The sequence below is a fragment of the Neovison vison genome, chromosome 2 (assembly GCF_020171115.1).
Source record: "Neovison vison isolate M4711 chromosome 2, ASM_NN_V1, whole genome shotgun sequence".
Taxonomy (NCBI): Eukaryota; Metazoa; Chordata; class Mammalia; order Carnivora; family Mustelidae; genus Neogale; species Neogale vison.
This window is the reverse complement of record NC_058092.1, coordinates 85,330,409-85,402,497: the sequence shown is the minus strand read 5'-3', so window position 1 is coordinate 85,402,497 and position 72,089 is coordinate 85,330,409. Positions and strand designations below refer to the sequence as shown.

Here is a 72,089-nt window from a genome sequence, read left to right as displayed (position 1 = left end):
TATAAAATTTTCCTAAATCAGGAGATTTAGTAAATAATTTGTTTAACTTAATCTTGTGATCTTCAAAAATCTTTCCAGTAACCTCCCTGATAGCATCTGCTTCCAGTATGGTTAATTACAAAACAATTAAGTTCTAATGAGGCTTTTGCTTCCTTAGCCTGTTTACCAGCACAGTTTCAACATCCTTCTATTGATGCGAAACGTGTGGAAACGTCATTTTTTTTTCCTTTTCTTTTAAATCTTGATTCTGGAAGCCCTGGTAGAATAGTTAAGGAGATTTCTTAACAGTGAATAGGGAAGTCTTTTTTTTTTTTTTTTCTTTTGGTTTTGATTGTACACAAATTAACTCGTTTCCTCTACTGAGCTGGGAATTCTGAAAAAGGAACCTGTTAGAAATATGGACATTTCTGTTCTTCCTGACTCTTAGTTTCATTAGAAAATGTTTACATTATGTAACTTTACTAAGAGGAGAATGGAGGCAGGATTTACCACACATTCTTGTTAATGAAGAACTGAAGAACAAAGTAAAATCACTAATCTTGTGCTGAAAAATGTCAACACCATTGCTTACAGAAGTGGCATCGGTCCAAGGAAGAGTTTAAAGTTTAATTCAGGTTGTCACAGAAAGGATATCAATAGTTGCCAAGTACTTACTATGTGTCAGACATGTCAGACATGATGTGAGACATTCCCCCCACCCCCCATATTTCATCTCATCTAATTCTTAGTGCAATCCTGTGACTGGGTAGTTTTCCGACACAGATTATTAGAGATAAGGAAGTTGAGATTCAGGGAAATTTTTTTTTTTAAGTTTTTTTAATTTATTTGACAGCGAGAGATCACAAGTAAGCAGAGAGGCAGGCAGAGAGAGAGGAGGAAGCAGGCTCCCTGCTGAGCAGAGATCCCGATGTGGGAATCGATCCCAAGACCCTGAGATCATGACCTGAGCTGAAGGCAGAGGTTTAATCCACTGAGCCACCCAGGTGCCCCCGAGATTCAGGGAATTTTAATAACATGTTCAAGATCACACAGACACTGAATTTCTGGGCTTAGATTTGAAACCACTTTTGTGCGGTGTAAAAGTGGGATACAAATTGTCTTTGTTTCGTGTTTTTACATACATCAGAGTCTGGTTTCCTGCCTTATGGGACTAGCCAAGTAATCTCAATTTGTTTTTCAAGAATGAATGGGCTAGAGGCACCTGGGTGGCTCAGTTGGTTAAGCATCTGACTTCAGCTCAGGTTAGGATCTCAGGGTCCTGACTGACTTCGGCTCAGGTCATGATCTTGGGGTCCTGGGATGAACCCCTTGGTGTCATCATGCTCCCTGCTCAGCGGGGAGTCTGCTTATCCCTCTGCCCTTCCCCCCAGCTGGTGCTCTTTCTCTCTCTCAAATAAATAAATAAATAAATAAATAAATAAAAATCTAAAAAAATAAAAAATGAATGAGCTAATGAATTACTAATCGTAAAGTATTGTGGTACTTGTAGAGAAAATGTAATTATTGAAAGAAAAATCATGACATTTTCTATTTACCTTCTCAGATTTTTTTGCTGTTCAGACAAACCCAGGATAATGTATGATGTGATCTGTACTTCCTCTTTAATGGTGAATCAATGGAAAGCAAATGGCCATTGCAAGCATTTCTGAATACAGTTAACTCATGCTTCCCTGCTGCTAACTTTTCATAAACTTTTAGATTCATGGGGACATAAAGGCCAAACTTCTGTCTTATTAAATTCTTCTTTTGATAAGAATATGTAGGATTCAGGGACGCCTGGGTGGCGCAGTTGGTTAAACGACTGCCTCCGGCTCAGGGCGTGATCCTGGAGTCCCGGGATCGAGTCCCACATCGGGCTCCCAGCTCCATGGGGAGTCTGCTTCTCCCTCTGACCTTCTCCTCGCTCATGCTCTCTCTCACTGTCTCTCTCTCTCAAATAAAAAAAAAAAAAAAAAAAATCTTAAAAAAAAAAAATTTATCAATAAAAAAAAAAAAAAAAAGAATATGTAGGATTCAAATGAAGAAAATGTTAAAGGTCTATAAGGACTGAGCTGGGTTTATAGCCCTGCTTTTGGATAGTGAATCTACAGGATATAAAGAAAAAAGAACTTGCACAACTGGATACATAACAGAGCTACAATTATGTATCATATCATATGAAAAAAAAATATATATATATATACACACACAGAGGAAAGACCTGAAATAAATATGCCAAAATGTGAATTACTGGTCATTTGTAGGTGAAGAGTTCATAGGGCAATTTCATTTCATTTAAAATATATTTTTGTGGGGGACCTGGGTGGCTCAGTGGGTTAAAGCCTCTGCCTTCAGCTCTGGTCATGATCCTGGGGTGCTGGGATTGAGCCCCACATCCGACTCTCTGCCCAGCAGGGAGCCTGCTTCCCTTCCTCTCTCTCTCTTTCTGCCTGCCTCTCTGTCTACTTGTGTTTTCTGTCAAATAAATAAAAAAAAATCTTAAAAAAAAAAGATATTTTGTGCACTCTCTAATTTTTAAAAGAAAAATGTGTTTTGTTTTCTGTCATCAGAAGGATGCAATGAATTTCATTTATATTTTAAAAAGACACGTTCTTTTGAAAGCAGTTCTGGTGGGCAGTGAGGGTGAGACTATCTCAAATGGAAACAATTTTATTTGTAAGAGAATTCAGCTTTAAAATGGAAGCAAGGCATTTGTCTCTCTGATGCCATGGCAACCAGAAGAAAACCACACAGCACAACAATGGCATAAAAATGTGCCTCCAGAGTGGGTAAGAAGGAGGCAACCTTGGACCTCTTTTTTTGTTTCCACTTCCCCCAGAACAGAAGGCTGCATTGTGTTTTTCTAGCTGACTCTATGGCTTCCCAGCTAGGCTGCTGTGATGGGAAAGAACAAACAATAATAAGAACCCTTTCCTTGTGAAGTTTGGGCCTCTCCAAAAAAACTGTGTGCTTTGTGCAGAAAAGTGTATTTTCTTTTGATTTAGTTTCTATGCCTCTCCTTCTCTTGATATCTTCAAATTCAGTCACTTTATTGATGAATATTGATGAAGTTTCTCAATCTGTTACACATTTCATCCTCAGATGTCCCCTGGTTTGCCCTCCTTTTTGAAGCTACAGGGTTGGGTTGATCTTTTCTTCGTGGTCTCTGTTTTCTTCATACCCAAGGGTTCCTTCTATGAATGTTCTCGTCTCAGACCTCAGTGTTTTGTTGGTCTCCAGTGACTTGGCTGTCTGATACTCTCTTTTCCTTTGGAAAAAAATTTTTAACCTAGTTTTATTCTTCAGATAGATCAAATTCCTCCAAGTCACTAAAGATTGCTAAGGGTTCTTATTTTAGGAGGACAAATTCAAATATTTTGATGCTAGAGGTTGCCAAGGGATTTCTTCCTCTTTAGACTTTCTTCTGTGTCCTACATCATATTACCCTACTACCATGAGAGCAGGGTCTAACTGGTCAGAACTGCTGACCTCTGTGTTGGATTTTATGCGTTAAAACTTCAGTTAACTCAGAAGCATCCAACAGCCTGAGCAAGTGGCCCTCTAGTTTTAACTCAAACTAATGCTCTTCAACTAATACAAAGAAAAGGAATTGGGGAGATACACTTCAGGGCAACCAGAAGAGTAATCTTAAAGAATAACTGGTCTTTGGGGTGCCTGGGTCACTCAGTCAGTTGGGCGTCTGCCTTCGGTTCAGGTCATGATCTCAGGGTTCTGGGATTGAGTCTCTGTGTCTGGCTCCCTGCTCCGTGGGGAGCCTGCTTCTCCCCCTCCTTCTCCCTCTCCTGCTCCGCTCGCTTATGTGCAATCTCTCACTCACTCTCTCTTTCTCTCAAATATATAAATAATGTCTTTTTTTTTTTTTTTTTAAATGCTGGTCTTCAGGGTGGGGGGTAGAGGTGCAGTATTGGGAGTGGAAGATCCTTGATGACAGAGCTGGGCCATGACCCAGTGTGACATGCCGGCATCAGAATCACAGGAGAGTTGCACTCTCTCCAGCAGGACCCCGGCCAGCTGGTCCTTCTAGGAAACTGGTAGTAATGGTGTCATTCCTAGGAGCACAATCCACCTAAGAATGAAGATTTTATGGCCATGAGGAAGCTCACTGTGGGGGATGCAGGGCTTAGGTTATTTATTTGCCTTTCTTCAGCACCCATCAGTAAATATTGCCTTAAATGAAATGGATTAATTCTAGCTACTGCTCTGGACTGATTGGTTGTGGGGTCTGTAGAAAATCTCTTCATTTCTTCAACAATTTTTTGCAGCCTTTGTAAGTTTCATTTGTATTGAGTTGGCCCCTGTGCAAAAAAGAAAAAAAAATTACTTCTTACAGTTATAGGCCACGATAATAAATTTTACCAGTCTCTTAACTTCCTGTTACTTGGAGTCTAGCTGGGGACCTTCACAGTCCTGAACCATGTGGAGCCTGGCTCAGGGTAGCTTGATGTGGAGACATAAAGCATTTATATGGTATTGTATGGCATTTTTAAAAAGCCTACTCACATAGACTATCTCATTTGAACTTTGCTGGGAGTAAAATGAGTAGCTAGACTGTTCTCAGTAATGAAGAGCCTCAAGTTGGTTCAGGAGTTCTACAACGTCCTTCTGGCAGCCTGGAGGGTGGATGGGCCTCCGTCTACACCATGTTCTACAGTCTATGTAAAATGTGCACACACGTAGGACTGAGAATGCTGGTGGGGGGAGTGTTGGGGTGGGGGCTTGGGAGGGACACACAATTCAGGTGTGCCTGAGCAAATAATGATCCAGATGGGGTCCAGTCGTTTCAGTCTGACGGCGATGCTAGTGGGCTTTCCCAGGTTAGGGGAATTTGAATTAATCCAAGGTGTTATCAGAAAGATACCAGGTTCTTTTTCTTGTTAAGAGAGAAACAACAGAATCTGAAACTATGTGAAGGACTGTAAGAGGTAAGAGGTCAGAGGCTGAAATAATTTCATTTGCTAAAATGATCTGGGGATGGGTGTGTCTTTAATGATGTTAGCCCATCAATTTAGCATTGAAATAACCAGTATGGCTTTTCTTTTTCTTCTCCTTTTTCTTTTATTTTCTTCTTCATAGCTTTTCTTGTACAGTTCCTAAAACATGGAACAATTCCACTTTTTAAGTTGGCATTTTTGAAAGCCATTTTATTTTATTTTATTTTTAAGATTTTATTTATTTATTTGACAGACAGAGGTCACAAGTAGGCAGAGAGGCAGGCAGAGAGAGGAGGAAGCAGGCTCTCCACTGAGCAGAGAGCCCAACGCAGGGCTCGATCCCAGGACTCTGGGATCATGACCTGGGCTGAAAGCAGAGGCTTAACCCACTGAACCACCCAGGTGCCCTGAAAGCCATTTTATTTTAATATTTAAGTATTTCCAAAGATAAACACAGCTGAATTCTAAAGTGGTAAAGACAGCTTTTGATCTGTAATATACTATTGCAATAGGGAAAAGAGTATAGCAAGAGCTGAACTCAACTTTGATTTGTAAAGTGGTGACCTGGCATTTAATAGGGAGAATGAGGGACCAGGGAGCAGAGGGAGAGGGATGCAAGAGAGCTGGAGATGTAGAAAATTACGAAAAGAGGGAAGGGAGGGTTGGCTCCTGTGAAGCCCATCTGGGTTTGCTAATTGGCATTTGCTCAGTTAAACCTCTGTGATGGCTAATTTTATGTTTCAGATCAACTGAATCATGGGATGCCCAGCGCTGATTAAATATTATTTCTGCAATTGTCTGTGAGGGTGTCTCTGGAAGAGAATAACATTCGAATTGGTGAACTGAGTAAAGCGGATGGCCATCCCCATTGTGGGTGGGATCATCCAAACCACCGAGGTCCAGAAATGAACAAAAAGGCAGAGGAAGGTTGCATTTGCTCTCTGCCTGATTGGTTGAGTTGGGACCTTGGTTTCTCCTGCCCTCATGCTCTTGGTTCTTAGGCCGTCAGTCTGGGGCTGGAATCTACACCATCATCTCTCTGGCTCTAAGGCTCTTCGGCTGAACTATCCCAGTGGATCTGCTGCCTCTCCAGTTTGGAGATGTCAAATTGCGAGGGGCAAGGAGGAGCTCTCAGCCTCCATAATCATGCAAGCCTATTCCTTATAAGTTATCATAATGATACATAGAAATATTAAGTATAGCATGTCCCACGTAATAAAGATTCAATAAATGTTGACTCAGCCTCCCTTCCAATCTCCTCCTAGTGTACCTCTCCACGAAGCTAAAAGATGGGCATTGCCCAAGACTTCCTTGCAACTAGGGTGCCATATATGACTTTGAGTCTTCCTATCAGATGAGCTGGCTTGAGGCAGGACTTGGGAAGTAAGGCGCAAGGCAACCATTTCATAGCAGTGGATTTATACTCTTAGTTTAGCTAAACTTGAACTACCTTTCTCAGAATTCCCTTCCCTGCATAGTTCTGGGTTAGCGTGGGCTACGTGATCTTGCCTGAGATCTGGAAGGTGGAAATGAAGGAGCAATCATCATCTTTTTACCCTCCGAAGGTCTGTGGAGGACACCTGGCCCTGTTGCAGCTGTATATATTGTCACTGTCTGTGGGTCACCTTTCTGGCATGTGGCAGGAGCCAAACCCACAGCTCTTCTAGCTCCCACTAAATCCTCCCTTTCAGATTTAATTCCTGGGCCAGGTTTGTGTGTGAAGGTTTCTCTTACAAGATACCCCATTATTCAAGTGGAAGGCTTAGAAGCAGTAAGAGGCCAATGTGGGATTCAATTTTTCTGGTGGGCCCCAGCTCGTGCTTACCGGTTCTAGGTTATCCTGGTTCTCTTGAACTTTACCTTCGTCTTTCCTTCCCAACCACTCGTCTTGCTGACCTAGAGCCGTCAGTCTCCATAATCATGCAAGCCTATTCCTTATAAGTTATAATAATGATACATAGAAATATTAAGTATAGCATGTCCCACATAATAAAGATTCAATAAATGTTGAATGCAGGAGCAGTGGTCATATGTAAACCACTGATCTACTCCCATAGTTGAGTAAGATCAAGTCCCTACAATAGAGCCCATATTCTATATTATTCCTAGCAGTTCTGTTTTTCTGGCTGAGACACAGGGGCCGTGTGGTCCTCTGGTCAGCAGCCCTCTGCAGAGGAAGAATGATTTTGAGGGTTCAGTGTTTCCTAAAAGCCTAGAATCTGCTGAATTCTGATAATTTCATAAGCTCCAGATACCTCCTGATAAATCCCTTTGTCCTTTTACTAGCCAGGGTGCTTTCTGTTGTCTGTTACAGAACTCTGCTGTGGAAGGTATTATTATTTCCACTTTAGCTGTGGATTCTGTCTTCATAGTGCTTATGGTTTAGCAAAAGAGATGGTATTACAAGGGTGATATGTTCCCTTTCCTTCCATTGAAACAACTTCCTTTCATTTTTGGTGACCCTTTTTTCACTTCCTAAGAGGGAAGTAGTCTTTTTCCTTTGTTACATCAAAAGAAAGCTGGGGCAGAGAGCATCTTGCTAAAACTCACACGTAAGTTTGATGTGAGAGCCAATGTCTCATTGCTTGCTAGCTCCAGGATTTGGGGGAGTGTTGAGTCCAAGTGGCAGCTGCTTACACACTGGGTTGGGAGAAAGAACTGGGAAATATTTTCTTGCTAAACATGAAGGCAGATATCTGGTTTAGAACCTGTCAAAAGATAAGAAAAAACAAACCAACAAAGAAGTAGAAAAAACTATTAGAAAGCCTGGAACGTCCTACAGCTCAATAGATGTAGCTTTCATATCATACAAAGTCAAAACCAAATTCTACCTTCTATTTGCGGTCAATTTTCACCTTTCCAAATGTAGATCGATGTTCTTATTCTAGGAATATTTTACTGAAGATTATAAATTGAAATAACTCAGACCAAATTATAAGCTACTATTTCGAATTTAAGACATTGTCATTTGAAAATTCTAAAAGCTGTAATATTTTACATTCTGTTTTTTTTTTTCATCTAGCAGGATTTTTAGGATTTTACCTCATTTTGTAAATAAAAGATGATGAGACCTCTCCTTAGATCTTTTGTCAGTCTTAAAGTGGTTTTTTTCTAGTGTATCCATCTCCTGGTAATATAAAATAAACGCTGAGGGGAATGGAACAAAAAGAAAACAAGCATCCTTCCTTCCAAAATCCCAGGGCTGTAGAGCTCTGATTTTAGACTCCATATCCTCCTAATGCACCCATGAAATTCTCTAAGTACCCTACCCTGATCGGCATTACTATCTAGTACAGACTCTTTATTCCTGAATTGAAGCTGCTAGTTTCCCAGCATGGAAACAGTGAAGCGATCATGAAGTTGACGTCACCCACTCAGGAAAGGGTGGGGCCAGCTCACAGCATCAGGCGGGGGACTTTAAGGAAAGGAGCAGCCTTTAGTTGGTTTGGGAGCTCTTGGCACACTCTTTCAGGATGGCAGATTCGGATATAACAAGCATTGGGTACTTATTACGCATTAGGCCTGTGCTACACATTTGAACATTATGTCATTTACTCATTACCACAATCTTGGAAGACTAGCTTTATGATGCATCTTTCTTTCACAAAGAAGGAAATGGATGCTCAGCGAGGCAAAGAACTTGCGAGAGGTTGTGCACTAACAAGCAGTGGAGTCAGATTCATGTCAAGTTGCTCCTTTACCCTGCTGCTGGGTCGAGAGACAACAAAAGCCTCTTATCTCCTTGCTCCCTATCCATCAGCCCCGTGGACATTTTTTGGAGCAGGCTCTTGGTTTTGTGGGTTTTCAGACAGGAAGAAGATTTAAAATCGTGTGTCTATCCCCAATCTCAGTTCTTGCAATCAAGCCAAATCTACAACCACTAATGGTGATTCGCTGATTAGGCTCCACAAACCAGTTAACCCTTTAATGAAATTCGTACCCCTTTGTCCCTTATGAGCTTTCTGTAGTTCAAAATAATAATACCCCACATAAAAGAATTGCATACCTGTTTATCAGGAGAGAATCCTTTAAAAGTGATCTCTGCTTTTTGTTCGGGGAAGGAACTTGAAAAGCATCTGGCAGAATGAGAGTGTGTGCGTGGCAGGGGGCTGGGGGCAAGCGCTTAGAAAGTTTTTCTTTTTTTAACCATTTTGGAGTAAGTAACATACTAGATGCTCAGTTATTTGTCTACTAAATAAACTAAAATATATTTCTTTCACCTCTGTCTTCCCCCAGCTACCTCTTCTCAAGAGCTCTTCTGTCTAGGTAATGACTAGCATATACAAATTTTAGCACATGTCTGTTTAGATTAATAAAATATTCAGTAAAATTTGTTCAGCAAATGTTCCACGTATGAATGAAAATTTTACCTATTTGTGAAGTGCAGGATTCTCTTTATGTCTCTTAGATTAAGCTTGTAAAATTATGTTGTTTGAATTTTCTAAATCTCAGTTTTTTTCCCTTCTTGATCTGTTTCTGATAAAGGTGTTTTAAAAATCTCTCACTGTCATTGCTTTGCCTACTTCTTTGTTATTCTGTTAGTTTTAGCTTATAAACTCGAGGCCAGATTATTAGATGCATATATATTTATTGCTGTAACAGTGGGATGTTCATTCTTACTATTTAGTGCCCAACTTTCTCATTATTTTTTCAAAACATTTACATTTACTCATTTGAGATATGAGTTTTCTTTTGATTAATAGCCTCATGACACATCTTTTCTAGCTCTTTATTTCCAAAATTTCTGCATAATTTCATTGTAACATGTTTCCCATTTAATCTATTTACATTTATTATGCTTATTGGTATATTTGGATTTGGACTTTTTGCTATTTCATATTTTTGGGTTATTAGGCTTCCCATTTGCGCTTTTCTTCGTTGTCTCTCTTCTTCTTTCTTTCGAAATGAAAGATTTAAAATTGATTTATTTTTAAAATTCCAGTATACTTAACATACAGTGTTATATTAGTTTCAGGTGTACAATATAGCAATTCAACAATTCTACATACTGCTCAGTGCTCATCATGATAACTGTACTCTTAATTCCCTTCACCTTTTCACCCTTCCCCCCAACCCACCTCCCTCTGGTAACCATCTGTTAGTTCTCTATAGTTAAGAGTCAGTTTTTTGGTTTGTCTCTCTTTTTCTTCATTTGTTTTAGTTCTTAAATTCCATATATGAGTGAAATCAAATGGTACTTGTCTTTCTCTGACTGACTTATTTCACTTAGCATTATGCCCTCTTGATCCATCCATGCTGTTGCAAATGGCAAGATTTCATTCTTTTTTATGGTTGAATTATATTTATGTGTTTATACACACACACACACACACACACACACACACACATTATCTTTATCCATTCTAAAATGATGGAGTCTTACATATTCTCCCTTTTTTGTTCCTACCCTTGTTTAGAAGCTAAAACTATATATGTATAGCTACACATCCATATATATGCATATATGATTATATACAATTTTACATGTAGGATATATACATACACCTTTGCTTCTCTATGTACATACAGAGATTCTTATCTACATTGAGTCTATAGGTATTCTTATTAGGTCTGAAAGTATTTTTATTTTTCTCATACTCTTAAAAGATAGCTTGGCTGAGTATAGAATTTAGGTTGAATGTTATTCTGCCTAAGGTTTTAGAAGCTATCATTCCACTATTTTCTGGTATCTATTGCTACCAATGCAAAATCTATTGACAATGAAAATACTTTAAAAAGTGTTGACAGTCAATACTTTTTAGGTAATCTCTCATTTTCTTTGGTAGTTCTTAAAAGTTTTCTCCTTGCATATTAATATTCTGATTTACTCTGATGTGTCATGATACAGATTTATCTTTGTTCATCTTCCCTGTACTCAGAGAGTTCTTTTAATAAGTGCTGATAGCCTTCTTCGTGTCTTAAACTATTTTATTCACTCTATCTTTGAATATTGCGTTGGCACAATTGCCTCTAACATCCTTCCTGGAACTACTGTTAGAAGTTGGAACCTCCTAATTTGTCCTCCAGGCCCTTATCCACTTCTGCATATTAAAAAAAGTTCTTTTCGTCATGCTATTTTGAATTTTGGTGAGTTTTCCAGTACTCTATACTAATTTAATTTTCTATGTTATGTAGACTTTTGAATTTTAAAATATTGGTATTTTTCATTTCTACGATTTTAATACATTTGTTTCATTTCTTTGATCTCATTTCATAACTTCCCTTTCTAAAAAATGGATGTTATTATCTCAATGACCTGGGGACTTTTACATTTTCATTCGTGTTTGTTTCTTCTAGAGCAGAGTTTCTATTGGCACTTTGAATTAGACCACTCTTTGTTCTGGCCTGTCCTGTGCATTGTAAGATATAGCCATACCCTGGCTTCTACATACAAGGCACCAGTAACACCCCCAACCTTACCTTTGAGACAGCTAAAAATGTCTCCAGCCATTGCCCAAAGTCCCCTGGTTGACAAAACCATCCCCAGTTGAGAATCACTAATTCAGAGTGAATTTATGCTCTGCTTTTTTTTTAAACTAATTTTCTCAGTGTTAATTTCTCCTTGTGTTTGGAATTAATGTACAGATTTACTGTCTCCCACTCCTCTGCTGTCTAGTGCTTTTGCAGTCACTGTCTTTGGTTCCTGAGCCCCAAACACAGAACCAGGTCTTAGGTTGATGGCTCAGGTTCCTGTCCCATGGTGATATTAAGGATTTCATAGATTCTTAAACATTGAGTGGCTAGGCTTGAGTCCTAGTTAAGAATATGCATATCAGGGCACGTTGGTGGCTCAGTGGGTTAAGCCTCTGCCTTCAGCTCAGGTATTGATCTTGGGGTCCTGGGATTGAGCCCTGCATTGGGCTCTCTGCTCAGCAGGGAGCCTGCTTCTCCCTTTCCCTCTCTGCCTGCCTCTCTGCCTATTTGTGATCTATCAAATAAATAAATAAAATCTTAAAAAAAAAAAAAGGTGACTTCATTAAAAAAAAAAAAAAGAGTCTGTATATGTTTCTTTTATCTCCTGGAAATCCAGCTTCCTACAGCCATAGCTTCACAGAGCTGTATGTAACAGCTTTCTTCAACTTATTTTTACAACCTGTCTTTCTGCAGTGAAACTTGCTGCAATCCACCTTCTTTATTGTGCACAGGGACCAAACTCCTGGCTGCTGCTGTCTGCACCTGTATCCAGAGTCTAGTAGACTCTCCATCTCATACTGCTATCTGCTTCTGCTGCACAAAGATGCTTATCTTATTTGTAAGCATGGTTTTGTGTGTGGATGTTCTCTTTCATATATTATCTGTCAATGCAATGGCTGGAACAAGGGCTTTGGGACAATAAGGAGAGGCTCAGAGTATGAACTGTTAAAATATATTTTAAAATTCATGGTTGCTGAAAATAATATGATTTTTGGTGGCTTTACTCCAGGATTTCTCCATCTCAGAACTCATGGCATTTTGGGCTAGATAATTATTTGTTAGGGGAAGGGGACTGTCTAGTGCATTATAGAAGGTCCAGAAGCATTCTGGGTCTCTATTCACTAAATGTCAATAGCAACCCCCTCCCACCCAGTCGTGATGAGCAAAAATGTGTTTAGATCTAGCCGAATATACATGAGGAGGGTGTGTGTGTGGCAAAGGTGCACCCAGTACAGAACTATAGCTCTTGTTTGTGAATATCTCTTTTTTTTCTGTCTAATTCCTGGTCATATGAAATCAGTATTTGATTCTTTACATATGTAAGGAAAATTTATTTATTTTTTTGTTTTTTAATTTTTTAAAAGACTTTATTTATTTATTTGATAGACAGAGATCACAAGTAGGCAGAGAGGCAGGCAGAGAGAGAGGGGGAAGCAGGCTCCCCACTAAGCAGAGAGCCCGATTCCGGACTCAGTTCCAGGACCCTGAGATCATGACCTGAGCCGAAGGCAGAGGCTTTAAACCACTGAGCCACCCAGGCACCCCGTAACGAAAATTTAAACTGATTTTTTCATTTAATTTATCTTTTTAGAGTATGTATTGCTACAGCATTGGATTTCTAAAGCATTCAATTGACAAGGGTATCAAGAGGATACCCTGGTTTGGATGTTAGTTGCTTCAGATGATATAATAACTTGGAAGAATGTTTTAGAGGGCATCAGAAGCACATAAATGGTAGTGAGCTTGAGCACTTGTGATGTGTCCTTGACCTTATTTTGTTCTAATTCCTTGGACAGCACTGCATCTAAGATACACCATTACTTTCACAAATAGTTTCACTTAATAAATGTCACCTGCACTCACCCCTCTGTTGACAGGACAATTCTGTCAAGTGATGGTTTTGGAGAGACGACCCGAGGCTGAGGTTGTTGTATGAAATGCTCTTCACTTCTGCCAGCTCTGGCAGCCCTAGGAAAATGACTTGATTGTCACTGATCTTACTCCTTTCTGAGTGCTCTACTCATTCTCTCAGGATATCTAAGACAGGCTACGGTTTGACATGTTGAGAGTTTCATTTTGCATGAAGAGGAACATTTCTACTTCTACAGAAGAGAGACTAACATGTGAGCCTGTCTGGTCCGGGATGAAGTCTGGGCAGGTGGTAGATACTTGCTACATTACTGTAAGGAGGGGCCATGATACAGTGTGCTCAGAGGGATGGCTGGAAAGGGCCAGGTCTTGCTGATGCTGCTGGCAGAGATCAAACAGGTTCAGCCTGAAGAAATGGAGCCAGATCAGAGAGACAGGAAAACAAAACAAAACAAAACATAAAAACCCCAACAAGCCCAAAGTGAGCATGTCCTCTCACGAAGGGACCCTGGCCTTGGAACAGAAAGTGCTCTGTTTCTGTTGTCTCAGTCTGACAGAGGAAGTTCTTTCTAACAGACACTCACTGTTGTCCTTGTTTTGTTAGGCAAGTTGTTTCCTTAAGGTCTGGAGTGTCTTGTTGTTCCACTTGGGTATTAGATGGCTGTGTGAACTAAGGTGTAGTTTTGTGACCTTCAAGACTCACTGGTGATGAGTGCAATGTTGTGGATTAGTCCGTTGCCAAGAAATACTTCCTCTCCTCATGAGTTTTTATTTTCCTAGCTTCATAGGGCCTTAAGTCCCAGAATGCAGTCCTTTAAAAAAGAGAGGGAGAGAGAGAGAACACTACCTCTCTCCACCTGTGACTGTCATAAAGCTTAGAGGTTATAACACTTCGATGGCCTTCTCCAAAGGATGGTTTACTAGGGTGAACTTCACCTTGCCTTTACTTAATTAGTTTTCTAACACCTCTTTCTTTAAATAAGGAGTCTGATTTCCAAGTCATAACTTCAAGTGTAACACTATGATGTATTTATGCATTTATATAAGGTATGATGATATGTTGGTGTAAAAGGACTATAAATAAAACATCTAAATTAATAAAGCATTTGTTGAGTGGATAACATATATTAGATTTCCATGGCTCTGTTCAAACATGAAAGTACCCCTCGATCCCAGAAATGTACCAGAGGCAATCTCTTTTGTTCTAAATTCCTATTTACATATATTTGTACTTTTCTTATAGCAATTTTTTAATCTTCTCTTTTTCATTAAATTAACATACATTTGAGACATTTATTTACTAGATTGTAAGTTCTTAGAGAGCAAGATTCGTATTTTGTTCATTTCCCTTGCTCAACTTTGATAAGGTATAGCCAGAGGTGGGCAAAAGAGGTTCTGAATAAATATTGGTTTTAATTCCATTTAAATATTAGAATTAATTTTTAAAAGGGAAAAAGAGGAATCATGCCCACAAGTCTCAATTTCTCCATTATTTCCCCATTTTGTGATGTTAATGTAAGTACTTAGCTTTGGGGGAGGGCAAGAATACACGAGAACTGTTCTAACACATCTTTATTTGCAGCATATGTTGAATACTTTCCTCCTATGGCTTATCCTCAAGGCTGGGATAGACAGCAGATCCTTCACTACTTGGCTTGGCCTTTTATATAATATAGACACACAAAATTGCTTGAAAAAGACTTTTCTGTGCCCCAGTTTTCACATTGTCTAAACAGGCAGGAACTGGATCTGCCAATAACATTGATCCAGACACTCCCATGCATTTTCCATATGGAACTCTATTAATTAGGGTTCAGCCAGAGAAAGAGAACCACCATGAATCTATCTTATCATTATGGGAATAAGATTTTTTAAAAATAGGAGGAGCTGAGGGAGTGAAATTTAAAAAGGCCAGTGGGACCCATTTTTGTTTTTTGTTTTTTTGTTTTCTAGGAAAACTAAGAAATAGCCCCATCATTGATAGATTACAACTACTGTAAACCAACAATCTTTTGTCAGTAATACTGAGTGCTTTTCACAACATAACTTTAATGTTATTAGGCTAAGCAACATATCCTGCTCCTCACTAGGAGTAAGTATGAGGAAGGACAAAGGGGAAAAAAGAAGAAAGAACCCTTTTTTGATACCACTTTGCAGAGCAAAGATTATCACATAGTAGGCACTCAATAAATAGTTGTGGAATAAATAAATAAATTGTTAAGACTTGGCCATTAAGAGAAAATTCACATTGATCCATGGTAGGCTTTGTTGAAGTCTATGTCAAAGATAGATTCAGTATTGGGTGATCCAGGAGCCCCTCTCCACAGTAGAATAGTTTGCGATGTCTAGATAGGGCCTAATCAAAAGTAGGTGTAAGGGCCTATTTATCCAGAGGGATTCCATCTTGGATTAAAGAGTCATTTTGTTGTTTATACAGTAAAATTTAAACTGTCCCTGCCCCTCTTCCCCCCGGGGACTTACTTAAAAACCAGTCCCAGGTAACAAAGCCCAAATACAAGGGTGTTCAGGCCAGGTGGAGGTATCCAATCAGTGGGGGCGCATACTGTCTCCCTAGCTACCAAGGAGTATGAGCCCTGCCTTTTGGGTGCCAATTCTGACTGACGTGATAGGCTAGTTCAAATGTCTACTATAGGGTAAATTGTAATTCAATTGGTCACATATGTGTGGCCTAGCATGACTGTGCAGCTTTCTCTGTGTTACAATCTCATTGGCCACCTGTGCGTGGCCAGGCCCAACCACATGGCCTTTGCCCTTAAAAGCTAGTCTGTGAAGCAGAGAGAGGTCGCCCTCTCTGTAAGAGGTGTAGTCCCAAATGTTCAGTTTGATTCTTGGTGCTTGGCGCGAAATAAAGCTTTGCTTGACCTTGGCTTTGTATCAGTCTCGCTCTTTTAATCATGGACCCATTATTGGGGGACCTTTTATAGGTGGGCCTGAAATATTTGCATCTGTTCTAAGGCAGACTAAGGAATTTGTAAGGTCTTAAGTAGGTGTTGTTCCTATCCAACTCATCGGATTTTCTTCATTGCCAATTACATAAAGCTAGGTTGTAAATTGTGGGACTGCTCTGGACTATAGTGAGAAGACTATAATCCTACAGGCCCCAGCATCCATGTTCTTCACCAGCAGGGCCCTATAGTCCATTTACTATGAAAATCACATGACCAAATGAGCTTGGTGTTCTCCTCAGGTTGATTCTGTTATCAAAACTAATATTCTCTAAACTACTATTATTTAGTTCTAATTAGTTCTAATATTATTTAGTTCTGTAATATTAGAGTTTGTCTAAACTTATATTATTTAAGGATGGAAGTTTTAGGAACCTTGAACAATATGGGCTCTGACTGGACTTTCATGACCAAAGTTCAAGCATTATCCTTTGTGGGTGATAATAATACAGCGTGAGGTCTGAGTGAAGCTGGTCAAGGTCTTCGTTCTGGAGTCAGACCTGTGTTCTTGGCACTAGTGCTTACTGTGATGTTGAACAAACTACTTAGCTACTTTAAACTTCAGTTCCCTTATCCTTCAAATGAGACTAATAATGGTATGAGGGTTATTGTGTAGATTGAACGCCCTTATATGTTATGTCATATACGACATGATACAATGTACCTGCCACGTAGTAAACGCTCATCAAATGGTAACTCTTAATTTTATTATTATAAATGTACTCTTTGGCAAAAGACACTTCCTATCCAATTGTCCTTTGAAAACATCAAAGCCTTTCATTATGATGCATTCAATTTTCCTACTTCCTGACTTTGTCTACAAACAAAGTATTACTGATTCATCTTTTGAGGTCAACCTCCTTCATGAAGCATGTCCCCAACCTTCCATCTCACTTCCATTTTCATCTCAACCATCTTGGCATTCCTATCATCCATATTACTAAGAAATATATCATGGTATTTAATTCATTACTACTTGTTTTTCTTTCATGGCTCTGGTTGTGGTCTTTTCTTCTCACTAGAATTTTTAAGTACCTTAAGAGCAAGGATCGTGCTATATACCACATTTGTGCCATCTCGAGTATTCTATGTGGTGCTAGCAAAGAGCCTATGCTCAGTAAACAACTGTTGATTTTACTTTTTATTTGGAGGGTGATTAAAATAATGTTCTTCTGCTCGAATGTATCAAAGGACAGCTCACGAGATGTCACTGATAGCTCTGGACTGGGTCTAGAGAGATGATCCCTGGGCTTAATGAGGACCAAAGGGATTCTGGCCACACATCACATGTGCACAGGATATGTAAGGGACCAGTGAACATTCCGTAAAAGAACCTGGTTTAAACAAACCAAATGATCACATACCCTCTGCTCGACCCTGGGTACTGCTGGTGTAAAGCCAGCGGTGTGTGGCTGGAGAGGTGGGGAAGACTCGGTTGTCTGACCATACGGTATGCACCATCAAAAGTGCTCTCTCTTTTCCAACAGCTCCCAGGCTTCTAGCAGGCCAAGAGCAGGGCCTGGTCTAGAATAGAAAGTTGACAGACAACAGAACACCGTGCCTAAGCAGGACTGAGAGAATGGAAAAACTGATCCACAGGAGGTCCACCCTGCCAATTCAGCGGCCGTTGGAGGAAATGCTTTCAAAATAGAATGCGTGGAGCCTGGCAGGCCAGCACAGGAAGACATGCCAAAGCTTGCAAGCTCCCTATCAGAGACAGGGTGGATCCCGCATGCTAAATCATAGCTTTTCGAAAGGTATGGTACCTCCTAACTATCTTCTGTATCACTGCCAATCTTTCAGTATGGTCTAGATTGAATACCAGGTAGTCAGAGACCAAGGAGAGTAAAACAATTCAGGTGCACAAGTTGTAATGGATGGCTTGCAGCTTTCCCTTCAAAAAATATATCATAGGTATCCTGCTTTATGCTAACTTTCCTATCCTCAGTGGACCCGAGTGCCAGTGGTGAACTCCAGGAATGAAATGGATTGTTGAAGTTAAGCACTTAAAGTTTCACAGTCCTTCTACTTGCTTCTGTCACTGAACAGGTGAGTGGATTGTGGCAACATTTCTAGTGGCTTCTGCTTCAGTTTCGTAGATGACGTGCTCAGTGGCAGATCTGTAAATGACCACAGTGGCTATCTTATGGAAAGAGCTGGCCTGTTTCTTCTTGATTGGGAAGAAAGAAACCCGTTTAACCAGATGACTTAATCCTTCTTCCTGGGAGAAAAATACAACAAAAGACTAACAAATGCAAGAATGATGCCAGTTTTCCCTGAAGGAATTTCTGCGGAAGAGATGGGGGATAGTGCTGTTGGAGGGATAGGTTATGACCTGCTTGGAAGACATAAAATAAAATTGTGACTAAAAACTCAGAGTCTAATTTTTTAACCTGAGGCCTAAAGTAGTTGGTTCAAAGGAAAACAAATTCAGGGATGCCAAACAGAGATTATTGGCTATCAGATGAGAGAGAAAAGGAGCCATTGTGATTTGAAAATAGCTAACACAGTAAGTTTCTTCTGTTTGATTCATGAAAGTCAATCTCTCATAGTACCTCACTGACCATTTGGGGGAGGGGGGAAGGACCTTCGCTTTTCTTCTGTAGAAACAGAAATGTGCCTTCTCTTACTTCAGTTCCGTCAAACATACAGAGAGACCCCAGACACAGAGCTTTCACTGAGTGATTAGGAAATCTTTATGGATAAACCTGAATGAGAAAAGGAGACGAATTTTTGATAATACAGTGGGACAGATTCCTTTTCTTCACCTTTGGCTTTAAGTATCCCTGCTTTCTAATGTCAGGTCTGTGATCAGAGGACACCTGAAAAGTCTTTGTAAGGAAAATGCTACACTCTGACTTGTCACATGTGTAGATCAAGGGAAGTGGCAGTGGCCTGGGAGAAAATTCAGTCCTTTTCTGTGAACAGGAGACTCTGTTCACACTCTGAGACGGTAAGAAGTGTTACCTTCTACTTAAGTCACTTCTTAAATGAGCTGAGACACTTAGACCATTTCCTGACAGTGGGGTGGCAGGAAAGCTGACACTTCAGGAAGACTTGGATGGTTTTGAAATGATTTTTCAGAACTTGAGAAATTTGTATGAATGTCCTGGAATATCATTGTGTGAATATTTGTGTCAGGAGTATTTCTGAATTCAAATGGCCATATTGGCAAGTAATTCAGGAGTAGAGAGTAAAGTCAGTGCAGGAGCAGAGAGCAGATAGGATTAGGACACAGAATTAATAAGCCTGAAGTATCGGTGAATGACATTTGGGTGAGACATGGAACCCTGAAGGAAAGAGACTTATTCTCCGCAGCTGGAGAAAACCAGAACAAAACAAAACAATCAGTTACTTATGTCAAATTAAATTTCAGAGCAATTACAATTTAAATGTAAGAAAAACCCTATAATGATAGTTGAAGTTTATGCAGGAGTTTCATAATCTAAGAATAGGGAAGGCTTTCTAAAAATGACATCTGGAGGAGCCTGGGTGGTTCAGTGGGTTAAAGCCTCTGTCTTTGCCTCAGGACATGATCCCATGTCAGGCTCTCTGCTCAGCAGGGAGCCAGCTTTGTCCTCTCTCTCTGCCTGCCTCTCTGCCTACTTGTGATCTCTGTCTATCAAATAAATAAATAAAATATTAAAAAAATTAAATAAAAATGACATCTGGAGCCAACATCTAAAGAAAAAATTTGCAGGTTGGTTGCATGAAAATATTTCTATGACAGCACTGTGAACAGGGGGCCTGGGTGGCATAGTTGGTTTCGCATCCGACTCTCAGTTTCAGCTCAGTCATGATCTCAGGGTCCTGAGATTGAGCCCTAGGTCAGGCTCTGTGCTAAGTATAGAGTCTGCGTGAGAAGCTCTGTCCTCCCCCATTTTCTCTCTCTCTCTCAAATAAACAAATGAATAAATCTTTAAAATAAGTACTATAAACAAATTTGAACAGCAGATAAAAAGTACTAAGCTTTCTTATATAAGAGCTATGACAAAAGAGGTATAAAATCAATAAGGAAGTAGTGGACACTTCTGGAGAAAAACAAGAAACAATATACAGGGCCATTAAACATATGAAATAAAGCTTAAACTAATCAATGTTGAAATAAATGTAAATTAAAAGAATGCTTACCATTTTATCATGGAAAATATTTAAGAATTGATAATAACCAAGGTTTAGTAAAACAGGCTAGGGGCCATCTCAATACACTGTGGGAGAGAATTAAACAATGGTACAAATTATATGAAGAACAATCTTGCAACCATTGTTTCAAAATGTAAAATACGTGTACTTTGTGGCCCTCTTTCTAATTTTAAAAATTATTTAAGGATGGAATCACAAAGAAGCAAAAGTATGTATATAAGATGCTCATTGCTATTTTATTTAACATGACAACAAATGGAAACTACCTAATATTTCACAGACTAATGGTGAGTTTAAAAAAGCTAAGGCAAAACAATGAACAACTTTAAACTATAATGTAAACATAAATTTACTCATATTAAGACATATCTATGATGTATTTGGTGAAAAAAGGACTCAAAGAAACACTTATAATAATACTCAAGTTATGCACACAAATTTAAATATGATTTTTCCCAGCATTTTATTAAGAAAATTTCAAAGATACAGAGACGTGAAAGAGCAAGAAGCACATGTATAGTTTCCACCTAGATTCAATAATGGCTAACATTTTGCTGTACTTATTTCTCTCTTTCTCTGAACACACACACACACACACACACACACACACACAACCTTGATCCATGAATGTTCTCTAATCATTTATTAGGACCCAGATCCTGCCTGATCTGATTAGAGGGACTTCCATCCCTTTCCATCCCTCTAAAGGCAGCCCATTCTATTTTTGATAGTGTTCTCTAAGAAAGTTTCTCCCTCATTTGCATTAAAACCTGTATTTAGGAGGGGAATTTTTTAAAAAGATTTTATTTATTTATTTGACAGACAGAGATCACAAGTAGGCAGAGAGGCAGGCAGAGAGGGAGAGAGGAGGAAGCAAGCTCACCGCTGAGCAGAGAGCCCAATGTGGGGCTTGATCCCACGACCCTGAGATCATGACCTGAGCTGAAGGCAGAGGCTTTAAACCACTGAGCCACCCAAGCACCCCTCGGAGGGGGATATTATCACTATAGTTCAGCTATGACTTTTTCTCAGGTAGGAGGGTGCTGAAATACAAAAATTTAATCACTTAAATTAAATTGGGAATATCTCAATTCTAGCTTTTATGTTTTGAAAAGTAGCAATAATAATGTCTTTGGCAGATTTGTCTTAAAAAAAAAAGTCTGAGTCAGATTTTAGAAAGAGAAATCCTTATTAATCTGTCTTTCCTGTTCTGAGGCAGGGAGGGAAACAGAACCCCCTCAAACAGATTTCTTCACCTGTGGAACAGCTTTCCCTCATACGGTCATGGCCAACAACCACTAAGCAAAAACACTGTGCTCTGGGACTGTTCCAGTCTGTCAGAGAGGCAGATGCTAGATAAGAAGATGCTGACAGGCCTTCTGGTGTCCTTCCAAGCTCCACTTCAGAGTTCAACTCCTTTGTCTTGATCTCATCTCTGCTAACCGTCCCCTCCCAAGTGGGCAGGGCAGGGATTGTTCTTTTACGTCTCTCTCTTGCTTGGTAAATCACCTCAGTGTGGATTAATACAACCAATGTTCTTTTCTCTTCATAGAGTGTGTATGTGTGTGAGAGAGTTGAGGAGGAGGGTGCTTTCAGAAATTGGGAGGCTGGATGACTTGTCTTCTACAAACTCCCCAGGTTTGGTCTTGGTCTCCTCCCTTCTCTTGTTCCACTTTCTTTCTGTTTCTGTGTCCGTGCTATGCTCCTCTTCTCACAGGGACTTTCTCTTGAGATTTCTCCTCTGTCGAAGATGTCACTTGTTTCAGTTCCTCTGGGGACTGATAATTCAATTGTGAAGTGAGAGTTCCTTCTTCAGAGTTGTCTGCTAGGTTCTCTGACAAACAATAATGTTCTCTTTAGGTCTGGTTTACTTCCAATGGGGCAGAAGCTTCATAAATCTCTCTCAGCGATGGTATTTGGACTCATGGTTAATGAATACTAAAGTTTTAACAGAGGTTCAGGTACCAGGTGAATGGCAGATTTCCTGCTCATTGTTATGAGTCTTCCATGTTAGTTTCAGGATTGGCTTCCAGAGATTAGGTTTTAAGTTAACATAAGGGTCAAGTCCCACAGACTGGATATAAGTTTAAAATGGACACAGAGTAGGGGAAGACATTCAGCTTTTATTCAAAGCTCATTATAATCTTAGGTTGTTAAGGGCTGATAAAGGTAAGAAACTGGAAAATTGTCATTTCAATCTTTATCAGATCATTTGTCATGATTCTCTCATACTGTTACGATATATATATACTCTCTCCTGTCTTCCAAAGAATGTCAGAATTTGTGGAAGGTCCAGAGATTCTTGTCAGTATCATCATGTATTTACTTCATGGGTTATTTGAGGTTAGAATTAAGTACATGATGAATTTCAGTTCAATTTCTCTACCAAAATATCAAAATGAAAAGATATAAAAGGTATTGGATCACTGAAAAGGAAATGAAATAATAAAATTATTGAATGTTTGTTACATCTGCCAAAGTAGCAAATGAATCAATTCCTGGAAGATTCAAAACTTTACAAAGATATACACTGCAATGTTATCCGGCAGCTAAAGAGTAAATATGTATCAAAACAATTCAATTGAAGCAATATACTAGAGTTACATGAATTACATATAAAATACATCAATGCTATGATAAAAGTCATTTTAGATATAGCATTTATACTATGTTTTTAATGGTTAAAAGATTATTTAATGCTGAGACAGAATGATCATTTGACAACTTCTCAAGTCCTAGTCTGGTATTTTATTTCTAGAACTCTTCCATATTATATTTATATTTTTGGTAAATTTTATTAGTGATTGTTTCAGCACCAGACATTATATCCACATCAGTTGCAATGAAGATATCTATATGTGAATTAAAAAAATAATCTGTTCTGATTAGCAGAATATTTTGGCAAAAATATTTCATATTTATTAAAGAAGATAGCCCTGGTAATTATTAAAAAAAATCAGTGCTAGGTAAATCAGCTTTGTGTTGAGCACCCAGTACATATACAACAGCACAGTACACATTGGGGAGACTATAAAGTTGCATAACAGTTCCTTTTTCTAGGACCACACAGTCTATGATTGGTGTACAAATTGCATACGTGTAAGATACAAATAATCAGTTGTGAAAGATAAATAATAATACAAGATAATATATAATGAGTGGTAAGTGGAAGATGCTGCTAACAAGCATTGTACTAGGAGCAGCAGATGGTTTATTGTGTTGTGAAGATGATAGAACATTTTCTAGAGGAAGGAAATTTTGTGGAAAAATTGGGGAGTGTTTTTTTTTTTAAGGATTTTATTTATTTATTTGACACAGAGAGAGAGAGAGAGAGATCACAAGTAGGCAGAGAGGCAGGAAGAAAGAGAAAGAGAGAGGAGGAAGCAGGCTCCCCACTGAGCAGAGAGCCCGATGTGGGGCTTGATCCCAGGACCCTGAGACCATGACCTGAGCTGAAGACAGAGGCCTAACCCACTGAGTCACCCACGTGCCCAAGTGGGGAGTGTTTTTACTGAGAATGGGTATGCTGATGTACCACAGATCTGCCAACTTAAGGAAAAGAGAGAAGACATTCTAAATATTAAGTAAAAATTTTATTTGCCTACAGAACTTAAATTGTTTAAATGAGGATCCCCCCAAGGCAGGTGACATGAATTTTGTCCCAATCAAGACCTTGACCACTTAGCCCTTTGTAATACAAGATGCTGTTTTAGGCTACTGTAACTAGATAATATGCTGTAAATTACTCTGGGATTTTGAAATTGTCTGGTTGCATTTCTACAGAGCCGCTGTGTTTTCCCTAGGTTGTGTTGACTCAATAATTTATATTCTTATATATACACTTTTTTTTTCCAGATACTTAACTAAGGCTGACATCACTGGTTGAGTATTTCTTTGTAGAATTCTTGAATAGCGCTACCCACACAAATCAAAATTCAGAAGAGTTTACAGAGGAAAGTTAAGTACCCAGAATTTTAGGCATGTTCTATACAAATAATTGACTCTATGTAATATTCACCTAATACGTCTGATTGGTATTTAAAAATTATATTAAAATTTATTTTCTATTTCATTGCAGTTTATCAAACTGTTATAGACTTTAAGGTTTACTGTTTACCCAGTCAGTTTTGCCCAAACCATCTTATTATCAGAACCTTTTCCAGGTAACAACTAACCCTACCATCCAGAAGAAAGGTCTTTTCAGATTGCAAGTTTAAATCTTTCAGTTTTATTTCATACTTCAATAATAGCTGTAAGTTAGCTAAATAGCCCTTGGTAATTTCATCCAAATGAGTAGTCTCCAGGAGAGAGAAAGTATATTTAGCGTCTAGGACTTTGTAAGAAACTATAGAATAATTCTTAAACTGCCCTTCCGAGATACAAAAAATACACAAATGAGACAAAATAATAGAGAGATCTACTTGGAGACAAATACAAGGTGGAAATACTCTTGTAACATGGTGACTATAGGAACATCCATTAAAATGTAGATTGGGAAGTGAACTGCTAGACTTAAATTCAAGGCCTGCTAGTGTGGAGAGAATTATTTACGGAATTTGCTTTCTGACTGATGGAAGGCTTTGTGCACATGGAAAAGAATGGGATCTGGATTCTGACAGACCAGGGCTCAAACCTGATCTCCGTGCTTTAGGAGCTGTATGCCCTGAGCATCTTACTTTGTCTCTCGGAGCCTCTGTGTTTCCGTCTGTAAAATGAAGGTATCACAACTCATCCTCGAAGGAAGTTGTGGGGCTTCCACATCTGTGTAAAGAGAGCAGAGAAATGCTCTATAAATGTCAATGCTCTATTTTCCCTTCCCCACATGGGCAAATGCTCCATCTAACTACTGCATGGTCAATGGTCTACACACTTTGAAAATCCCTAGATAGATTTAAAAATAAAAGAAAGCCAGAGGAAAGATTTTCACAAATCTGTACAGAGAGAAAGCAAAAGAAGTCAGGTGGGGAATGACTTTTATTTCAAAAAGAGCTTGGATGGAAATGAAGGAAACTCAAGGAGGTACCGAAAGAACAGTGGGCTGATTGTTAGAGTAATTAGTGGCAAAACTTCAATGTCAGGTTGTTTTTGGATCCCCACGTTACCACAATAAACCTGTGTGAAGTTTCTCCCTGTGGGTGGCAGCTGGCCAGCTCCGCGTGAAGATATTTATGTGTCCTAGAGACAGGATGTGACACCATCTGGGTTACTTAGGACACAGGGCTTGAGGTGGGCTGATGGACCCTTAATGCCCAGCAAGAGTGATCCTGCCTGTGAGTTAAGAAAGCCCTGGATGTTTTGAGAAGACTGCCAATATAATCCTGGTTAGAGTGTGATTTGAAAAAAAAATCTCTAAAAATACTTCCTCATCTGCTGTCCTGTTCTTGCAAGTTTTGCTGTCAGGAATTTGTTTCTTCCAGTGAAGGTATTATCATTTTCAGATGTTCTCTTTTGAAATGGAAGAATCTGCAAGAGGTTTTAAGGCAACGAATTTTTGTCCTATTCCTTTACTTAGTCCTAGTAGGTGAATCAACTTGAACCCGAGCTTTACTCCTTCCAGGACTGAGGGATGCTGGATATGTCTGGTGAGATGCCCAGGCAGTTCACAGGACTGTTTATACAAGCTGAGCATGTCTGGGTGGAAACTTTATCCTAAAAGCAAAAAGAGCCAGACCCCATGCTTGGCTGAGTCATAAAGTCTTAGACATTGAAGAGGAAAAATGACTTTGAACACGAAATTGTAGAGTTGGTCTTTTGACAGGGAAAGAGAGTAAGTAAAATTAGAAAAATTCCTTTCACCAAGAATATAACTGGTTAAGCTTGAGAAACACCTTGTGAGGATCCCCATCTTTAGAGATTAACCCAAGTAGGAGAGAGGCATTACCCTCTTCGCTCCATAGATCACCTTGAAAGCCCTGGTTGTCTGTGGATCAGTGGCCTTGGCTGGGTGAGACATTCATGGACTTTGTCTGGGGGCTGGAAGTTCTATGTTAAGAGGTGGGAGAACCTTGTGAGATCTGCTCAGGTTGCAGATGGAAAATGTATGTATATGAACAGAGTTTATATCATATGTATAAGAAAAGATAAAACAAAGGCTTAGATTTTTAAATTCAATTGTATTTCTATTCCCTGAGTGGCAGGGAAAGAAAGACTCGGTGAGACCATGATTAAGAATTAAAACAGCGAGCACCTGGGTGGCTCAGTGGGTCAAGCCTCTGCCTTTGGCTCAGGTCATGATCTCAGGGTCCTGGGATCGAGTTCTGCATTGGACTCTCTGCTCAGCAGGGAGCCTGCTTCCCCCTCTCTCTCTGCCTGCCTCTCTGCCTACTTGTGATCTCTGTGTGTCAAAAAAATAAATAAAATCTTTAAAAAAAGGAATTAAAACAGCTGGGGAAAGAGCACCCTCCTTCTCTGTGGATCAGTTTTGGTCAGGGATTGATTTATGAATGGAAAAAAAAACTAGCTCATTAAAGATATAGAAAAAATTCTGAAAGAAAAATCTATTTAGAAACATTTGTTGAAATCTTGTCAGAAAATTTTACCAAAAAGAAAATTTAATAAATGAAAGCTTTTAGTAGTTTCATGTACCTTGAGAGTGACACCTTTGCTCTAAGAATTATTTGACTAATTATATAATGAATGTAAATTTATGCCTTTTTAATTAGACATTTTTAATTTTTGAAAATGAAGTCAGGTTTATACAAAATTGGGCTCAATGTTCTGTAAAGCTTATATTCTCATCATTGGCACTGTCTGTACAGTGGCAGTAATTTGAAGGATGAGGTAAAATTCCTGGCTGGGATTTATGAAGTCAAAACAGGAATTACTTCAAAACGCTCAAGTGCTCAAATGATCTGACAGGGGTAGAAGAAATATTGTAAGTTGTGTTAGTCATTAAGTTATCAGTGTTATTTTAAATAGTTGTGAATAGGACCCTAGGAGATGGATTTGATGGGAAAGAGAAAGAAGGCTGCTAGAAGAAGTAGAAAGGACATGGTGGGAATGTGGACTAGATATGTATGTTTGGGAACTTTGGGCAGCAGGAGATGAGGTGGCTGTGAGGAGTGCCCTGGCGGTGGGGAGCCAGGGAGAGGCGGGTGACAGTGATGGCGCCTTCTTTAATACCCAACTTGGACACACACCTTAGAGACACACTCAGGGTTTCCTAGGAGATTCATGAGGCAACCTTTAAAATAACATCTTGACAGTTAGTGTCCTACTTCTTAGAAACTCAAGCACTTTACCAAACACTGCACATAGCACTCAATTATAATGATGACATTTCCAAGAAACCAATGTAGGTTTCAAGAGTTTAGAAAATTGGTGACTTTAGAGATTCTCTCTCTCTTCCTCAATTCAATGCAACAAACGTTAGTGAGTATTATTATGTGCCAGGCACTGTGCTGACCCCTGGGCATAAGAAGATAAATAATAAATGAACACTTGAAGAATGATTCAGATGGGTAGGCGTGTGGGTAGGGCTTGGGTAGAGACAGTTGTTGGCATGGGGCTTTGTTGAAGAGAAAATATATGACAGATAAGGAAGAGGGGAAGAATATTTCAGATAGGGTCATTGTTTCTTCAGGAAATAGTGGGTAATATGGTAGGACTTAAATACAGGACTTGGAAAGGAATCTAGTGGAAAAGTAAATATAATTTTGGTTTTTATTTACTGAACACTTTCTTGTAAAACTGGGTTAATGTCAGATTGCCATGCCTTCAGTGTTATGCTAAGAGACTTACACTTTTTGATTGGAGGAAGAGAAGAGTGATTCCCTGTGATAGAACTGTGAAGGAGTTTACAAGGCTATAGCCATGTAATCATGTCTATAATCATTGAATACTTGGGGTCAGGCATTGGGCTGACTATGTTAAACATTATCTCATTTATTAGGTCAGAATTTATTATACTCGTATGATGAGATGTGATAAGGGACCTGATTAGATTTTTAGTGATAGGGATAGAAAGGGGCAACAATTTATATAGTGTGAAGAAAGTATTTTGGAACCTTAATAGTTCATGCATTCATTCACTCACTTTTTCATTCAACAAACATTTATTAAAGTACTCTTTGCCAGGCTCTGGGCTACGTGCCAGAAGCCAGCTGTATGTGGTATGAACTTACTATGTGCCAGGAGCTATTCCAAGTGCTGTGTCTTATTATTATCACTACTACAGATGAGAAAATAAAAACATGGAGAAATCAAAAACTTATCCAAGGCCAGAGAGCTACCACTCAGGGCTTGATCCACATTGTCTGGCCCTGGAGTTTCATCCCTTAATCCTCCACACGATGTCCCACAGGTAAATAAGACTTCTGACCTAAAACATGTTATTTTTTAGTTGGGTAGAAGGACATGGAAACAAATAACTAAAATGCTCCAAGAGTATAATTCTAGTACATAAAGTGCCATGTGTTATTTCCAGTTTTGGGCTATTTTGAATAAAACTGCTATAAACATTCATGTTCAGGGTTCTAAGTGCACAAAAGTCTGCTTTTCTGGGTTAAATGCCTGAGTGCAACTCTTCTCAGATGGCATGGTAGCTGTGTTTAGTTTTTGAAGAAACTGGTAAAGTGTTTTCTAGGGCAGTTGTATCATTATACATTCCTAGAGGCAAAGTGTGAATGATCCAGCTTCTCTGCATCGTTGCTGCCTTTGGGGATTGTCACATTTTTTGTTTTAGTCATTGTGATTGGTGTGCGGTGATACATCCTTGCAGGTTTCATTTGCATTTCTCCAATGGTGAATGGTGTTCATTGTCTTTGGATGTGCTTATTTGTCATCTGTAGATCCTCTTTGTTGACATGTCTCTTCATCTTTTGCTTACTTACCAACCAGATTTTTTTCCTGTTGGGTTTTGAGAATTCTTTATATATTCTAATTACTAGATACCAGTCCTTTGTTGGATATGTGGCTTGCAAATATTTTCTTCTGGTCCATAGCTTGAAGTAACAAGATCTTTCATACAGCAAAAGGTTTAATTTTGATAAAGTCTAAACTATCAATTTTTTGTTTGGTACCAAGTCTAAGAACTGTGTCTAGTCCTTGGTTGTGAGGGTTTTCTCATACATGCTCATCTAAAAGTTTTATAGTTTTATGTTTCTTATTTAAGTCCATGACATATTTTGTGTTAATTTTCATATAAGGTAAAGGTTAGGTCAAGTTTCTTTTTTTGTTGTTCTTTTTTCCCCTTTATTTTTATTTTCTTTCACCTATGGATGCCCAATTGCTTCAGTAATTGGTTCTCTATTATGTTTCATTGATCTGTGTGCCTATCCCTCCAACATTACCACACAGTCTTGATTACTTCAGTTATAGTATAAGTCTTGAATGCCGATAGACTGATTGCTCCCACTTTATTATTAATTTATTTATTTAAATATTTATTTATTTATTTGATAGGGAAAGAGAGAGAGAGCACATCTGAGTGGGGGGGAGGGCAAGGGAGGGAAAGAGAAGCAGACTCCCCCCTGAGTGTGGAGCCAGATGGACTTGGGACTCCATCTCCTGACGCAAAGATCATGCCTGAGCTGAAACAAAGAGTCAGATGCTCAACTGACTGAGCCAACCAGCCACCCCTCTACTTCTTTCTTTATTTATCTTTTTAAGGTTTTTATTTTTATTATTTATTTATTTATTTTAAAATTAACATATAATGTATTATTTGTTTCAGGCGTCTAGGTCTGTGATTCACCAGTCTTAAAGAATTCAAAGCACTCACTATAGCACATACTCTTACCAATGTTCATCATTCAGCCACCCCATCCCTCCTACCCACCCTCAGTTTGTTTCCTGAGATTAAGAGTCTCTTATGGTTAGTCTCCCTCTCTGGTGTCATCTTCTTTCATTTTTCCCTCCCTTCCCCTATGACCCTCTGTTATGTTTACAAATTCGTCATACCAGTGAGATCATATGATAATTGTCATTCTCTGATTGACTTTTTCGCTAGCATAATACTCTCTAGTTTCATCCATGTCGTTGCAAATGGCAAAATTTCATTATTTTTTTGATGGCTTCATAGTATTCCATTGTGTGTGTGTGTGTGTATCACATCTTCTTTATCCATTCATCTATTGATGGGCATCTAGGTTCTTTCCATAGTTTGGCTATTGTGGACATTGCTGCTATAAATATTTGGAAGCATGTGACCCTTCAGATCACTACATTTGCATCTTTGGGGTAATTACCCAGTAGTGCAATTGCTGGGTCATAGGAAAGCTCTATTTTCAACTTTTTTGAGGAACCTCCATACTGTTTTCCAGAGTGGCAGCCCCAGCTGCATTCCCACCAACAGTGTAGTTTCTCTGCATCCTCTCCAACATCTGTCCTTTTTTTTTTAATTTTTAATTTTTAATTTTTTTATAAACATATAATATATTTTTATCCCCAGGGGTACTGGTCTGTGAATTGCCAGGTTTAACACACTTCACAGCACTCACCAAAGCACATACCCTCCCCAATGTGCATAACCCCACCCCCCTTCTCCCAACCCCCAACCCCCCAGCAACCCTCAGTTTGTTTTATGAGATTAAGAGTCACTTATGGTTTGTCTCCCTCCCAATCCCATCTTGTTTCATTTATTCTTCTCCTACTCCCTTAAGCCCCCATGTTGCATCACCACTTCCTCATATCAGGGAGATCATATGATAGTTGTCTTTCTCCCCTTGACTTATTTCACTAAGCATGATACGCTCTAGTTCCCTCCACGTTGTTGCAAATGGCAAGATTTCGTTTCTTTTGATGGCTGCATAATATTCCATTGTGTATATATACCACATCTTCTTGATCCATTCATCTGTTGATGGACATCTAGGTTCTTTCCATAGTTTGGCTATTGTGGACATTGCTGCTATAAACATTCGGGTGCCCGTGCCCCTTCGGATCACTACATTTGTATCTTTAGGGTAAATACCCAGTAGTGCAATTGCTGGGTCATAGGGCAGTTCTATTTTCAACACTTTGAGGAACCTCCATGCTGTTTTCCAGAGTGGTTGCACCAGCTTGCATTCCCACCAACAGTGTAGGAGGGTTCCCCTTTCTCCGCATCCTCACCAGCATCTGTCATTTCCTGACTTGTTGATTTTAGCCATTCTGACTGGTGTGAGGTGATATCTCACTGTGGTTTTGATTTGTATTTCCCTGATGCTGAGTGATATGGAGCACATTTTCCTGTGTCTGTTGGCCAACTGGATGGCTTCTTTGCAGAAATGTCTGTTCATGTCCTCTGCCCATTTCTTGATTGGATTATTTGTTCTTTGGGTGTTGAGTTTGCTAAGTTCTTTATAGATTTTGGACACTAGTCCTTTATCTGATATGTCGTTTGCAAATATCTTCTCCCATTCTGTCAATTGTCTTTTGGTTTTCTTCATCTGTCCTTTCTTGACTGGTTTATTTGAGCCATTCGGACTGGTGTGAGGTGGTATCTCACTGTGGTTTTGATTTGTATTTCCCTGATGCTGAGTGATTTTTCATGTGGCTGTTGGCCATCTAGATGGCTTCTTTGCAGAAATGTCTGTTCATGTCTTCTGCCCATTTTTTGATTGGATTGTTTGTTCTTTGGATGTTGAGTTTGATAAGCTCTTTATAGATTTTGGATACTAGCCCCTTATCTGATATGTCATTTGCAAATATTTTCTCCCATTCTGTCAGTTGTCTTTTGGTTTTGTTGACTGTTTCCTTTGCTATGCAAAAGCTTTTGATCTTGATGAAGTCCCAATAGTTCATTTTTTAAAAAAATTATTTATTTATTTATTTGACAGACAGAGTTCACAAGCAGGCAGAGAGGCAGGCAGAGAGAGAGAGAGGAAGGGAAGCAGGCTCCCCGCTGAGCAGAGAGCCCGATGTAGGGCTTGATCCCAGGACCCTGGGATCACAACCCGAGCTGAAGGCAGAGGCCTCAACCCACTGAGCCACCTAGGCACCCCCCAATAGTTCATTTTTGCCTTGCTTCCCTTACCTTTGGCAATACACACACACACACACACACAAATAAGGGTAAACATGATGAAGGGATGGAATATGAGTGTAAAGATGAAAATTAAAAAGATTTTTAAAAAGAATTGATAAGAAGTTGGTGGAAAAAAGTGAAAAAAAAAAAAGGAGGAAATGTGATCAGGCTGGAGCCTAAAACAAAGCCATATGCTAGATTGAGGATATATTTCGGTCTGTTAGAAGAAACTGTATCCCAAAATTTTAAAGAAATAAAAACTTGTATGAATACAAAAAAATTAGGTAAAATACAATGAAGGAATAGCATATGACTATAAAAATGAGAATTAAAAAAGATTTTCAAAAATTCATAAGATAAAGTAGTTATAATAGGTTAAAATGGGAAAGAGGACAAATTAAAAAAGTAGAAAAAGAAAATTAAAAATAATTTAACTTTGAAAGACTAAAGAATCATGGGGAAAAACCCATGAATCCTATGTGCTGTAGTCCCCTAGCATTGCTATTTTGCAGTTCTCTTTGATCAGTAAACTTGGTCTTGGCTGGATGTTTTTCCTGATCTTCTGGGGAAGGGGCGTTTTGCAGTGATTCTCAAGTGTCTTTGCCTGAGGTGGAATTGCACCACCCTTGTCAGGGGCCAGGCTGAGTAATCTGCTCAGTTTTGCTCGTTCCCTGAGTGCTTTCCATAGAGCTTTGAAGGGCAGGAATGAAAATGGTGGCCTCTTAGTCTCTGGCCCAGAGGAGCTGAGAACTTGGGACCTCACTCCTCAGTGCACCGTCAGAGAAAAGCAGCCAATCCCTCCTGTCTCCCTGGTCTCCAGTTGCACTCCCATCACACCCAGCCTGTGACTGAGCATTTCTATCTCTGGCGCACAGTCTGTTTGGAGTCTCTAAACCCAGCAGATTTCTGTTGCACACTCCCGCGCCACTCTTCCTGGTGGAGGAAGGAGAGAGTCTCCCTAGATCTGCCACTTGTGGGGTCCCTGCTTAATGAGAAGTGGCTTGGATCATGGTTTATGGCAGCCCTGAGGTGAGAGGCCACTCCTCAGCTCCATCTCTGTAGCCGGCTTCCCCGCTCTGATACTTGGGAGCTCTGCCATACTCAGGCACCCCCAGTCTTTCTGTGACCCGAAGGGTTCTGAGGGCACACTGACCCAGTGAGGGCTGAATCCCTCGCTTAGCCACTGGAGTGATGTCCCTCCATGGACTAGACTTCTAAAAGTTCCAATTTTGTGCTCCACTGCTCTCTCACTTGGTGGTAAGTGGCTGACGGAGGCTCCCTCCCCTTGCAGTCTATCTTTCCAAATATCAGCTTGGAGTCACTTCTCCACATGTCCTACCTTCCAGAAAGTGGTAGCTTTTCTGTTCATAGAATTGTTGCTATTCTTTTCGATTTCTTGTTGAGTTTGTAGGTGTTCAGAATGGTTTGATAACTATCTAGTTGAATTCCTGGGACTGGGTTAAATTTAGGTTTCCTACTCCTCTGCCATCTTTCTCCACCCACCTCCTCCGTATTTATTTTTTATAAGTTGTTTTAACTATTCCAGTTCCTTTGTCTTTCCATATAAATTTTAGAACAGTCTTGTCTATATCTATAAGACATCTTACTGAATTTTGATGAGAATTGTATTAAATCTTGTATATAGATTTGGGGAGAAGTAACAGCATTTTGTGCCTACTGTTTCAATCTGTGAATATGTTACATCTCTTAATTTGGTAGATCTTCTTTGATCTATTTCATAAGTGTTTTTTACTTCTCAACATATAAGTCCTGTCCTTGTTTTGGTAGATTTACACCTGGTATTTTTTTTTTTTTTTTTGAGCAATTGTAAATGGTATTGCATTTTCAATTTCAGCATTTATTTGTTCATTGAGAATATATAGAAATATAATTGATTTTTGTATGTTAATGTCCTGTGCCCTTGCTGAATTCATTTATTAGGTTGGGAAGTACTATAGGTTCTTTTGTAGATTCCTTAGGACTTTCTACATAAACAATCATGTCATCTGAAAATAGAATCTGATTCATTTTTTCCTCTCCAATCTCTTTGCCTTTCCCCTCCCTTTCTTTCCTTATCCTTATTTACTAGCTAGAACTTCGAGAACGATAGTGGAGAGAGGGGGTATCACTGCCTTATTTCTGGTCTGGGTGGTGGGGATAGATGTGTGTACAGTCAGTCTTTTGTCATTATCTGTAGTTTTTGGTAAATTTTAATAATCAAACTGAGGGAGTTCCACTCCATGTCTAGTTTTCTGAGAGTTTTTAAAAACTATGAATGAATAAAGATTATTTTCTAATGCTTTTTCTACACCAATTGATATAACAAAATGTTTTCTCTTCTTTAGCCTGTTAACATGATGGGTTATATTGATTGATTTTTAAATATCAAACCAGCCAGAATAAACCTCACTTTGTCATAGTGTATAATTCCTTTTGTATTTTATTGAATTCTATTGGGTAATATTTTATTATGGATTTGTGTATCTATGCTCAAGAAGAATGTTGATGTGTAGTTTTCATTTTTCTAATTTCTTTGTCAGATAATATTAACTTTACCAAAGTGCTAGCTTTCCCCTATTCTGTTATTTGGGAGACATTGTGCAGAATTTGTATTTGTTTTTTAAAGTTTGGTAGAATTCTCCAATGAAATCACCTCTATTTCAAGATTTCTTATTTGGTAGGTTTTAATTGGTGAATTCAATTTCCTTAGTTAGAGGTATATTCAAATTGTCTATTTCATATTAGTTTAATTGTGGTAGCTTGAGAAATTGGCTCATTTCTCCTACTTTGTCAAACTTATGTATGTAGGATTATTCAGTTTCCCCCATTTTCCTTTTGGTGTCTGCAGGGTCTGTAGTAAGATCCTCCATATCATTACTGGTATTGGTAATTCATATCTTTTCTCTGTACTTTATCAGTGAGACTTGCTAGCAGCTTGTCAATTTTATTGATCTTTGGAAAAACAGCTCTTTACTTCATTGATTTTGTTCCCTCTGTTTTCCTGTTTTTAAGTTCAATGATTTCTGCTCTTTATTTTTTCTTTCCTTTTGCTTACTTTGAGTTCAGTTTGCTCTTCTGTTCTTCTTTTTCTAGATTCTTGAAATGGGAGATTAGATTATTGATGTGAAACTTCTTATTTTCTAACATATGCCTTTCATACTATAAAGGTCCCACTCAGCCCTCTTTTAGCTACAACCCACAAATTTTGATATGTTTCTTTTCTCATTTAGTTCAGTGAAATTTTCTTTTAGTTGAAGATTTCCTCTTTCATCTATGTATTATTGTGTTGTTTAGTTTCCAATTTTGTATATTTTCCTGTTATGTTTCTCTTATAGATTTCTAATTTGATGTGGTTGGAATATGTACTCTGGATAACTTCAATTTTTAAAAATTTGTTGAGATTTTTTTTTTGATGTTTCTTTTTTTTTTCCAATTTATTTATTTTCAGAAAAACAGTATTCATTATTTTTTCACCACACCCAGTGCTCCATGCAAGCTGTGCCCTCTATAATACCCACCACCTGGTATCCCAACCTCCCACCCACCCCTGCCACTTCAAACCCCTCAGATTGTTTTTCAGAGTCCATAGTCTCTCATGGTTCATCTCCCCTTCCAATTTACCCAAAAGCACATACCCTCCCCAATGTCCATAACCCTACCCCCCTTCTCCCAACCCCCCTCCCCCCAGCAACCCACAGTTTGTTTCGTGAGATTAAGAGTCACTTATGGTTTGTCTCCCTCCCTATCCCATCTTGTTTCATTTATTCTTCTCCTACCCACTTAAGTTTGATGTTTCTCATACCAACACTCATAATGTTGTGTTCCTTGTACCCACCAACCGCAAAAAAAACCAAACAATTTCCAGCTTTCTAGACATCAACTGGGTATCTTATAATTTAACTTAGTTCTGCCACTAACTAGTCATAGGCTTAAGGACTCAGTTCCATAAGACTGTCCTTGCTTCAGACACTAGTTGCAAGTAATGGGTCTCCAAGGTTTCGTTCAACCTGGCTACAAAGTTGAGGTTTGCCACAAACCTCCCTCAAATTTGATAATTTGCTGAAACAGCATGAAAACTCAGGAAAACATTTACTTATGCTTATTAGTTTATTATATGCAAATCAATAGCCAGATGAAGAGGCATAAACAGCAATGTCCAGAAGGATCCTGAGCAGAGACTATTCTGTCTCCAGGAAGTTGAGGTGTACCAGCTTTTTGGCATATAGATGTTTTCAGCAACCTAGAAACTTCCTGTATCCTGCATTTAGGAATTTTTGTGGAAACTACATCATGTAGGCATGATTAAGTACTAACTCAGTCTCTAGACCTTCGTCCCTCTCTAAAGAATGTGGGTGGGGCTGAAAGTTTCAAATTCTTTTTTTCTCCTAAAGGATGTATTATTATTATTATTATTATTTGAGAGACAGAGGGAGGGAGAGAGCGAGTGAGCATGCGAGTGAATGGGGGGAGGGACAGAGGGAAAAGGAGATAGACAGAATCTCAGGAAGGCTCCTCACTGAGTGAAGAGCTTGATGCAGGGCCCAATGTGGGCTCATCCCACAACCCCAAAATTATGACCTGAGCAGAAATCAAGATTTGGCTGCTCAAATGACTGAACCACCCAGGGGCCCCAGAAATTTCCAAGCTCCTAATCATGGCTTGGTCTTCTGATTATCAGCTCCCATCCTAAAACTATCCAGGAGCCCATTAAGAGTTGACTCATTTGAACAATAGAAATGAAGGGGAAATCAAGACATTCTCAGATAAAGGAAAACTGAGAGAATTATTTGTCATTAATAGACTTACTCTAAAAAAATGCATCTCCTTTTTTTTTTTTTTAATCACCCAGGAAATTCCAAAAGATTTAGGAGCTCTGTGTCAGGAACTGAAGTAAAAACTGAAGTATTAGGAAAAAATGATGCTCCTAACATCCATATCTCTTAGGAAATTACAAGGTTTTTAGGAGCTCTGTGACAGGAACAAGGGGCAGAGACTAAATATGTATTTCCTGTAATATCACACTTGCTTATATGGTGTTATCTGAAGTTGATATGCTGATAATGAAGGTTATAGATATGAGGTAAGGAGGGAAAAAGAAAATGACGATAGTTTGGGTTAAGCACCATAGAATACATTAAAAAGGGAAAAATAAAAGAAAGCTGGGTACCCGCTTATGGTTCCAAATCAATTTTTGGTTACAAAAATCTGTAGAGTTTATCCGATTGTGCTCCCTCACACTCACCCCACCCCACCCACAATTTCTTACCTTCAGAGAGGCAAGGACAAAATCCAGATTCACATAGCTCATGAATGGTGAAAGTTTACTCAAACTTAGATCTGTCTCCAAAGTTTATTCTAAAGCCTATATAGGTTAAGGAACTGAGAGTTTGGTATTAATTACATGGCTCCCTTAGAGGTGAACATGGCAGAATTTAAGAATAAGGGGCACCTGCGTGGCTCAGTGGGTTAAAGCCTCTGCCTTCAGCTAAGGTCATGATCCCAGGGTCCTGGGATCCAGCCCCACATCGGGCTCTCTGCTCAGTGGTGAGCCTGCTTCCTCCTCTTACTCTGCCTGCCTCTCTGCCTACTTGTGATCTCTCTCTGTAAATAAATAAAGAAAATCTTTAAAAAAAAAAGAAGAAAAAAACGATGTTGGTATAGATGTGAGCTTTAGGGAAGATGGAGAAGAAGAAAAAAAGTCAGAGGATATTTTTGCTAATCTGTATTGCCATTTGCTGTTTTTTCTGTGCCAAGGGTTTATTTTCTTTATAAAGAAAAGAATACCTACATTATTTTTTGTTAGGATTTTTTTAAGGATAATGCAGGAAAAAACTGTAAAGCATTTAAGGTAGTGTACAAATACTCTTATATGTTCAAATTTAATACTACTTAATATCCTGAACATAATTGCTATAAGTTTTCTGTTCAAAGAAAGGAAGTCAAATTAGAAACATAGCAAATGAGTATTTTCTAATAATTTGAACTCCTTAAAGTGGAACTGGAAAAAAATACTCACATTCACTTTTGTATGCATTAAACCCCTGGAAGAATAAACAGGACATTTTATAATATTGGTTCTTCGTTGCAGGGTGGGGTACAGTGGGGCTGCTGGTCTAGCTTAGCTTTGTTGTTGAACTGGGCAGATGGGTTGGAGGGAGACTTTTGCTTGTACTATTTTATAGTTTAAAAAATCTGATCCCTGTGAATATATTGATTATCTAATTTTATAAAAGAACAAAAAAGGTAGAATTGGCAATCTTAAGAATTTACCTATACCTTTTTACAGGAGTGTTTGGGTTGAGGGTGCCTGCCCATTAAGGGAAGTTGTAGAGAGCTATTCCTTCCATGAGTGAGAAGCAGAATTTGATGGCCTCTATTGTTCTTGTGGTGTGATTCCTGAAATATGAGTGGATTCTCTATTCTCCCAGGCTTTATACATGAAATATACACTAAGCACATGCTATAGGGAGTTTGTTTATGTAGTGAAATCCAACAAATACTGCTTCTAATTGCATGCTTTGTCTACTTTTTATGTTGTCTAGATCACCTTTGTCAACGAAGAGGGCTTTGCATTAAAGGAGAGATTCTGCTACACCTAAAATCACAGAACTAACATTGAAAACATTGTCCTGTCAATACCTAAGTGCCCATGTAGTCCCTTGATTGATGGGAGCAGAATGACCTATTGACCCACATTGGCATTATCCAAGGGTCAACATTATCAGTCAGTTCTCCTTTTATAAAGGAGACAGGGTGCCCAATATCCTTATTTATGTGTAGAAAGAATCTGCACTGGGCTCCTTATCTTTCTTAGTTTGACTTTTGTTCTGACTTGTGAACCCTGTTTTGGATTCTAGTGTTGTTGACCTCTCATCTGCTGGCCCTGGCATGAACTATGCTCTGTGGCTAGGTTTAAATATTTGCTTTGTCTCTGTTTAGAATTATATTTTCTTTCCTCTTCAATCTCTGATGGGCCTTGAAAATTTTTTTTCAACTTTCCAAAGAGAACCCTTTTTGAAATCACTGTTATCATGGAGTTGCCTCTATAATTATTTTGGCATTAAATTTCATTCTCTGTACAACAATAGAATTACCACATGATGTAAAGGGGCCCCTTGTTATTGTCATCTGGTCAACCCAGTATTGTTGTGGAATTTTGTGACCTTTTACAATGTGTCATAATTGTAACGAAATTTTATTTGTGTGTTATTTTATTGAGCACAGTTCATCAAGGTTGATAAAATAAAGTACAAATATGCAGAAGCACTGTGGATTTCCTTTCCTCAAATCAATTTTCCTTTCTCTCAGTTAAGTCTGGAAAATGAATATTACTAATACGAAACTGTAAAAAATTTACATATTGACGTCATCTGACTAGTGAGTGGGTAGTAAAAGACTCACCTTTTAGAAGCAAATGGATCCTTTCAGGTAACTTCAGCACCAAACAGTATGTCAGAGATGTTCCCTCTTACGTGAGTTAGGCAATTTATGATCAGATTTCCCTCAACTTCAAAAGTTGCAAGTACTGCTAGATAACTGTCCGATCAAGCTCATTTCATGCAATATTGAATAGAATCCAAATTAGCCTTCAGTCAGTTGGCTTCCACAGGAGACACCTTTCTATAATGACTCAGAATTGAGAAATTTTTATCAGCCACTCTAAAGAGAGGAATGTTGTGAAATAGGAACACATTTTAATATTAAGAGTCTGCTTTTACAACTACAGATTTCCCCAGGGACAGCCTTTTTATTCCCAATTGATTACTTGGTGCTACATCACTAGGCAAAAATTCCCCAGAGTTCAGTGACCTCTTGGTCACATTTAGTTTGATAAGAATATTTAACTGAGGAGTGTACCAAATATTTGTCATGCCTTGTTCCTTAAAACTTAGGTTATATTTGAAAGTTTACCTAAAATAATTGTAAGATACTTTTTGCTTTGGATTTTTGTAGGCTCGTAAGCATCAGATTTATAAGCACTAAAACAGAAAAATATATAAAAAATAAATACATTAAAACATTTTTATCACTAAAAAGGTAAGACATTAATATAATTGTCATATACCTCAATACCTATTTATTTCAGTTAAAATAAGTAAGGAGAATAACTTTCACAGTTGACTTCTGATTTTAGAGAAACAATAGGCTAGTCATAAAAATTTTAGGCCTTGACTGACAATTCTACCATTTTATTTTAGCATTCACTGTTGCAAAAAGTACTGCTGAAACTACCTGATTTTAACTGTTTTGAAAGGCACTTTCTCAGAAATACTTTCTGCCCCATTAGCTCTCTGTTCTTTTGGGATTTCAGTTAAAAGTAGTTAAGACTTTCTCACTATAATATCTCCTATATTACTTACCATCTTTTCTGTATTTTCTTTACTTTTATCTCTCCATGCTTCATTTTGATGATTTTATTCATATTTTGCTTTTAGTTCACTATTTCTGTCCTCAGCTGTGCATAATTTAATTTTAGAGTCATCCATTGAGTTTCTAATATCAGTTGTATTCTTCATGTCCAGAATTTCCATTTGATTTTATTTTATAGTCTATATTTTTGTCAAAATTCTTCATATTTTTTGTCTTTTTTGACATATTAATAAAGGCTTAAAGTCCGTGTATCAATTTTCATCATCTGAATTTCCCAAATCTGTTTTCTCTTATTTCTTTTGGTTTTTAATTACATTGTCTTGTTACTTTTGATGTGCTGAACAATGTATTATGAAAACTATAAAATTAGGGCGCCTGGGTGTCTCAGTGGGTTAAGCCGCTGCCTTCGGCTCGGGCCATGATCTCAGGGTCCTGGGATCGAGTCCCGCATGGGGCTCTCTGCTCAGCGGGGAGCCTGCTTCCTCTTCTCTCTCTCTGCCTGCCTCTCTGCCTACTTGTGATCTCTCTCTATCAAATAAATAAATAAAATCTTTAAAAAAAAAAAAGAAAACTATAAAATTAATTTGAAGCATATGAGAGTGCTATCCCTGGCCTTACTAACTGTATTTTTTTTCTTGTCAAGAGTGTAGAAGCATTAGCCATCCCAGAACAACTCATTCTAATTATAGAAATTAATATGATATGAAGTTGTGTTTTAGTCCCTGCAAAGGTTGAACTATTTCTGGTTTATCCTTCTTCCTAGACTCAACCCTTTGGGATTATAACCCAAAGTATAGAGTGTTTCACCAGAGAAAGTTTGTTCCCCTATCATATAAAGTTTTCAGAATGTCAGTTCAGCATCTCAGTGTCTTTCCTAAAAGAAGCAGAAGTCTTCAGAAAAAGTGGCCTTGAATGCAGGGGTTTCTTCTCTGGGTTCCTTTCTCTTCCATGATCAGTTTGTATTTATAGACAATGTTGATGAACTAAAAATCAAATTGTATCTTCTTAAGCCTTAGTCATATTATTCCGTATCCCCCCTCCTCAAGAAACTTATGATGAAACCTTAAAAATCCATTTTGGGTCTGTGTCATTCTTTGACCACATAATTACCTTGCCTCAGCAGATGTACAGGAATCTATACATGGACCCTTTCTTGATTTTATTGACATTTATCAGAATAAATACTTGAAGGAAGTTTCTGCCAAGGGATAGGAATATTTTAAAAAATTTGTGAGAGAAGAAAGTTTGGTTTTATTGATTCTTATTTATTCAGTCTACATAATTGGTGGCATTAATAATTTGATTGTCAATTTGTCTTGTTTTGGATAAACTAACGTAGGTCACAGAAGTGGACATATTGGGTAAACTTTTGACTTTTTGACATGAAGAAAAAATAACAAAGTGCTAAAAAGAGGCTAGATAGAGATTCGTAGACTCTGGATTCAAGACCTTGCTTGGTTACTCATTATTTATGTGGCCTTGGGAAAATCACTTACTCTCTTCAGTTTTCTCATTTATAAAATATAAAGAATAAACTTGAGTCAAAATATTTCCTAACAGTATAATCCTTTTTTTCCCAAGGGAAAAATATTTACATAGAAATTCAAAATTAGAAAAACAAACAAACCCAAAAAACCACAGCTAAATTGGATGCGACATTGTGTTTAGTGTGTGTGTGTGTGTGTGTGTGTGTGTTCTGGGTTACAGCAGGTGCAGATTTGCCCTGCCTTTGCCTTTGGGGTGGTTCCAGGATTCTGTGTAGTAGATAGTCAGGATGTCTCTTCTAGGTCTTCAGAACACAAGTCTAAGAGTGATGTTACATTCATTGCAGGACATTGGTGAGAACAGAGATTGAAGGTTATTTGAAGGTCAGAGCATTCCTTGAAAGGAAATATTTCCAAGTGATTTCTGCTGATGCTCTTTTCATGAACCTGTTACTATTTCTGGCAACAACTCAGCAATGAGGTTGGAAGTGGCTGCCATAGAACTTGAAAAGAGAGAAGAGATTCACACTGAGGATCAATAGGAAGGGGATAAGGATTCAGTGAAGGATATTTTCCAAGATGACTTTTCCAGAGAGTAATTTAAAGTGTTTTCCTTTCTTTTAATTCAGGACCAATATTCCTAAAGACATGAGGCTGGTGATGTATTTCTAGAAGAAGCATCGTAAGCAAGTCATTGTTTTTGCCTGCTTGACCTTGACCATCCTGATGCCAGCAATTACCCTGTTTACTGCTATCTAAAAAGAAAAATGCTGCGTGGAAGGTCTTGTCTACTGTTATTTGAACATTTGGAGAAGTCATGGAAGAAAAATAAAAGTTGATTAATGTGATCAGTAGAGAGCAAATGGAGAGAGCTTCAATAGCAAATTTTTTTCTTAACATACAGGTAGTTTTGACCTAAGTCTGTTTGTTAGGCTATGTTGAATTAGTGGGTGGGCAAACAACAACAAAAGATGGTAAGTACTGTGGTTGCAACTAAAGAGGATGGTACCAAGCCTGCTGGTGGTGACAGATTTCTTTGACCTGGGTAGATTTCAGAAGATTGAAATACAGGATGACTGGTTTCTCTCAAGCAAGCTTTTTCTAGACTATCTGAAATAGATTGATTGAGTGTTGCTGAATGTTTAATAATCTCAGTGATCTAGAAACGGAAAAAAAACTTATAAATTTTTGACATCTAAATACTGGGTCAGAACTAGATAGACGTGGAAAAAAGGGTATAGCTTGTTGTATACTCTCCTCTTTTGTCTTATGTTAAGGAAATAAACTATATGTTTGAAGTGGGTCCAGCTATGGTCTGTAAACATACACAAAATTTTATAGCTTTTCAGCAGGTTAAGAGGGATTTCTTTAATACATCTATCCATCTATCTATCTATCCATCTATCTAATCACCTACCTATTTCCCCACAAGTCTATCAGAACTGGAAACTGGAAGAATGTGTAGTTTTTCTTTATAACTTTCTTGAACAGGTGATGCTAATACTGCAAAGTATCTCCTTCCTAGCAGACTATGACCTCATTGTGACCTGGCACTCAATTTATTGAAACACCTTGATCATTATTTTTAAAGCCTTTTAGGGAAAGAAAAGTGAAGATATAAAACTGGTTTTGTCTTTGTTTTTGCCTTTAAAAAAAAAAAAGATTTATTTGTATTCAGGGAAGGGGAAAAGGGAGAGGGAGAGAGAATCTCAGACAGACTCCCTACTGAGCATGGAGCCAGACGCAGGGCTCAGTGTCATGATCCCAAGATCATGACCTGAGCTGAAAGTAAGAGTCAGGTGTTTAACTGACTGAGCCACCCACGTGCCCCTGTTTTTGTTTTTTGTAAGGAGGATAACTTTCTCTTTTGGTAACCTAATAGGGAATTTAACTTCCGCGTATATTCCAAGCTTAATTCTTTCTTTCTGCAATAGAACTCACCTACAGTGTCCCTGTGGTTGGGATTTTAAACCTGCTATCATGAGCATAGCAATTTATCTCCGTGGCTGGATGGGGCTTAGGAAAAGAGGCACATAGAGGGGATTTGACAAATTTAAAATTGGCTTTTAGTTTGTATGTTGAAAGAATTCTAAGAGCAAGAAATTATGCCTTGAAAAGAGTTAGGAAATAACTGTTCAAAGCTTTTTACCAGTATATTTTTCACAACTATCTGTAATTTTGAAAGATGACTACAGTCGAGTGGCCTTTTTGTAGACTGGAGAATTGAAATAGTCCAGCCCCTTTGTTTAATAGATCACCAAGCTCATTAGTATGTTGAGGAATGACAAAATTATCCCATGCCCAAAAGTAATTAGGGACTGAAGTGATTTTTGTAGTGAAGCCCAAATTAAAATTTAGCTATAATTTTCATGAAATTCATTGGTTAATGTAGTATTGTCCCTTTCATTGCTGAAGCCAGTAAGCTGTAAGAATATGATAATGCAATATTGGGAAGGAATTCTGATTCTATTCACTTCTTTTTTGGCTGCCCAATGATTCTGTAAGAGAAGATAATATAAGTGGATACCTCATTTTATGCAATTAGAAAAATACTTGATAATATACTTCAAAAATATTAAATACATTTTAAATGCACTTTGGAAAATATTTATGTATAAGACTCTGTTAATCTTTTGTAAATTAAATATTTCAGACTCATGTTTACTATATTTGTAAGTTTAAGTCTTTTCTATTTCTTAAACTTAAATTTGGACATATCTGCCTCTTGAAGTGAGGGTAGATGGGAAGGAAATATTAGGTAAAAGAAAGATAAGAAGATGGCTAAAGGGGGAAGAAAGTAAAACTCTATCTGGAGGCAGAATTCTTCATTGTAGATGTTTGGGGAAAAGGAAAAGCAGAACTCACAATGCAGCTGATGAAGGTGAGCAATCTTTAAGGGATGGCATAGAAAGAGAGCAAACAACACCCTTAAGACAAAACATTTTCTGTTGTGTACTAGGGAGAGTGAGATTACTGTGTCTCTCTGGTGAGTCAGGTTTATCAGTGACTATCCTTGTAGGTGTAAGCAAAACAAGCCCACTTGTAATACACAATTAACATCTCCCTTCTACTGCCACAACCAGTCATGAATGATGGCAATTTTGAGTAACATTGTTTATCTTGAAAGAGCTCACAACACTTCATAGACACTTTCTCTCTTTCTTTAGATCTCTCATGCTTCCAGACAAGCCCACACTCCATCTCCACCTCCTCAGCTCACAAGGAAGTTGTTGACTGACAGACTCAGTGTATGAAGCTGCCCAGCCCTGCCAAATGCTGGATTTGGAGCTAGCAGGAGGTACTTTTGGGTGTTCTGTTGGGATCTCCCTAATCATTTTTTCATAGCTTCTCTGAATTTGCTCTTGCCATCTGCCCAGGTCTATGGTAAAATGCACACTTGGAAAGGTTGCAGTCAACTCTACTTTTAAGATCAGCGAGCATGTGATATGCTTCCCCATCCTCATTTGCCCCCTTCCTGCTCTCATTGCCTCCCTGGAAGGCGGTGAGAATGTCTACTTCACTGGAAGAAATCTTAAAGCCCAGAGAGTATTTGCTGCATCTTCTGATCATTCAATAACTGTCAAAGAAGAACTGGAGTTTCCTCTGTCCTCCTCACAACTCCTAAATGTGGAATCACTTCTCCTTATCGATGATCAACTTTCAGTAAAGAGCAGATACTATTTTTTTGAAGAGGCTAAGAAAGCATGAAATACTGACATGAACAAAGTTCCAAAGACTAATTAGTTGAGTTATAACCCAGCCCTTGCTGGCTGATTGGCTTTGTCCTATAGTTGCCTAATGAATAAAGTAAGACGATGAAGTCTAGCTTGTGGGGGAAGGGAGAGCATTGCAAGAATGATGAATAGTGGAAGTGTTCTGTAGGCCACAGAGATTCACAAAATTGTTATGGTTACTTGGATTTTTTATTTTAAGGATGCATGCTTTCATAAAAATCCAGAAAATTTAGCAATTTCTGGTAAAATTAGATGGCGGGAAAGTTGAGCACTTTATACCATTTGTCTTTGGAGCAGGCAAAGGCAGAAGGAAAATGGAAAAAAATTCTGATTCACCCTACTATGTCTTTTAGGTGATTGCAGGGGGCACCATCAAAAGTTTACTTATAGAAAAATGCTAGTTTATTAGCAGCTTCTGTTTCTCTTGCTGCACCTTATTCTTGCATGGATCTGAGGAAGTTAAGAGCAGTGATAACATTAAAGGTCAGATGAATTATTACTATAGTGTTCAGGCCAAATTTCTGATAGAGTTTTCCAAAAATGTATAAAGAATCATTCTTAAGAGCCTGTCTCAATGAATTGTTCTTTATTTGCCATGCAGAACTTTGTAAATATTTAACTTCCTTCAGAGGTTGGAATGTACAAATATGATTTATTATTTCTAATGATTGGAAAGAGGCTTGGTATCTGCAAACAAAAGGTATGAGTTGAAAGAGAATGCATAATACAATGCATTTCTTTATTAGTGCAGAACACTTCTTTATAAGCTGGCAGAACAGCGTCTGAAAAGAAAGAGTGAGTGATTCTCAAGACGATTTGTCCCTTAGTAAGCTCAAGAGGTGGTGTTTAAAGTAGAAATAACTTTTCTTCATTGAGTGCTTATTATGTGCGAGGCTCTATTTGTAGTAACTGCTTTATGTGCATGTTCGGCCGTCTGCCACAGAACACAGACTAACAGAGGATGCAAACTGGATTGTGTTGGAAATGTCACTTACCTATCTTGGTATGTTATAATGTCAATTATTTCTCATTATTTTAATGATAATTCCAAAGATCCTTGAAAAAGAAAAAGAGAGAGATGGACACACAGATAAGAGAGAGAAGGATTAGAGGGGGCAGACACCGAGAGACAAGAAGAAGGAGGAGGTGGAGTGGGAGAAAGAGAGAGAAGATGGAGGAGATTGAGACAGATTAGTTGTGAGATTCAGGACTTTGTGGGGAAACATGACTCATGACACATAACAAAAACACAACTTCATTATTCTCTCCCTCAGGTTTATTTCAGACATTCAGTGAGCATAATTATCTCTTGCTGGTGAATCAGAACTTGGGTAGGTTCCATTAACTTTTCTGCTCTTATTAACATATCCTACCAACTCTTAAGAAACAAACCAAGTCTCAGTAAATAAATCAGAGTTGCCAAGTCTAAGATGTTAATACACAATGAGCTTGATTCAATATCAGATGTTTTCCCCTTTTCCAACTCAGGCTTTCTTCTAGTTGACAGACATGATGGAAGAAACATTGTTGGCTTCTCTCTTCCTATGCTTTGTGCTTTCCTCCTCTTTAACACTTTTCTCATTCCAGTTTTTGAGCTTGTTCTTGACCAGGTGGAAGGGGACAGAAAAGATCATAAACTGGCTCTTCTGGGCTGAGTACTTTTCAAATGTGATTCTCTCTCTGCTGGGCATTTTTGTGGGTTCCTCTGAGCTTCTCATTCATGGAGACCTCTCACATTTAGATTTGTTGACCCTCTCAGAGCTATCTCTACAATGCATATTCACTTCGACTCCCTTCAAGTGTCTTCTAGCTTCTTGTTCCTGGAATTTCTTTTCTTGTCCAGGTGTCCCTATCTTGCTGGGCCCACTCTGATGCTATGGTAGCTCTGTCTACCAAGGGACTTGACTCTTATCCACCAGAAACATTCATACATCCCTTATCCCACAAAAGTTTGAGAGAATAGATCCATGTCAGCAGGACCACCCTGCCACAGGTCATTCTGTCTGAGGACTGAGTCAAGTTTCAGTCTTCTGTGCCCATCAATTGCGAGAGAAAATCTAGTTGTGAAGAAGGTGCCACGGGAAGTCCATTTACTCTGCTGGAGAGACATGAGGTAGATACTTCTCCAACCTGAATAGGTGGGAGAAAGCTCAAAGCATAACTTTCTCTGAAGAAGTCTCCTTCCAAATATTTTCCCACTTTCATTCTCTCTCTCCCTTTATCCTTTTTATATTTTCAAGGTGAGTGAGGTGGATCTATAACTTGGGAAACTACTGTAACTTCTTGATGGGGAGAAACTCTGCATATGGTGAGCTGTCTCACCCTGTTTGGCATCTGATAGAGATCATACTGATGGCTCAGTAGAAATCAAGTCAGGAGTAGTCCTCCTCTAACTATGTTAGTAATGACCTGCTTTGCAGTTCAAATAAGCGTGACAAGGAAATAATCAAATTAAGTAATTCTAATGGTTTTATTAATTATTATCTCAGAGCCTAATATGATTCTAGATACAAAAAAGTACCTAGCAAATGTTTGTTTGCAGAAGACAAGAAGAGGAAAGGCAGACAAGTCACCTATTATAATCTGATAAATGTACACATATGCCAATGCCCTGCTTTTCCCCCTTTAGCTTCTGCCAGCTTTGCCCTTGATTTTGCTCTTAGTCCCAATGGTCATGTTTACTCTGCTTGTAATTGCTGTCTTTCCTTTGACTAACTGAAGCTCTGAATTTGGTCATCTATCTCTGCAAGTTCACATTTGCTATAAAACCGGTTTTGGGGTAAGTTTTCACTACTTTGATGATGAATCTTGACTTATTTTTTAAAAATATATTTTTTAAAGATTTTATTTATTTATTTGACAGACAGAGATCACAAGTAGGCAGAGAGGCAGGCAGAGAGGAGGACGCATGCTCCCCACTGAGCAGAGAGCTCGAAGCGGGGCTCTATCCAAGGACCCCGAGATCATGACCTGAGCCGAAGGCAGAGGCTTCAACCCACTGAGCCACCCAGGCACCCCTAAAAATATTTTTATGTATTTATTTGACAGAGAGGTAGAGAGGGAACACAAGTAGGCAGAGTGGCAGGCAGAGGGGGAGGGAGAAGCAGGCTCCCCTCTGAGCAGGGAACCTGATGTGGGGCTCTATCCCAGGACTCTGGGATCATGACCTGAGCCTTAGGCAGATGCTTACCTGACTGAGCCACCCAAGTGTCCCTACCTATTTTATTTTTTATTAACTTACCAATTATTGAGAATCTACTATAAGTCAGGCATTAAGTAGGCACTGAGAATACAAAACTTAAAAAGATATAGTCTTCATATATTAACACAATAACTGATGTACATACAGTCACTAAGTGCTTTAGGGGAATTATGTCATTTAATACTTATAATAACCATGAGCTAGATGTTGTTATTCTCATTTCCATTTTACAGATGACAAAACAAAACACAAGAAGGCTAAATAAATTGCTCAGGCTCCCCTAAGAGTAGGATGGATCTGGAAGTCTCATTTTTTTTTTTTTTTTTCCAAGCAGGCTCCTAAACCCAGCATACAGCCCACTATGGGGCTTGAACTCATGACTCTAAGATCAAGACCTGAGCTATGACCAAGGGTCAGACACTTAACCACCTGAGCCATCCAAAAATGTGGTAGTCTCATTTTTAACCAATATGGTATGCAACTTCCTTCATCTACTTGGTTCTGCCTGATGTATTGAATGACTTCTGTCTGCTTCTGCAGTTGAGTTAGTGCGTTAGTACTGTGGTTGGAGTTGGGGCTGGTGATGGTAATGAAGCTTCTTTTTTTTTTTTTGTTTTTAAGATTTTGTTTATTTATTTATTTGACGGACAGAGATCACAAGTAGGCAGAGAGGCAGGCATAGAGAGAGGAGGAAGCAGGCTCCCTGCCGAGCAGAGAGCCCGATGTGGGGCTTGATCCCAGGACTCTGGGATCATGACCTGAGCCGAAGGCAGAGGCTTTAACCCACTGAGCCGCCCAGGCACCCTGGTAATGAAGCTTCTAATGAAAATTATAGAGGCGCAATATTGTGTGGGATAAAGAACATTGGTTAAAGTCATGGCTTCAATATTTAACTGTGTGTGCTCTTTCATATTATAAGAAAAGTATAAGCCTTAATTTTCTAACCTGTAAAATAAGGATAATAATGATACCCACTAAGGATTGTCGGGAAGGTGAAATAGAATTTAACAAAATATGTGACACTCAGGAAGCATTCAATAATTTATAGCTATTATTTTTTTGAACTAAATATATTTTAAGATATAATACATTGAAAATATTCAAGTTTGAGCTTCCTTCTGGAAAGACCAAAGTTTTGCTCTTTGTAGGACAGTTGAAATGAGAAACTTTTGTTATTTCTATTTTAGAGAAGAAGAAAATGATGTGAAAAAACTGCCAGAAACCTGATAAGACTGTCTAAGACTTTGGTCTTTAGAAACAAGATTTCTTGCCTCTCTGTTCATTCTCTGTTTGTGGTGTCCATAGCTCAATGAAAAACAAGATTTCAACCTTTTGCTTCTTCTCCCAGAAATGTTTTTTACCTTGAATTCCATACCACTAGAAGACCTGTGTAATTCATGTATTTTCTACCTAGTCTGTGATTTTAAAATGGTAAGACTGCTGCATAGTGAGGCCCCTCCCATGTTGGGAACTACAGGCACATTGGTGAAGGGTAATGGCCTCTGCAAACATGCACAAGACATGCATGGGGTGCGAAGGGGAGCTCACAGAGGTAGACATTCTTTAAATACCTAAAAGACAGTAAGGTAGTTAGTGAACGACACACCCTGTTTCAGCTATGAGTAAAAATAAAAAGGCCTGTGTTAGACACTGAGGTTCTATATGGAGCTGGGTTTGGCTGTTGGTGATGCTAAGATAGGTTAGCATTTGATCTTTGGATAAAAATTGGCTAAGTAGAAGATTATGTCATCAAAATGAATGGAATGCTTTGTGACATTGGAGGACACGTAAAATATGCAAACTCATTCTCACAAAAGGAAATAAAACACATTCCATCTCTCTGAGGTTACATGAACCCCCAAAAGAAATATATAGATTTGAATTTAAAATTATTTTCTTTAAATTTAAGTCTTTCGTAGGGCACAGGTTTTAACTTCAGAAAGAAAAAATTATCTTCTAAAACATGAGGCAGGGGCACCTGGGTGGTTCAGTGGGTTAAAGCCTCTGCCTTCAGCTCAGGTCATGATCCCAGGTCCTGGGATTGAGTCCCGAATTCCTGGGTTCTCTGCTCGGTGGGGAGCCCGCTTCCCTTCCTCTCTCTCTGCCTGCCTCTCTGCCTACTTGTGATCTCTGTCTGTCAAATAAATTAAAAAAAATTTAATAAAATCTTTAACAAAACAAAACAAAACAAAACATTTAGCAAAGCTTAATTTCTTAAATCTCTCCTGTTCTCCTTAGTTTATTTAAAAGGTCCATAGGGAGTAAATCCTCAGGCATGAAAATGTCCTTTAGCAGAATGTTATAGTTTCTATTATGAGTTTCCCAGAAAGCCCACAGCATCTCAGGATATTCTTGAGAAAGCACAGCGGAGAGTTGTCTCTTCAGTCTTGTCCTCTAGAGGTGAATAAGAAAAAATTTAGAGAGGGGAGAACTTTTCCATTTATCTCTACATAAGAAGGTAGTGAAGGAAACAGAGAGAAAGAGGATAGGCAGCCTCAGAGAATGGAAATAAAAGGGAGGCACTCAGAGCAAACCACTTAACAGCTTCTCTGTGACCCCAGTGTGAAACCACATGCAGATCTATTCTCAAGCAAATGAAGTAATTTTCCACACTAGTTTATAGAAAAGAGCTGGGTTCATCCATCAGACTACACTGCAGTTTTCAGGAAGGTCCAAACTGTCCATTTTGACTATCATATTGATAACATCTAGCTTAGGGTCTGGCTGATGAGAGATGAACTATAATATTTGTTAAATGCATAAATATGAGTGATCAAATTTCTCCCTCTTTATGTTACTTTTGGTATAAAAAGCTAAAGTATTTTGAATTTAAATGCAAGTGTGCTTCTTTTACCTTAGGGCAGACCCTGCAATCTATTCATTTTACAATTGTTGAGCCTTATAGACCACTTTAGCAAAAACATTCCTTAGAACGTTTATCTAAACAACAACAGTCTTTATTGTTACCAATTAATCTGGAAAACATTGTAACTAATTTAAGTAGAGATAATTTCGTATTAGCATGTGTGTTAAAGGATGTAGGCCTGCTGGATCTGAATGTTCCTTGTGGGGAGCCTCACCTGCTGGGGCTGATTAGATAAGGCCAGTTGAAGCAGGATTACAAAGATTGTATTGGTCTGTTCAGGCTGCCATAACAGAATACCATAGACTGGATGACTTAAACAAGAGAAGTGTATTTTATCACAGTTTTGCAGGCCAGAAGTCCAAGATCAGGATGTTGGCTTGGTTGGATTCTAGTGAGAGCTCTTTCTGACTTGCGGATGGCACCTTCTTGCAATATCCTCACAGAGCAGAGCAGAGCAGAGCAGAGCAGAGCAAGCTCTTTGGTGTCTCCTCTTACAAGGGCACTAATCTCATCATAAAGGTCCCATCCTTATGACCTCATCTGAACCTAATTACCTTGCAAAGGCCCCATCTCCAAATAACATCACATTGAGGGTTAGGACTTCAATAAATGCATTTTGGCAGGATGTAACTCAGTCTGTGGCATTTATGTTGAGTTGTTTGGACTTACTCTTAAGCCGCTGAGCAACAGAGTAAGATCAAAGTCTATGTTTCAGGAAGATAATCCGGAGAAAGAAGGATTGAAGAATTGTTATGACTAGTGATGTGGATAGATATGAGCTATGGATAGAGGAGCTGACTATAAATAAGATGTCATAGATTTAGAATAAGGTGCTGGCAGAGGGATCCTGGAGAAAAGCAAAAATCAAAGATTCATGAAAAATGAAGAATCAACAAGTTTGGGCAACCACCTAGATACAGGGGTTGAAGGGGAGGGAGGCATTAAAGTATCTCTGAAATTTTGAGCCTGTGCAATATAAAGAACAGTAATGCTGTTGATAGATCCAGGGAACTTTTCAACTTGTGATGTGCAGAGGATGAATAGTTGAAGGAATAATCCATTTTCCCAGCTAGATGACACTTGTGTATATGCCCATCTATGTCTGTATACCCATCTAAGTAACAACATGAACTCTTAGGCAGCTGAAGTAATTTTACTATGAATCACTACCTGGAAAAAATTGAGTCATAAATTAATAAACTCAATACAACAAATATTTATTGAGCACTCTTTCTGAACAATGGAAGATCTATAGATATATAGTCCTTGCCATCTATAAGCTTATAATCTAGGAAGGGGTCATGGACTTAAATGTTAGTCTAAAGTAGACTGAGATATTTTATTATGGCAGAGGAAATGTCTTCTATTACAGGCAAATGTTCTAGGGGGAGGGAGGTTGATTTAGTATTTTGGAAAGGGGGAGGGAGGTTGATTTAGTATTTTGGAAAACTTCTGGCTGGAGGGATTAGAGCTTGATCCGGTTTTTGAAAAATAGATGGACTCCACAGAAATGAAGAGATTATTCCAGAAAGAAGGTATCCCATGAGCAAAGATCCCGAGATAAGAAAATGCAGAAGGGCAAGGTTGAGAAAGAAGAGCAGAAAATTGCAATGGAAGCATAAAAGAGGTGAAAGTATGTGGCCAAGGAAAGCATCTGTCCTAAAGATCATGTGGGGCAATATTATTTCCAAGGGAGGAAAAAAAATGGTTCTTATTTTTTTAAGATTTATTTATTTATTTGAGAGAGAGAGAGAGAGAGAGCGAGAGAGCGCACACACGTGGGGGAGGGGCAGAAGGAGAGGGAGAAAGAATCTTAAGCAGACTCTGCACAGAGCATGGAGCCCAACATAGAGCTTGATTTCATGACCTTGAGATCATAACCTGAGCTGAAGTCAAGAGTCTAACACTAAACAGATTGTTCCACCCAGCTGCCCTAGCTCTTACTTTTTAACGTACAAAGTACAGATATACATATAATAAATAATCAGGCATACAGTATATCTGTGGTATTGAAATTGTGTGTGGTGATTAGAAAACGATTATCCAAGAAGGCTCCCTAAGTTGAGAAACACTGCTGTGGATAGATTTTTGGCAAAACAGTGAATGAAACTCCCAGAAGAGAGTAACTTGCCTTAGCTGAGTTCTGGTTCTGATCCATTTCATGGGGACAGGAAATTGAATTAAGATGAATGTAGATAATTTGGGTAAAGTTACTCTAAAAACTCAAATTGGTTAATGTGATTTTGGAAACTATAAGCGAGGTAAATTATGCAAAAGTTGTTTTTTCCCTGACTCATGGAAAGAATGACTTCCAAAGTAATTTTACCCTTCTCCTGGATTTCAGTGACTTGGCATTACAAAGCACATGAATTGCAGGATGCTTTCAGAGCCCATTATAGTTATTAAATAATGAACATTCTTCAGTCTCACCAATTCCATTAAGAGTGACATCATCACTTTCCGAACTCAAAGACATAGACCTGCCCTTTGTCACATTGCAGACCAGTTTGGTGGTAGGTCTAAGATTGAAAGTTAATATATTTATCCTAGGAGATGCTGTCAGTCTATTCTAATCATTTTATTGGCAAGTATTTATGAAAACACAAAATGTATAATTATTATATGTCCCAGGCCCCCTGGGGCAAAAGGCTTAGAAGATGAGAAGCCACATTTACTGGTCAAATAGAGAGCTGGAGAAACAATATAGAAACTCATGAGAATTTATGTTAGAATCAATTCATGTAGAGATCTGATGACCCAACTTTGGTAAATAAATAAATAAATAAATAAATAAACAAACCCTTTAGCCTTTTTATAATGTGTGTCTTCTTTGGAATAATAATACATGTCCAGTACTAAACTTCGCAAAACTAATCAGGAGTCACATGGAAATAAGGAGGAAACATGATAAAGACAATTTACCTGAACCTTAGAAAGCCAGAATTTGCTCTAATTCAGGAGGAAAAAAAAAAAAAGAATCAATAATGGTTGCAATAGGAATGTGTGATAGATTACATTGCTATTGTTCAGTATCCACTTCCCCACCTTACTGAAGATTGACTTGGCCAGGTGACTTGCTTTGGTTTGTGAAGATGAATGGAAGTGATATGTGTCACACCCAGGTAGAAGCTTTGAGAGAAATTCATACTTCGTCAAACTGTTTCTTTGCTGTAATGTCCACAGTGTTCTAATGTCACAGTGTTCACAATGTCCACAGACATTGACTACTCCTTCACTACTCCTAGTCCCACAGTGAGAAGTGGTTCAGAGCTGTGGTCAGTGCACTATAACATGAACCAGGAGTGAGAAATGGAACTCTGCTTCTGTAAGCTAATGCAATTTTGTTTGTGACTATGGCATAGCTCTGCCTAATCTGACTGCTACTGAAAGCTAGGATAGTAAGATATCAATGAGTAAATGCAAGTTCTCATGGGGCTGATTAGTGAGAAGTTGGGAGAATCCTTCCCTCTAGAGAAAACCAGTGGCTGGAACTCAATAGGAGAGTCAATGATTATGGTTCAGATGGTCCTTCTGTAGGTAGGACAGTGTATTCACTACTGGTTTTGTTTTATGTGCCTGTTTGTGCATGTATCTATTTCAGTTAGGAGAGAGAGGAATAAAATTAATTATTTTATGGGGGGAAATAAGTAATAAAAACTGTTTGCTTATTACTGAATTATTTTTAACTACCCATTGCAATACAAGTTACCTCCTCTCAGAAAGTAGGCAATTTCAGGGAATAAAAAGCCTAACAATTTGCTTGCCTGTGACCTTGAGGTAGAGTGTTTCTATCATTCACTCATAGTATCCTCCAGTCCTATAAATCAATATTTCCATTTGAACATGTATCATATTTCTTTTCTGCTTTGAGCTTGTATTATTTGAGTGTGACTGTTACCACCACACTAGCATGTATTCAATGTTATTGATTTGTGAGAGAGAAAGAACCCATCCTAGTGAAATGATGGTGGTTAATAGCTAATATTTTAAAAGTACTTTCTCTTGTAAGATTTTCCCATGTATTATCTCTTTTAAATCCTTAAAACGACTCTATGCTGTAGGTATTATCATTATCCTGATTTATCTGTATAGGAAACTGAGGCACAGAAAGGATAAAGTTATACAATTGTGCAGAGAGTGGCAGAGGATGGATTTAAGAACCTGGAAAGTTGGAATTGGGAGCCAGGAAGCTATTTTCAGTTTGTCGCTAATGAGTGGTGCAAATTCAAGCAATTTTATATCTCTGGGTCTCAGTTTTTCATGTTTCCAATTAAAAAGTTGACTAGGGGAGCCTCCTGGCAATAAAACTATAAATTTCTGCACCATCAAATAACTACATTTAAATCACCTCATGCATTATGAGAAAGAGCTGTGACATTAGAAAGGCTACAAGTTTTGGTGTGGCCAAGCTGTGAGGTCTGGGAACCTACCCTCATGTGTAAATTGTTGGCAATATCTATCTCAGAGATTTGTGGTCACATCTAAATGAAATACAAAATGAGAGATTTAGGGGTTCTCTGCTAATTGTAAAGAACAGTATAAATAAAAAATTATCACTGTGTAAAAGACTTATTCATGCATTCTTTTATTGAGCCACCCATTCATTCATCCACCTAGCCATTCATCCATTAAATATTTATTAAATGACATTCACAAGGGTGAAGAGTAGGGTTCCTTTCCTGTATGGAGCTCACAGTATAAGCTGGAGACAGGAGAAGGGCTATATCATCAAGGGTCTTGGATACCATGTTAGAGAGGTCGGATTTTATCCCATAGGAGGTAGGAATCCATGGAAGAATTTTAAGGAGAGGGAGAAGACTAAATCTATACTAAAACTATAATTACTTTAGCAGCATTGTGGAGGATGGAGTGGAGGGAATGAGACAAGAGACAAAGTTGTTGGCAGTGGGGTAATCTCTCTCTTAGTTGCCATCTGAGACTTCAGGCCATGAGTAGTCCTGAAACTGCAGCAATGGGAGACCCCCGGGTCTGCATGGGTACTGGGGTGTGAAGAGAAAGGGATGGTTGGGTCATGAGCCCGTCAGTAATGTGGCAAGCCTCACTCAGAGACAGCCTAAATTGTCTTGTTCCTGGGGATCCACACACATTCTACCCTTTCCACTGTCCTACACTAAGCTGGTACCCAGGGAAGCCCTGGAGAAACTAGGAATATAATAGGTGGGTGTACAAACTTGATCTTACTTTGGTCACTACATTCAGTCTGGCTTCTCTTTAAACCAATCCCCAGCAGAAGTAACATAGATCAAACTTAGAGAAAAATTGTCATGCTTGTGTTATGCCTTTGTTCTGTTCTTTGTTTTCTGGTAGAAGTATCAGAAGGTGAGAAAAACAGAGGTCTAAATAAGCCAAAAATTCTTTAATTAATTCCTAATCCCCCCTTCCATTGACCATAATAAATAAAGACAGATATTTAAGATATAACATTTATAGATCTTTCCATATGTATAAATATATATGCATACATCTTTGCACATATATAAATTGAAATTAATACTGGCTCTCAAAGTTTCTAATAATAAATACAGAATATCATAGAATATTGAAAAGGTGCCAATTCTGAAGCCTGTAGTCTGGTTTCAAATCCTGGCTTAACTTCTTGCGGGCTGTGTGACCCTGGATAAGTTGTCTACCTTCTCAATGCTTCTCCTCCTTCAACTACAAAATGGAGAAAATTATGTTTCTACCAGTTAAAAGTGTTTTGAAGGCTTCTATAATTATAAATAATATAAAATAAATACATTTATATAAATATAAATATAAAATATAAATATAAAGGGCTCAGAACAGAGTCTGATCCAAAGTAAGAGCCTAATTAATATTAATTTTTATTAATTTTATTAGCCATGATTACTATTCACGCTGCTAAGGTGGCAAGTGTCCCTCCTCATGGGCCTTTCTAAAGACAGAAGTATCGAATTTAAATGTAAGACAAGATAGAAATTTGCTCTTACTCAGCACTGAGGCAAATACAGCCAGAGAACAGTGAGACGGACACTTAAAACTAAGAGGTAAGTCCAGTTCCTCTTACAATCACCTTGTTAATTACAGCTTCTGCATCTCAGACATTTGCAAACCCTCTTCTTGAGCAGAACTGATTTGGCCTCGTCTGTTGCCTGTTCCCCGCTCTCTCTCCAGGCCCTGTGCCTGACCCTAGCTGACCTATAGATGTGCCAGCACAGAGCTTTTGCTTTCCAAGGGTTGGAATTTCTGGGTGCTCACCATAGGCTAAAAGCCATATGCAGGACATATCTGAGTGGTCTAAAATAGAGCTGTGTCTGAGTTGGTGCCAATTCTTCTTGCACCAGAAATACTTATTAATCTACTTGCAGGTACTTTCAAACTAACTTCTTAGTAGAAGAGCAATCTCAGTATCATCACACTCTAACTTTACTCTAGATTGCTAAGTCTTTGAACTTAGGGTCTGGTTTTTATTAAAACCATGAATTGCTATACAGATTAAGTAGGGATTCCCTCTACTTAGTTCATAAAATATAAAAAAGTGAAGCAATGGAAGACACTGCTTGGTAAATTTGATTTTTCTAAAGTTAAAAAATTACCACAAAAAAGAAATGATGATTATGCAACGGACGGAGGTATAAGCTAATGCTATGGTGGTTATCCTTTTGCAACATATAAATGTATGAAACCAACGTGTTGTAGGCCTTAAGTGAAACTTACACAGTTCTATGTGTCAATTATACTCTGATAAGGTTGGAGAAAAAAAGAACTTAAAAAAACCCTTGCAATGTCAAAAATCACAAGCAATATTAAAGTGTAAATGACAAATTTGGAAAACCTTAGGAGTTACGACAACTGAGAAATGAATTTCCTTAAGGTAAAAATAATGCCAACAAATCAATAAGGAAAATACTGGAAATGGAGCACGCATAAGAGACTTGTGGCAGAAATAATTAAAATCAATAAACACGATAAATTTTCAACTTCACTAGTGATCATATAAACATGAAATAATAAAAGGATACTTTTTTTGGTCTGTGAAATTGGTAACAATTAATGATTAAAATAGGTAATTAGGACAAAGCTAACATAAAAATTGTCTCTTGTGTTGTCTAAATAGTACAATACTGCAGGAACAGAAGCTGACAATTTGTTAGGGCTAACCGAAGGCCTTAGAAGAATCCATACCCTTGATCCAGTGATTTCAGTTCAAGAAATCTTCTGCACAGAATTAGGGATTCATAAAAAGATTTTTGTACGAAGATGTTTAAGCTAGTTTTGGTTACGATACGAAATAAACCTAGTAACATCATCAACTACAAAGGAGCAGAACAGAACCAAAACAAAAGAACCTGAAAATGAGGGTTTTTGATGAGTAGAAGGTGGAGAATGATTCCAAAAATTATGTTTCACTCATATGGCAGAATTATTACCCACCATATATTTTTTAAAGTTTTTATTTAAATTCAAGCTAGTGTAGACTTAATTTCAGGTGTGCAATTTAGTGATTCAAAACTTCCATACATCACCCAGTGCTCATCACAAGTGCCCTCCTTAATCCCCATCACCTGTTAACCCATCTGCCCTCACCTCCCCTCTGGTAACCATCAGTTTGTTCTCTAGAGTGAACAGTGTTTCCTGGTTTGCCTCTCTCTTTTTCTCTCTCTCTCTCTTTTTCTTTTAACTTCTTGGCTCTTTTGCTTTATTTATTAAATTCCACATATGAGTGAAATCACATGGAATTTGTGTTTCTCTTTCTTTCTACCTGGGCAAAAATATGGAAACTTCACAAATTCCTGTGCCATCCTTATGCAGGGGTCATGTTCATCTCTCTATTGTTCCAGTTTTAGTATATGTACTGCCAAAGTGAGCACTACCCACCGTATTTTTTTTTTAATAGAGACTTTTTTTTTTTTTTAAGATTTATTTATTTATTTGGGAGAGAGAGAAAAAGAAGGCCCATGTTGAGGGGGAAGGGAAGATGGAGTGGGAGAGAGAAAATCTCAAGCAGACTCCCTGTTGAGCGCAGACCCCCACTTGGGGCTTGATCTTATGACCCTGAGATCATGACCTGAGCTGAAATGAAGAGTCTGATGCTTAATGGATTGAGCCACCCAGGAGCCCCAATCATATTTTTAGTGTATCCATTATTAGCCTATTTGGAAATAATTTTTTTTTCCAATTTATTTATTTTCAGAAAAACAGTATTCATTATTTTTTCACCACACCCAGTGCTCCATGCAAGCTGTGCCCTCTATAATACCCACCACCTGGTACCCCAACCTCCCACCCCCCCCCGCCACTTTAAACCCCTCAGATTGTTTTTCAGAGTCCATAGTCTCTCATGGTTCATCTCCCCTTCCAATTTACCCAAAAGCACATACCCTCCCCAATGTCCATAAGCCTACCCCCCTTCTCCCAACCCCCTTCCCCCCAGCAACCCACAGTGTGTTTCGTGAGATTAAGAGTCACTTGTGGTTTGTCTCCCTCCCTATCCCATCTTGTTTCATGGATTCTTCTCCTACCCACTTAAGCCCCCATGTGGAAATAATTTTTAATAATAAGAAAATACATATATATACATATATGCATGCATATTACACATATTATATATCATAGACATATCAAGCTGTTATTAACCACATTTGGAAAGAAATTTTACTAACCTAGAGATATATACATACATATCTCATAATATACAAGTATGTATTATTGTACAAATAAGTATTTTATTGTGATGTAATTATGTATTATCATACAAGTAAGTAAGTATCATATAAGTAAGTATGATAATACATAATTACATCACAATAAAATACTGCCTATATTTAAAAAAGTAAACCTACCCATATACACAAATGAGTATATGTCTAGTGTAGAAAAAGACTGGAAGGAAATAAATGAAAACCTTAACTGCATGTTATTCCTGTTTGATAGAAATGATGGGGCTAAAAGAAAAAATCATGTGAACAGACTTATTACAAAGATGTGATTTAGGCAGCATTTTTGCATACTGTTCAACTTGAGCCTCACTATAATCCTGTGGGTAAGTGCAGGAAGGTATTATTTTCCCCTTTCATAGAGAAAGGTGCTGAGGCTTAGGGAGGTGCTTGGTTTAATCAAGGTCAAAAGGCAGAGCTGAAATTTGAACATGGGTCATTTGATGCCATATCTGGAGCCACTTTCATTTCACTAAACTAAATTGACCCTTTAAGATCATGTGGCTAGAAAATCTATAGCCAAAGGGAGGCCAGGAAATGGTGAAAACCTATAGTTATAATTCTTGAAAGTTTCACAGCTGTTAATACATAGGAAAGGTCGATTGAGATTCTAAGGAGTAAATGCAAATGAAAGTTTCTGGAGTGTTAACGGAAATTATTGATTATTCACAATATCTTTGCACACTGGCTAAATTGAAGATCCTTTTTCACGAGTCATCCCTGAGACTTTTGAGGGAAGGTAGATGGGTATTATCTTGGTCAACACAAAAGGAGACAGACTCAGAGAAGGGAAGAATACACCACACACACACACACACACACACACACACACACACACACAGAGTAAATAAGAGCAAGGTAAATTTCACATTCTCGGCTTCTGCGTGATGAAGTGTGTTCATATTCTTACCCCCTAAAGAGGGTGGTCTTGTTCACAGGTGAGCATGAGCAAATGTACTGCTCCCTGAGATGCATACCTTTCTACTTTAACTTTTTCCCCTTCGCATTCCATTTTGTGTTCTCAAATAAAAACTTGAGCATTCTTAGCCAAGAATTCTGGAATTAAAAAAAAATGAGCTGGCGCCTGGGTGGCTCAGTGGGTTGATCCTCTGCCTTCGGCTGAGGTCATGATCTCAGGGTCCTGGGATCGAGTCCGCATCGGGTTCTTTGCTCAGCGGGGAGCCTGCTTCCTCCTCTCTCTCTGCCTGCCTCTCTGCCTACTTGTGATTTCTCTCTCTGTGTGTCAAATGAATAAAAATCTTTAAAAAAAAATGAGCATTGGAATAACTGTATGCTTATCATAAAGCCACAACATGTAAACTTTACTCCTCCTTCATTTGAAAAAAAAACAAAAAAAACAAAAAAACTATACTGTGGTTGGTACAGGAAGTCCCTGTGGGGTATCTCCTGGGTGCCAATTATTTTTATCTTTCCATATCATGTTTTTATTTCATTTCGTCAGTAAGTACTCATTTGTATAAGTTGTTCCTTCCTCTTAGAGAATTATCCATTTCATTCAAATTCTAAAAGTTTTCCCTCAGTTTTCTGTTTGTCTGGCTAGAGTGCTTTGCCTTCTGAATTTTCTAAATATTTTTCTTAATCCATCAAATCACTTTGCCTAGATAGACCTAGTGTTCATTATTCCTAAAATATATTATTATTGATTCTATATTATTTTATATTCTACATTATTGATTCTACCTTTGTCTTATGGCATATTGAAAAGCATTCTCCACAAAGAAGACACTAGTAACTATTAATAGTTGATTTGGAAATATTATGACTCATACATATTTAGAATAGTACCTAATATCAGTATATTTTGGCAAATATTCTTACCATTACAAAATGGAATGCTTTGTTAGTTCTTTTTTTTTTTTTTTAAAGTTCTGATAGGTCTTATCAACTTAGAAATTATAACCTAATGCCCCAGAAGGAGGTATGTTCATCTCTGGTTACATCTTTCCTGGCCCTCTCAATCTCATATCTTCTCATTTAATCCCCTGTATTTGGACTCTTGACAATTAAGAACAAATTATTCATGTGGTTAGAGTACTGTACATAAAAATATGCTAGACGATAAAAGGGCAACAAAAACATACTCGAGACTATAAAGTAAGACTAGTAGTTAAGCATTTTTTTTAAATTTATTTATTTGTCAGGGATAGAGGGAGAGAGAGCAAGTGAGCACAGGCAGACAGAGAGGCAGGCAGAGGCAGAGGGAGAAGCAGGCTCCCTGCCGAGCAAGGAGCCCGATGTGGGACTCGATCTTAGGATGCTGGGATCATGACCTGAGCTGAAGGCAGCCGCTTAACCAACTGAGCCACCCAGGCCTCCCAGGTTAAGCATTTTGAACAGTTCTGGGACTTTCCTAGGTTTATAGTATACTTAGGAAAGGGAACTAAACGTACTCATCTAAACTTAAATAACAATATAAACCAAACAATAATCAAAGGAGTATAAAGCATGTCAAAATACGTTCTGGAGGGGAGCTTAGTTTCGATTGAGAGAAATTGCTTTTTTGTGGAGTCACCAAGGAAATCTGGATAGAGAGTTGGTAAGAATGACTGCAACACAGTGAGTAATAGTATCAACTTTAAATTAAGACAGGCTTGGGTTTGAATTCTGACATGGTGATCTTGAGCAAGTGATTTTACTTCTCTGAATGCTGGTTGTTTTCTGTTAAACGGGCTGAATAAAACTTACTTTGTAGATGTGTTGGAAAAATGCAACAAAACGAAGTATGTAAAGCATGCAGCTTAGTTCCTGCTGCACAGGAAGTACTGAACAAAGGCAGCTGTGATTAACGGAATTGGAGCTTGAATGATAGGTTGTAATTCCGTAGTGGGGGTTGGGATTGAGGAAGTCGGAGAGACAGGACAGAAAAATAAAGGCAGAAGACCTTGCCGGTGAGGCAAAGGCATAAACCAGGATGAGGAGGCCTACATATGCAGATAGGTTTAAGAAGAATATGAAGGGACCATACTGAAGGTTTTTGGGGGGCCCCTGGTGTCACACCATTTATCTTGAACAGAGGCAATGTGTTTCAGATCACAAACCATTTGACCTTAACAGATGGCTTGGCACCTTCCTTTTGGATGCTGAGATGCTGGTTTTTGGCAAAGCAAATATCCTATATTTATTTATTATTATTATTTTTTTGCTTCATAGCACCATGGAGCATCTTACACATTACGTTGTTCTATTATGACACATCTGTGAGGTAGGAAGAGCTCTGGATAAAAATCCCTGACATGAATTGAAAGGCCCACAGCAGGTGATTGTGCTGTGGCGATGGGCCTGGCTCCAGATTTCCTTCTTCCCAGAGCCTCCCTGAAAAAGCCCATGTGGCCAACCATGGCATTTCTCATTCCACATCTGCTCGGGGTGGTGGTGATGGGGGACGGGAGAGAGGAAGGAAGGGCCCTGAGCACTGTCAGGACTCGAGCAAGAGGCTTCCAAGTCTTCAGCAAATGGGTCGTGCAAACAGTTTTGCTCTACATACAGGGAATATGGATCTGTAATTATGAAAACACTTGCACGTAATTTCCACAATAGCAAGGTGTCAACAAGCAGGTGCTTCCTTGTGTTTGCAAAAAGGCTCATCTCACTTCTAAAATGTTTATTTTTAAGATATCTTTCATGTTTGACTTGTGCTTTCCTTTGCAGATGATCACAGTTGTTTCTCCTTTTCCTCTGGTGAATGATGAGGGGAGCGGAGATGGCAAACATCTTATGAAGCCAGGTAAACTTTGGAGGACGTTTGTATTCACCAAAGCCATTAAGCTGAGGCAGAAATGGCCTCCCTGGATTTTCCTTATTGTTTTGGGAGCAGTGAAAGGAGAACACGGGCTGAAGGAAATGCTCTCATGCAGAATTACAGAGGTGAGGACTTGCCTGGCAAGGATGCTCAGGGACCATCTAACTGATGTTTTATTTTTACAGAAGAGAGCTGAAGCCAGGAGAATTCAAGTCAGTGATTCTCAATCTTGACTGCGACTGACATCACTTGCGGAGATTTAAAAACAATTTTTTTTCTGGGCTCCATCTCCAGAGTCTCTGTCTAATGGAGTTGGTTTGGGGTGTGGTTAGAACACCTAGAGTTTTAAAACTTCCCCAGGTGATCTTCCATTCAACCCCAGACTGAAAGCCATTTGTTTTTGTCCCATGAAATGTACAGTACCACATGTACTAATGAACAGCCATGCTCTCAATAGCAAATGTCAATATGGGCAGCCAAGGTGTGTCAGTAGGATCCCAGACTGCTAAATCTGGTGATTTCCTCAAGCATCCAAACTTTATTCTGCAGTCTTTTGTTCATCTTTCTGTTAACATTTCTTTCACAGCCATGTCATGTGGTCTGCTGTTTCTTTCTTTCTCTCTTTCTTTGCATTTTTTAATGTTTTAAAATGTTTTCTTTTTTAAATTTTTATTTATTTATATTTATTTCTTTTCAGTGTTCCAGAATTCATTGCTTATGCACCACACCCAGTGCTCCATGCAATACATGCCCTCCGTAATACCTACCACCAGGCTCACCCAACCTCCCACCCCCCGCCTCTCCAAAATCCTCAGATTGTTTTCCAGAGTCCATAGTTTCTTATGGTTCGTCTCCCGCTCCAGTTTCCCCCAACTCCCTTCTTCTCTCCATCTCCCCATGGCCTCCATGTTATTTTTTATGCTCCACAAATAAGCGAAACCATATGATAATTGACTCTCTCTGGTCTGTTATTTCTAAACTTGAAAAATCACGTTATCAGAAAAGGAGTCTATAAAGGCATCATTCTGAGGTATAGCTGATGAATTGGTAAGACCTCCCTTTGCTGTGTTTGTATTTTAACCAAAACCATATGCCCCGCTAGGAAAAAGCCTTCATGATACAACCTTGCAATAATAACTCAGAGATATTACTTACTATCTGTGAAGAGAGAATCAGATTTTCCCTATCAGGTCTGCAAGCTGGATTGTCCGGGGAGCCTCAAGGTCTCTGGCAGGAAGCACGTGATTTGCAAGCTCTTCTGGTCATTGCGCCTGAGGATGAAAGGACTGTCACTTCAATTGCAAAGACTAGGACTTTTTCTTTGCAGTTTGTATGTTTTCTCTCTACTCCCAACCCTTCTAAACATGGGGGGAGGGGGAGCTGAAATCAGAGTACTTCTGGAACAAAGCTGAAGAACGCCTGACTGTGCCTGGCCAAAGTGTGCCTCCTCATGGGGTTATAAAAATCTGGAAAACTGCATGAATTCTGCTAGCCCCATACCTGTACCTAAACCTAAGAAGCCTGCTTTGTGCCTCCACTATGTGTTGTTTGTAGTGTTCGTCTTGAGACCTTGCCTGGTTATTTCCATAAAGTTGCATTTAAGTAAGTAGGCAATTATGAGAGCTATTTTTTTTTAATTTTTAATTTTTTATAAACATATATTTTTATCCCCAGGGGTACAGGTCTGTGAATCGCCAGGTTTACACACTTCACAGCACTCACCAAAGCACATACCCTCCCCAATGTCCATAACTCCACCCCCCTTCTCCCAACCCCCCTCCCCCCAGCAACCCTCAGTTTGTTTTTTGAGATTAAGAGTCACTTATGGTTTGTCTCCCTCCCAGTCCCATCTTGTTTCATTTATTCTTCTCCTACCCACTTAAGCCCCCATGTTGCATTACCACTTCCTCATATCAGGGAGATCATATGATAGTTGTCTTTCTCCGCTTGACTTATTTCCCTAAGCATGATACGCTCTAGTTCCATCCATGTTGTCGCAAATGGCAAGATTTCGTTTCTTTTGATGGCTGCATAGTATTCCATTGTGTATATATAACACATCTTCTTGATCCATTCATCTGTTGATGGACATCTAGGTTCCTTCCATAGTTTGGCTATTGTGGACATTGCTGCTATAAACATTCGGGTGCACGTGCCCCTTCGGATCACTACGTTTGTATCTTTAGGGTAAATACCCAGTAGTGCAATTGCTGGGTCATAGGGCAATTCTATTTTCAACATTTTGAGGAACCTCCATGCTGTTTTCCAGAGTGGTTGCACCAGCTTGCATTCCCACCAACAGTGTAGGAGGGTTCCCCTTTCTCCGCATCCTCACCAGCATCTGTCATTTCCTGACTTGTTGATTTTAGCCATTCTGACTGGTGTGAGGTGCTATCTCATTGTGGTTTTGATTTGTATTTCCCTGATGCCGAGTGATATGGAGCACTTTCTCATGTGTCTGTTGGCCATCTGGATGTCTTTTTTGCAGAAATGTCTGTTCATGTCCTCTGCCCATTTCTTGATTGGATTATTTGTTCTTTGGGTGTTGAGTTTGCTAAGTTCTTTATAGATTTTGGACACTAGTCGTTTATCTGATATGTCGTATGCAAATATCTTCTCCCATTCTGTCAGTTGTCTTTTGATTTTGTTAGCTGTTTCCTTTGCTGTACAAAAGCTTTTGATCTTGCTGAAATCCCAATAGTTCATTTTTGCCATTGTTTCCCTTGCCTTTGGCGATGTTCCTAGGAAGATGTTGCTGTGGCTGAGGTCGAAGAAGTTGCTGCCTGTGTTCTCCTCAAGGATTTTGATGGATTCCTTTCTCACATTGAGGTCCTTCATCCATTTTGAGTCTATTTTCATGTGTAGTGTAAGGAAATGGTCCAATTTCATTTTTCTGCATGTGTCTGTCCAATTTTCCCAACACCATTTATTGAAGAGGCTGTCTTTTTTCCATTGGACATTCTTTCCTGCTTTGTCGAAGATTAGTTGACCATAGAGTTGAGGGTCTATTTCTGGGCTCTCTATTCTGTTTCATTGATCTATGTGTCTGTTTTTGTGCCAGTACCATGCTGTCTTGATGATGACAGCTTTGTAATAGAGCTTGAAGTCCGGAATTGTGATGCCACCAACTTTGGCTTTGTTTTTCAATATCCCTTTGGCTATTCGAGGTCTTTTCTGGTTCCATATAAATTTTAAAATTATTTGTTCCATTTTTTGAAAAAGATGGATGGTACTTTGATAGGAATTGCATTAAATGTGTAGATTGCTTTAGGTAGCATAGACATTTTCACAATATTTATTCTTCCAATCCAGGAGCATGGAACATTTTTCCAATAGTTTTCTGAGTATAGATTCTTAGCCTCTTTGGTTAGGTTTATTCCTAGGTATCTTATGGTTTGGTATGCAATTGTAAATGGGATTGACTCCTTAATTTCTCTTTCTTCTGTCTTGTTATTGGTGTAGAGAAATGCAACTGATTTCTGTGCATTGATTTTATATCCTGACACTTTACTGAATTCCTGTACAAGTTCTAGCAGTTTTGGAGTGGAGTCTTTTGGGTTTTCCACATATAGTATCATATCATCTGCAAAGAGTGATAATTTGACTTCTTCTTTGCTGATTTGGATGCCTTTAATTTCCTTTTGTTGTCTGATTGCTGAGGCTAGGACTTCTAGTACTATGTTGAATAGCAGTGGTGATAATGGACATCCCTGCCGTGTTCCTGACCTTAGCGGAAAAGCTTTCAGTTTTTCTCCATTGAGAATGATATTTGCGGTGGGTTTTTCATAGATGGATTTCATGATATTGAGGTATGCGCCCTCTATCCCTACACTTTGAAGAGTTTTGATCAGGAAGGTATGCTGTACTTTGTCAAATGCTTTTTCAGCATCTATTGAGAGTATCATATGGTTCTTGTTCTTTCTTTTATAGATGTGTTGTATCACATTGAGTGATTTGCAGATGTTGAACCAACCTTGCAGCCCTGGAATAAATCCCACTTGGTCATGGTGAATAATCCTTTTAATGTACTGTTGAATCCTATTGGCTAGTATTTTGGTGAGTATTTTCGCATCTGTGTTCATCAAGGGTATTGGTCTATAGCTCTCTTTTTTGATGGGATCCTTGTCTGGTTTTGGGATCAAGGTGATGCTGGCCTCATAAAATGAGTTGGAAGTTTTCCTTCCATTTCTATTTTTTGGAACAGTTTCAGGAGAATAGGAATTAGTTCTTCTTTAAATGTTTGGTAGAATTCCCCCGGGAAGCCGTCTGGCCCTGGGCTTTTGTTTGTTTGGAGATTTTTAATGACTGTTTCAATCTCCTTACTGGTTATGGGTCTGTTCAGGCTTTCTATTTCTTCCTGGTTCAGTTGTGGTAGTTTATATGTTTCTAGGAATGCATCCATTTCTTCCAAATTGTCAAATTTGTTGGCGTAGAGTTGCTCATAGTATGTTCTTATAATAGTTTGTATTTCTTTGGTGTTAGTTGTGATCTCTCCTCTTTCATTCATGATTTTATTTATTTGGGTCCTTTCTCTTTTCTTTTTGATAAGTCTGGCCAGGGGTTTATCAATTTTATTAATTCTTTCAAAGAACCAGCTTCTAGTTTCGTTGATTTGTTCTATTGTTTTTTTGGTTTCTATTTCATTGATTTCTGCTCTGATCTTTATGATTTCTCTTCTCCTGCTGGGCTTAGGGTTTCTTTCTTGTTCTTTCTCCAGCTCTTTTAGGTGTAGGGTTAGGTTGTGTACCTGAGACCTTTTTTGTTTCTTGAGAAAGGCTTGTACCGCTATATATTTTCCTCTCAGGACTGCTTTTGTTGTGTCCCACAGATTTTGAGCCGTTGTATTTTCATTATCATTTGTTTCCATGATTTTTTTCAGTTCTTCTTTAATTTCCCGGTTGACCCATTCATTCTTTAGAAGGATGCTGTTTAGTCTCCATGTATTTGGGTTCTTTCCAAACTTCCTCTTGTGGTTGAGTTCTAGCTTCAGAGCATTGTGGTCTGAAAATATGCAGGGAATGATCCCAATCTTTTGATACCACTTGAGTCCTGATTTAGGACTGAGGATGTGATCTATTCTGGAGAATGTTCCATATGCACTAGAGAAGAATGTGTATTCTGTTGCTTTGGGATGAAATGTTCTGAATATATCTGTGATGTCCAGCTGGTCCAGTGTGTCATTTAAGGCCTTTATTTCCTTGTTGATCTTTTGCTTGGATGATCTGTCCATTTCAGTGAGGGGAGTGTTAAAGTCCCTTACTATTATTGTATTATTGTTGTTGTGTTTCTTTGATTTTGTTATTAATTGGTTTATATAGTTGGCTGCTCCCACGTTGGGGGCATAGATATTTAAAATTGTTAGATCTTCTTGTTGGACAGACCCTTTGAGTATGATATAGTGTCCTTCCTTATCTCTTATTATAGTCTTTGGCTTAAAATCTAATTGATCTGATATAAGGATTGCCAAACCTGCTTTCTTCTGATGTCCATTAGCATGGTAAATTCTTTTCCACCCCCTCACTTTAAATCTGGAGGTGTCTTCGGGCTTAAAATGAGTTTCTTGGAGGCAACATATAGATGGATTTTGTTTTTTTATCCATTCTGATACTCTGTGTCTTTTGATTGGGGCATTTAACCCATTAACATTCAGGGTAACTATTGAGAGATATGAATTTAGTGCCATTGTATTGCCTGTAAGGTGACTGTTACTGTATATTGTCTCTGTTCCTTACTGATCTACCACTTGTAGGCTCTCTCTTTGCTTAGAGGACCCCTTTCAATATATCCTGTAGAGCTGGTTTGGTGTTTGCAAATTCTTTCAGTTTTTGTTTGTCCTGGAAGCTTTTAATCTCTCCTTCTATTTTCAATGATAACCTAGCTGGATATAGTATTCTTGGCTGCATGTTTTTCTCGTTTAGTGCTCTGAAAATATTGTGCCAGCTCTTTCTGGCCTGCCAGGTCTCTTTGGATACGTCAGCTGCCAATCTAATATTTTTACCATTGTATGTTACAGACTTCTTTTCCCGGGCTGCTTTCAGGATTTTCTCTTTGTCACTAAGACTTGTAAATTTTACTATTAGGTGACGTGGTGTGGGCCTATTCTTATTGATTTTGAGGGGCATTCTCTGAACCTCCTGAATTTTGATGCTCGTTCCCTTTGCCATATTGGGGAAATTCTCCCCAATAATTCTCTCCAGTATAACTTCTGCTCCCCTCTCTCTTTCTTCTTCTTCTGGAATCCCAATTATTCTAATGTTGTTTCATCTTATGGTGTCACTTATCTCTCGAATTCTCCCCTCGTGGTCCAGTAGCTGTTTGTCCCTCTTTTGCTCAGCTTCTTTATTCTCTGTCATTTGGTCTTCTATATCGCTAATTCTTTCTTCTGCCTCATTTATCCTAGCAGTAAGAGCCTCCATTTTTGATTGCACCTCATTAATAGCTTTTTTTATTTCAACTTGGTTAGATTTTAGTTCTTTTATTTCTCCAGAAAGGGCTTTTATATCTCTCGAGACGGTTTCTCTAATATCTTCCATGCCTTTTTCGAGCCCAGCTCGAACCTTGAGAATTGTCATTCTGAACTCTAGATCTGACATATTACCAATGTCCATATTGATTAGGTCCCTAGCCTTCTGTACTGCCTCTTGTTCTTTTTTTTTGGTGAATTTTTCCGCCTTTTCATTTTGTCCAGATAAGAGTATATGAAGGAGCAAGTAAAATACTAAAAGGGTGGCAACAACCCCAGGAATATATGCTTTAACCAAATCAGAAGAGATCCCAAATCGTGAGGGGGTATAAAGGGGATAAAAAGAGGTTCAAAAAGAAAGACAGAAAAAAAAGAAAAGAAAAGAATTTAAAAAAAGAAAATGAATAAAGAAAAATATAAAAAAGGAAAAATATATATATTAGATAAACTAGTTAAAAACGTTAAAAAAGAAAAGGGTAAAAGTTAAAAAAATTTTAGCAGAAGAAGAGAAAAAAATGAAAAAAAAATTAAATTAACTGCAAGACTAAAAAAAAATCACAGGGAGAAAGCCATGAGTTCTGTGCTTTGCTTTCTCCTCCTCTGGAATTCTGCTGCTCTCTTTGGTATTGAAACTGCACTCCTTGGTAGGTAAACTTGGTCTTGGCTGGATTTCTTGTTGATCTTCTGGGGGAGGGGCCTGGTGTAGTGATTCTCAAGTGTCTTTGCCCCAGGCAGAATTGCACCGCCCTTACCAGGGGCCAGGCTGAGTAACCTGTTCGGGTTTGCTTTCAGGAGCTTTTGTTCCCTGAGCGCTCTCCGTAGAGTTCTGGAGGACGGGAATACAAATGGTGGCCTCCTGCTCTCCGGCCCGGAGGAGCCGAGAGCCCGGGGCCCCACTCCTCAGTGGGCCCTCAGAGAACAGCGCCCAGTTACTCCCGTCTGCCTGACCTCCGGCCGCGCTCCGAGCTCACGGAGCCTGCGGCCGGTTCAAGATAACCCCGAGCTGCGAGCTTACTGTCGGCTCTGTCTCTGTAGCCAGCTTTCCCATTCCAATACCCGCAAGCTCTGCGACACTCAGACAGCCACGATCCTTCTGTGACTCTGCCAGACCTGAGGCCACGCTGACCCTGCGTGGGCTTTGCCCCGGTTTAGCCTCTGGAGTGATGTCCCTCAGCGGAACAGACTTTTAAAAGTCCCGATTTTGTGCTCCGTTGCTCCGCTGCTTGCCGGGAGCCGGCCCC

General features: G+C 38.7%; 1 long non-coding RNA gene and 1 other non-coding gene across 2 annotated transcripts; one reads left to right on the top strand and one right to left on the bottom strand.

Moving 5' to 3' along the window:
* The first annotated feature begins 21,888 nt into the window (after window positions 1–21,888).
* Window positions 21,889–45,632, top strand: LOC122898770. The gene is made up of 3 exons (XR_006383052.1): window positions 21,889–21,961; window positions 42,754–43,028; window positions 45,292–45,632. It is a non-coding gene; the product is annotated as an uncharacterized LOC122898770 (long non-coding RNA).
* Window positions 45,633–59,676: 14,044 nt separating this feature from the next.
* On the bottom strand, window positions 59,677–59,779 carry LOC122901539. Its single transcript, XR_006383550.1, has one exon. It is a non-coding gene; the product is annotated as a U6 spliceosomal RNA (small nuclear RNA).
* Window positions 59,780–72,089: the final 12,310 nt, after the last annotated feature.